Source organism: Rana temporaria, chromosome 6 (assembly GCF_905171775.1).
Source record: "Rana temporaria chromosome 6, aRanTem1.1, whole genome shotgun sequence".
Taxonomy (NCBI): Eukaryota; Metazoa; Chordata; class Amphibia; order Anura; family Ranidae; genus Rana; species Rana temporaria.
This window is the reverse complement of record NC_053494.1, coordinates 169,763,045-169,835,133: the sequence shown is the minus strand read 5'-3', so window position 1 is coordinate 169,835,133 and position 72,089 is coordinate 169,763,045. Positions and strand designations below refer to the sequence as shown.

Sequence of the window (72,089 nt, the reverse complement as noted above, 5' to 3'; positions counted from 1 at the left end):
TATATCAGGGAACAGACGATCAGTGACATTGCCACTGTGAAGAACGGGGAAGGTGTGTTTACACACACACACACACACACACACACCTCTCCCTGTTCTTCAGCTCCTGTGACCGATCGCGGGACACCGGCAGCGATCGGGTCCGCGGGTCCCGGAGCTTCGGACTGGGTCGCGGGCCCGCGCGACCCACGGCTGGGCACTTAAAGGGGACGTACAGGTACGTGCCTGTGCCCAGCCGTGCCATTCTGCCGACGTAAATGTGCAGGAGGCGGTCCTTAAGTGGTTAAAAAAAAAAAAAAAAACCCACACACCACACGACCGTATTCAAAACAGTCAAACATGGAATTGGAATGCTTTTAAGTGCAAAAAGAGTGAGTGAAGAGTACCTGTCACTGCTTATTCCTGTCACAAGGGATGCTTATTTTCCTTCTGACAGCAATAAAAGATCAGAATTTTTTTCCCCCAAAAGGGACAATTGCGTAAAGCAATTTTAAGCACCCCCATTTACTTTTAATAATACGTTGGGGGGGGATAGATATCCATTAACCACCAAATAAAGGTCCAGATGCTTCTGATAAAAAACAAGGTGTAAGTCACCTGGGGTACCTCAAGATTTTGCATTCTTTTAGAAGGTGCCAGGACTAAAAACATGTCTAGAAATACTGGAAAAGGAAGTGATATGATCATTCCTCATGGGGTTTAGTAAATACAAGGGATTTACTGAAGACAAATATACTGCACTTCACAAGTGCAGTCGCTCCGATTGTTTCCGAGAGGCAGAGCGGCGGTCTGTCTATGTAAACAAGGCAGATCACCAATCTGCTGGTAGAGGAGACAGATCCTGTGTTTCTGTCAAGCGGGAACACGGACCTCTGTCTTCTCCCAGCCAAAGCACCTCCCCCACACAGTTAAAAAGCACCCCCCCCCCCAGGAGCACATTTAACCCTTTGACAGCCCCCGATGTTAACCCCTTCCCTGCCAGTGTAATTAGAACAGTGACAGTGCATAATTTTTAGCACTGATCACTGTATTGGTGTCACTGGTCCTCAAAAAGTGTCACCTAGATTTGTCTGCCGCAATGTCACAATCCAGTTATTAAAAAATATATATATATATATATATATATATATATATATATATATATATATATATATATATTCCCCATAGCTGTACACGCTATAACTTTGCGCAAACCGATCAATATTTGCTCATTGGGATTTTTTTACCAAAAATATGTAGCAGAATACATATTGGACTAAACTGAGGAAGAAATTAGATTTTATTTTTTTATTGGGAGCGTTTTATAGCAGAAAGTAAAAAACACTTAGTTTAACTACTTCAAAACCGCACGCCGTCATATGACGTCCAAAAAGGGGATCCCTTATCCTGTGTGGACGTCATATGACGTCCTGGATTTTGTGCGGGGATATCTGAATGATGCCTGCACCTAGAGGCATCATTCAGATATCATTTTCTTCTGGCGGTGATCCTGTGCACCGTAAGAATGATCATAGCGGCGGTTCTGCCACTTGATTGTTCTTATAGGCGGCAGGAGGGGACATCCCCCCCCCCCTCCCGCCACCATCCGGTGCTTCTCCGGGCTCTCCCGTGCCATGGGGGGCCTGGAGAGATAATCGCCGTTTGCCGGATGTGAAGCATAGAGATGACTGTCGGAGGCCCGGGCGTGATGTGATGACATCACGCCCGGGTACCCGTAAGTAAACAAACCGCAATTGCAGCTAGTAAGAATGAGATCTGTGAATTTTTTTTTCACAATCTCATTCTTTCCAGCCTGGAGGAGAGATGTGGGGTCTTATTGACCCCGCATCTCTCCTTAAAGAGGATCTGTCACACACTATTCCTATTACAAGGGATGTTTACATTCCTTGTAATAGGAATAAAAGCGATCGAACAAAAACATTTTTTTTAAAGAAAAGTGTAAAAAAATAAATAAGTAAAATAAAAAATACATTAATTAAAAACGCCCCTGTCCCCGGTAGCCAGGCCCTTTGCCTGGCAATTTGGCGCCCTAGGCAAGACCAGCTATGTGCGCCCCCCCCAAAAAAAAGAATGTCCCTCCTTGGTGTCATTGAAATAAAAATGTCCCTTCATTTGTGGTTTCACTGGAAGGATGAACGTCCTTCTGTCTGTTGTCAAGCGAAAAAATTGTCCCTGCGTCCATCATGTGTTTTGTGCACCAGTAAATTTAATGGGGTGGGGTGGTAGGAAACTGGCAGGGGGGATGAAGATGACAGGGGGTATGTTGGTAGGAAGCTGACAAGGAGGATGAAGATTACAGGGGTGGGTGGTAGGGAGATGACAGGGAGGATGGAGATGATAGGGGTGGGTGGTAGGAAGCCGACAGGGGTGGGTGGTAGGAAGCCAACAGGGGTGGGTGGTAGGAAGCCGACAGGGAGGATGGAGATGACAGGGGTGGGTGGTAGGGAGGATGAAGATGACAGGGGTGGGTGGTAGGAAGCCGACAGGGGTGGGTGGTAGGGAGGTGACAGGGAGGATGGAGATGACAGGGGTGGGAGGTATGGAGATGACAGGGGTGGGTGGTAGAAAGCTGACAGGGGTGGGTGGTAGGGAGGCGACAGGGAGTATGGAGATGACAGGGGTGGGTGGTAGGGAGATAACAGGGAGGATGGAGTTGACAGGGGTGGTCGGTGGGGAGGTGACAGGGAGGATGGAGATGACAGGGGTGGGTGGTAGGGAGGTGACAGGGAGGATGGAGATGACAGGGGGGTGATAAAATGTATGACAGGCCTTGGAGGTAGGGTGGTGGGATGCCAGGAACAGGGGGATGACGAGGAGCATGATGACAGGGGACAGTAGGTGGCATAGCATTAGGTCTGTGTGTGAGGTCAGCAGGGATGTTCAGGGCACCCTCGATCAGGCAGTGACGTCACAGGATGCTGTCAGTGTCGGGCAGCAGACTGTCATTCACAGTACCTCTTCGATGATCGCTGCTCTGGCAGGTCTTCCACACTACGGCCGTCCATCAAGGAGAGGAGGTCAAGGAACCGCTCAGCGACGGCAGTCATTATCCGCGCTCTGCACATGGTAGGAGATCCGCAGAGCGCGGGACAAGGGGGAGGAGCTGGGGGGAGGGGAGCACATGGATCCACCCACTGACTGGATGATCGAGGCTGTGACAAACTCCCAGCGCCTCCTCTCCCTCCACAGGACTGCGCAGCGGTAAGGACTACTATTGTCTGTCACACATTGAGGATACCAGCGGCCGTGGCTGCGCTCTAGGCTGCTGTTTAATTCGCCTAGTGGTAGCGCCGGCCCTGCCGGTAGCTCGCACCCAGAAGCGAACGCACACGCAAGTCCCGCCCACATATGTAAACGTTGTTCAAACCACACGTGTCGCCGTGTGCATTAGAGCTTGTGCAACAATTCTAGCACTAGACCTCCTCTGTAACTCTAAACATTTTAAAGCGTTGCCTATGGAGATTTTTACGTAATGAAGTTTGGCGCCATTCCATGAGTGTGCGCAATTTTAAAGCATGACATGTTTGGTATCTATTTACTCGGCGTAACATCATCTTTCACATTATACAAAAAAATTGGGCTAACTTTACTGTTTTGTTATTTTTTAATTCATGAAACCTTGTTTTTTTTACAAAAAAAAAGCGTTTGAAAAATTATTGCGCAAATACCATGCAAGATAAAAAGTTGCAATGAGCGCCATTTTATTCCCTAGGGTGTCTGCTAAAAAAAATATATATAATGTTTGGGGGTTCTGAGTAATTTTCTAGCAAAAGAATGATGATTTGTACATGTAGGAGAGAAGTGCCAGAATAGGCCCGGTATGGAGGTGGGTATTAAAGCCCGGTATTGAAGGGGTTAAGGGGAAAAATGTGTTGGAATGGCCAAGTCAAAGCCCAGACCTCAATCCAATAGAAAATCTGTGGTCAGACTTGAGCCTCGTACACACGATCGGATTTTCCGACGGGAATTGTGTGATGACAGATTATCCGATCGTGTGTACACAAGTCCTTCGGACAAAGTACAAACATGCATGCTCGGAAGCAATACTCAACATAAATACAATATTAGCAGAAGTTGCCCAAAGGGTGGTGCTAAAGAGCTGAAAAAACACGTTGTTTCGTGTTTGTCGGCCGACAATTCTTTGGCGTTTGTATGCAAGACAAGTTCATGGACAACGCCCTTCGGATAAAAGTCCTACGCTTTGTCCGCGGAAAAAATCCAATCGTGTGTACGAGGCTTTAAAGATTGCTGTTCACAAGCGCAAAGCATCCAACTTGAAGGAGCTGGAGCAGTTTTGCACGGGGGAGGAGGAATGGGAAAAAATCCCAGAGAGACTTGGAGCCGTGATAGACGCAAAAGGCGGCTCTACAAAGTATTGACTTTAGGGGGGTGAATAGTTTTGCTCATTGACAGAGATCAGACACATGGGGGGGGGGGACAGAGATCAGACACACAGGAGGAGGGGCAGAGATCAGACACACAGGAGGGGGGGGGGGACAGAGATCAAACACACAGGAGGGGGGGGGGGGGGACAGAGATCAGACACACAGGAGGGGGGGGGGCAGAGATCAGACACACAGGAGGGGGCGGGGGGACAGAGATCAGACACACAGGAGGGGGCGGGGGGGACAGAGATCAGACACACAGGAGGGGGCGGGGGGACAGAGATCAGACACACAGGAGGGGGCGGGGAGACAGAGATCAGACACACAGGAGGGGGCGGGGGGACAGAGATCAGACACACAGGAGGGGGGCGGGGGGACAGAGATCAGACACACAGGAGGGGGCGGGGGGACAGAGATCAGACACACAGGAGGGGGCGGGGGACAGAGATCAGACACACAGGAGGGGGCGGGGGGACAGAGATCAGACACACAGGAGGGGGCGGGGGGAAAGAGATCAGACACACAGGAGGGGGCGGGGGGACAGAGATCAGACACACAGGAGGGGGCGGGGGGACAGAGATCAGACACACAGGAGGGGGCGGGGGGACAGAGATCAGACACACAGGAGGGGGCGGGGGGACAGAAATCAGACACACAGGAGGGGGCGGGACAGAAATCAGACACACAGGAGGGGGGGGGGACAGAGATCAGACACACAGGAGGGGGGGGACAGAGATCAGACACACAGGAGGGGGGGGGACAGAGATCAGACACACAGGAGGGGGGGGGACAGAGATCAGACACACAGGAGGGGGGGGGACAGAGATCAGACACACAGGAGGGGGGGACAGAGATCAGACACACAGGAGGGGGCGGGGGAGAGATCAGACACACAGGAGGGGGTGGGGGGACAGAGATCAGACACACAGGAGGGGGGGGCAGAGATCAGACACACAGGAGGGGGGGCAGAGATCAGACACACAGGAGGGGGCGGGGGACAGAGATCAGACACACAGGAGGGGGGGGCAGAGATCAGACACACAGGAGGGGGCGGGGGACAGAGATCAGACACACAGGAGGGGGGGGACAGAGATCAGACACACAGGAGGGGGTGGGGGGACAGAGATCAGACACACAGGAGGGGGTGGGGGGACAGAGATCAGACACACAGGAGGGGGGGACAGAGATCAGACACACAGGAGGGGGCGGGGGAGAGATCAGACACACAGGAGGGGGTGGGGGGACAGAGATCAGACACACAGGAGGGGGGGGGCAGAGATCAGACACACAGGAGGGGGGGGGCAGAGATCAGACACACAGGAGGGGGCGGGGGGACAGAGATCAGACACACAGGAGGGGGCGGGGGGACAGAGATCAGACACACAGGAGGGGGCGGGGGGGCAGAGATCAGACACACAGGAGGGGGCGGGGGGGCAGAGATCAGACACACAGGAGGGGGCGGGGGGGCAGAGATCAGACACACAGGAGGGGGCGGGGGGGGCAGAGATCAGACACACAGGAGGGGGCGGGGGGGGCAGAGATCAGACACACAGGAGGGGGGGGGGACAGAGATCAGACACACAGGAGGGGGGGGGGGGGGACAGAGATCAGACACACAGGAGGGGGGGGGACAGAGATCAGACACACAGGAGGGGGGGGACAGAGATCAGACACACAGGAGGGGGGGGGACAGAGATCAGACACACAGGAGGGAGGGGGACAGAGATCAGACACACAGGAGGGAGGGGGACAGAGATCAGACACACAGGAGGGAGGGGGACAGAGATCAGACACACAGGAGGGGGGGGGCAGAGATCAGACACACAGGAGGGGGCGGGGGGACAGAAATCAGACACACAGGAGGGGGGGGGACAGAGATCAGACACACAGGAGGGGGGGGACAGAGATCAGACACACAGGAGGGGGGACAGAGATCAGACACACAGGAGGGGGGGGACAGAGATCAGACACACAGGAGGGGGGGGGACAGAGATCAGACACACAGGAGGGGGGGGGGGACAGAGATCAGACACAGGAGGGGGGGACAGAGATCAGACACACAGGAGGGGGCGGGGGGACAGAGATCAGACACACAGGAGGGGGGGGACAGAGATCAGACACACAGGAGGGGGTGGGGGGACAGAGATCAGACACACAGGAGGGGGTGGGGGGACAGAGATCAGACACACAGGAGGGGGTGGGGGGACAGAGATCAGACACACAGGAGGGGGGGACAGAGATCAGACACACAGGAGGGGGCGGGGGAGAGATCAGACACACAGGAGGGGGTGGGGGGACAGAGATCAGACACACAGGAGGGGGGGGGGCAGAGATCAGACACACAGGAGGGGGGGGCAGAGATCAGACACACAGGAGGGGGTGGGGGACAGAGATCAGACACACAGGAGGGGGGGGCAGAGATCAGACACACAGGAGGGGGCGGGGGGGCAGAGATCAGACACACAGGAGGGGGCGGGGGGGGCAGAGATCAGACACACAGGAGGGGGCGGGGGGGGCAGAGATCAGACACACAGGAGGGGGGGGGGGGGGGCAGAGATCAGACACACAGGAGGGGGGGGGGGCAGAGATCAGACACACAGGAGGGGGGGGACAGAGATCAGACACACAGGAGGGGGGCGGACAGAAGCAGACACACAGGAGGGGGGCAGAGATCAGACACACAGGAGGGGGCGGGGGGGGCAGAGATCAGACACACAGGAGGGAGGGGGACAGAGATCAGACACACAGGAGGGAGGGGGACAGAGATCAGACACACAGGAGGGGGGGGGGCAGAGATCAGACACACAGGAGGGGGCGGGGGGACAGAAATCAGACACACAGGAGGGGGGGGGGACAGAGATCAGACACACAGGAGGGGGGGGACAGAGATCAGACACACAGGAGGGGGGACAGAGATCAGACACACAGGAGGGGGGGGACAGAGATCAGACACACAGGAGGGGGGGGGACAGAGATCAGACACACAGGAGGGGGGGGGGGGACAGAGATCAGACACAGGAGGGGGGGACAGAGATCAGACACACAGGAGGGGGCGGGGGGACAGAGATCAGACACACAGGAAGGGGGGGGACAGAGATCAGACACACAGGAGGGGGTGGGGGGACAGAGATCAGACACACAGGAGGGGGTGGGGGGACAGAGATCAGACACACAGGAGGGGGTGGGGGGACAGAGATCAGACACACAGGAGGGGGGGACAGAGATCAGACACACAGGAGGGGGGCGGGGGAGAGATCAGACACACAGGAGGGGGTGGGGGGACAGAGATCAGACACACAGGAGGGGGGGGCAGAGATCAGACACACAGGAGGGGGGGGCAGAGATCAGACACACAGGAGGGGGTGGGGGACAGAGATCAGACACACAGGAGGGGGGGGCAGAGATCAGACACACAGGAGGGGGCGGGGGGGCAGAGATCAGACACACAGGAGGGGGCGGGGGGGCAGAGATCAGACACACAGGAGGGGGCGGGGGGGGCAGAGATCAGACACACAGGAGGGGGCGGGGGGGGGCAGAGATCAGACACACAGGAGGGGGGGGGACAGAGATCAGACACACAGGAGGGGGGGGACAGAGATCAGACACACAGGAGGGGGGGCGGACAGAAGCAGACACACAGGAGGGGGGCAGAGATCAGACACACAGGAGGGGGCGGGGGGGCAGAGATCAGACACACAGGAGGGGGGGGACAGAGATCAGACACACAGGAGGGGGGGGACAGAGATCAGACACACAGGAGGGGGGGGGCAGAGATCAGACACACAGGAGGGAGGGGGACAGAGATCAGACACACAGGAGGGGGGGGGGGGACAGAGATCAGACACACAGGAGGGGGGGGGCAGAGATCAGACACACAGGAGGGGGCGGGGGGACAGAGATCAGACACACAGGAGGGGGGGGGCAGAGATCAGACACACAGGAGGGGGGGGCAGAGATCAGACACACAGGAGGGGGGGGACAGAGATCAGACACACAGGAGGGGGGGCAGAGATCAGACACACAGGAGGGGGGGGGGGCAGAGATCAGACACACAGGAGGGGGGGGCAGAGATCAGACACACAGGAGGGGGGGGGGGACAGAGATCAGACACACAGGAGGGGGGGACAGAGATCAGACACACAGGAGGGGGGGGGACAGAGATCAGACACACAGGAGGGGGGGACAGAGATCAGACACACAGGAGGGGGGGACAGAGATCAGACACACAGGAGGGGGGGCAGAGATCAGACACACAGGGGGGGGGGGGGCAGAGATCAGACACACAGGAGGGGGGGGGGGGACAGAGATCAGACACACAGGAGGGGGGGGGAACAGAGATCAGACACACAGGAGGGGGGGGGACAGAGATCAGACACACAGGAGGGGGGGCAGAGATCAGACACAAAGGAGGGGGGGGGACAGAGATCAGACACACAGGAGGGGGCGGGGGGACAGAGATCAGACACACAGGAGGGGGCGGGGGGACAGAGATCAGACACACAGGAGGGGGCGGGGGGACAGAGATCAGACACACAGGAGGGGGCGGGGGGACAGAGATCAGACACACAGGAGGGGGCGGGGGGACAGAGATCAGACACACAGGAGGGGGCGCAGAGATCAGACACACAGGAGGGGGCGGGGGGGGCAGAGATCAGACACACAGGGGGGGGCGGGGGGGACAGAGATCAGACACACGGGGGGGCGCAGAGATCTTATTGTCGGGATGACTCCACTAACTATCAGAAAATCTGAGGAATTTCTCACACAATATTTCTGGTGATCGGCCAGCTTGGAGCGGTTTGGGATCCGGTGTGAAATCCGGTGTTTTTGTGGCACACAAAGGGGACGTCTCTCTCTTCAGTGATAGAAATGTGACAAAGCCGCTCATACACCTCTCTGAGAATGGAGATTTGTGTGGAGGACGCGGCGTTAGTCGCCATCAAACTGGCAAAACGCACCAAAGAGCTACTTTGCGGCAGTTGTGGGCTGTAGGGCCGCCCATGGACATCAGTGATTGGATGGTGAGGAGTGACTGCCCTGGAACCGGCATGTCCATAACAAGGTGAGATATGTGACCCTCCCCCCCCCCACTACTTCCATAGGACCTTCCCAGCTCCGCCTCCTACACAGCACAGCGACCAATCATCGGGCTCAACACGGTCATCAGGGGAGGGGCTTAGCTGGGGGCATTGAAAACGACATGACAGGTATACAGGATAGCACAGGACAGACCAGAGGGGTATATAGACATGGCAGGTATACAGGATAGCACAGGAGAGATCAGAGGGGTATATAGACACATGGCAGGTATACAGGATAGCACAGGACAGATCAGAGGGGTATATATACACACATGACAGGTATACAGGATAGCACAGGACAGACCAGAGGGGTATATAGACACATGGCAGGTATACAGGATAGCACAGGGGTATATAGACATGACAGGTATACAGGATAGCACAGGACAGAACAGAGGGGTATATAGACACACACATGACAGGTATACAGGATAGCACAGGACAGATCAGAGGGGTATATAGACACACACATGACAGGTATACAGGATAGCACAGGACAGATCAGAGGGGTATATAGACACACACATGACAGGTATACAGGATAGCACAGGACAGATCAGAGGGGTATATAGACACACACATGACAGGTATACAGGATAGCACAGGACAGATCAGAGGGGTATATAGACACACACATGACAGGTATACAGGATAGCACAGGACAGATCAGAGGGGTATATAGACACACACATGACAGGTATACAGGATAGCACAGGACAGATCAGAGGGGTATATAGACATGGCAGGTATACAGGATAGATCAGAGGGGTATATAGACACACACATGACAGGTATACAGGATAGCACAGGACAGACCAGAGGGGTATATAGACATGGCAGGTATACAGGATAGCACAGGAGAGATCAGAGGGGTATATAGATACATGACAGGTATACAGGATAGCACAGGACAGATCAGAGGGGTATATATACACACATGACAGGTATACAGGATAGCACAGGAGAGATCAGAGGGGTATATAGACACATGGCAGGTATACAGGATAGCACAGGGGTATATAGACATGACAGGTATACAGGATAGCACAGGACAGAACAGAGGGGTATATAGACACACACATGACAGGTATACAGGATAGCACAGGACAGATCAGAGGGGTATATAGACACACACATGACATGTATACAGGATAGCACAGGACAGATCAGAGGGGTATATAGACACACACATGACAGGTATACAGGATAGCACAGGACAGATCAGAGGGGTATATAGACACACACATGACAGGTATACAGGATAGCACAGGACAGATCAGAGGGGTATATAGACACACACATGACAGGTATACAGGATAGCACAGGACAGATCAGAGGGGTATATAGACACACACATGACAGGTATACAGGATAGCACAGGACAGATCAGAGGGGTATATAGACACACACATGACAGGTATACAGGATAGCACAGGACAGATCAGAGGGGTATATAGACATGGCAGGTATACAGGATAGATCAGAGGGGTATATAGACATGACAGGTATACAGGATAGCACAAGACAGACCAGAGGGGTATATAGACACATGGCAGGTATACAGGATAGCACAGGAGAGATCAGAGGGGTATATAGACACATGGCAGGTATACAGGATAGCACAGGACAGATCAGAGGGGTATATAGACACATGGAAGGTATACAGGATAGATCAGAGGGGTATATAGACATGACAGGTATACAGGATAGCACAGGACAGATCAGAGGGGTATATAGACACATGGCAGGTGCACAGGACAGATCAGAGGGGTATATAGACACATGGCAGGTATACAGGATAGCACAGGACAGATCATATATTAGTGTAAAGTCACACACACTGGAATGGTGTATAATAATAATAATAATGACACACAGAGGGGGAGGGGAGATCTCTCACACACAGCCCCTCACCGGGAAGACATGGTTGGTTCTCCTCCGGAGATCTCCACACTGCTCCCCTCATGTCACAGCCAGCCTGTCCTGTCACAGCGGCGCTCTCTAGTGCCACCTGCAGGCTGGAGGGAGGAGAAATCCTAATCCTCTATTCAGCTGCCGATACTCGTGCCAGTGTACATTGAGAATTGGCAGACCGGAGCCCGCACAGGCAGTGCGCGGTGGCGATGAGTCATAGCGCGCGGAGGCAGAGCGTGTTGGCGATGAGTCATAGCGCACTCGCCTGACACCAGCGCCATTTTGTCCCGTTATAAGGAGCACCGAGCTTGTCGCTTCGCTTCGCTTGTGACAGGACAGGACAGCGCCGCAGGTGTAATCATCCGAGTACTACAACCACAGCGACTTCCCTAATCTATCGGAGAGACAGTAAGTGTCATTATTTTCCATGTAATCTTATCGGTGAGGCCGGGCAGTGATATTGGGGGGGGGGGGGGGGCATTGTGGGGTGTACAGAGTGGAATGATCACATCTGTCATAATGATCGGCGCCCCTACACCTTCCCAGCTTTGTAATCATCAGAAGTCCATGGGGGGGAAGGCGGTGCCTCTCTTCCCCAGTCATCCAATCAGGTCAGGCTGTCCCTCGAGCCCTCCCCCCTCCATCACCATAGACGCCCCCCCCTCTCCGCCCATCATTATAATACCCTATACTACCCCCACCCATCATTATAATACCCTATACTACCCCCACCCGTCATTATAATACCCTATACTACCCCAACCCGTCATTATAATACCGACCTGTCATTATAATACCCTATACTACCCCAACCGTCATTATAATACCGACCTGTCATTATAATACCCTATACTACCCCAACCCGTCATTATAATACCCTATACTACCCCAACCCGTCATTAAAATACCCTCTACTACCCCCACCTGTCATTATAATACCCTATACTACCCCAACCCATCATTATACTACCCCAACCCGTCATTATAATACCCTATACTACCCCCACCCGTCATTATAATACCCTATACTACCCCGACCCGTCATTATAATACCCTATACTACCCCCACCCGTCATTATAATACCCTATACTACCCCAACCATCATTATAATACCCTATACTACCCCAACCCGTCATTATAATACCCTATACTACCCTGACCTGTCATTATAATACCCTATACTACCCCCACCCATCATTATAATACCCTATACTACCCCCACCCATCATTATAATACCGACCTGTCATTATACTACCCCCACCCGTCATTATAATACCGACCTGTCATTATAATACCCTATACTACCCCCACCTGTCATTAAAATACCCTATACTACCCCAACCTGTCATTATAATACCCTATACTACCCCCACCCGTCATTATAATACCCTCTACTACCCCGACACGTCATTATAATACCGACCTGTCATTATAATACCCTATAGTACCCCAACCTGTCATTATAATACCCTATACTACCCCAACCCGTCATTATAATACCGACCCGTCATTATAATACCCTATACTACCCCGACCCGTCATTATAATATCCTATACTACCCCATCCTGTCATTATAATACCCTATACTACCCCAACCTGTCATTATAATACCCTTTACCAGGCATATCCAAAGTCCGGCCTGCGGGCCGCGATGTCCACTTTTGAGCGGCCCGCCTGGTTATCTACACACATATATATCTTTTGTGGCCCCTGATGATCTCCCAGCACCGGGGCAACAAAAGATATACCGTATTTATCGGCGTTTAACACATACTTTTTCCCCTTAAAATCAGGGGTGTGTATTATACGCCAATCCCTGCTGCCTGTGAGGGAAGAGGAGCGAGCGCCGCCGAAATAGCCCAAGCCGAGTGTACTGTGTACTCGGCTCGGCTCGCAGTCATGCCCAGTCCCGCCATTGAACGTGTGTTATGTCCATCATAGAAGCCAGGCCAAGGGGCGGGACTGCATGAGGAGCCATTTTTATATTAATAAAGGACTCGTAGTCCTTCACTAGTTGGGGGGGTCACATTCTTAGATATCAGGGGTTCATGCTGGGACTTGTAGTCCTTCACTAGTTTGGGGGGGCACATCCTAATGCCGCGTACACACGACCTTTTATCATGATGTGGTAAAACTAGCGTTTGTAATGGAGATAGCACATTGTTCACGCTGTAACAGACTGAAAATCGCAAATCGTCTCTCACCAAACTTTTACTAACACAAAACCAGCAAAAGCAGCCCAAAGGGTTGCGCCATCCAAATGGAACCTCCCCTTTATAGTGCCGTCGTACGTGTTGTACATCACCGCGCTTTGCTAGAGCATTTTTTTTTAACGATCGTGTGTAGGCAAGGCCGGCTTATCAAGAACCGGTTTGAAAACAACGTCGCTTTTTCTAGACCATTAAAAATGGTCGTGTGTACGCAGCATTAGAGCTCAGCCATTAATGCTTGGACTTGTAGTCCCTCACTAGTTGGGGGGGGGGGTCAGGTCCTCAGCTGTGAGGGATTCTTACAGGGACTTGTTTGCACTTTAGTTCCTGGAGGCCATGGTGGTCCGAGTCCCCCACGGGCCCTGGAGGGCCACATTGTCCTCCCTGCCCCTCCCCCCACCTTTGTGATCATGGAAAAGCTTAGACTGTTTTCCTGGTTCATCACTTTGCCACTGCCAGCCCTCCCCTGGTCATTACTTTCTATGTAATCTTAACAGGGAGGCCGCCATCAGGCAGGACAGCCAGTACAGATGTAGGGGGCCCAAGAGTCTCCAGGGGCCCCATTAGACTCTCCTGGCACCTCCATCCTGATGTGTGCTGAACAAAGTCCAGAGCCCAGTGCAAGTTCCGACACTGAGCTCCGGTAACTGGCTGGCCTGAAGGGGGCGCCCCAGACACCTTCCCCGTTCCTCCATCTCTTGCAGGATGACTGGGTACCGAAACACAGCGATAACACCTTTATGGAATCCTCCTCCCAGCACAACCCTCCCTTAATCCCTCCTCCCAGCACAACCCCCCTTAATCCCTCCTCCCAGCACAACCCCCCTTAATCCCTCCTCCCAGCATAACCCCCCTTAATCCCTCCTCCCAGCACAACCCCCCTTAATCCCTCCTCCCAGCACAACCCCCCTTAATCCCTCCTCCCAGCACAACCCCCCTTAATCCCTCCTCCCAGCATAACCCCCCTTAATCCCTCCTCCCAGCACAACCCCCCTATTACTTTTTTCCAGGACAGATCCCACAAATCCTATCCAATCCCTCCTCCCAGCACAAATCCTATCCAATCCCTCCCCCCAGCACAAATCATTTCCAATCCCTCCCCCCAGCACAAATCCCTTCCACTCCCTCATCCCAACACAACCCCCCAATCTTTCCTCCCAGCACAAATCCCCCCCCCCCAAAATAAATAAAATCTCCTTGCAGCATAAATCCCCACCATAATTCATCCTTCCAGCACAACCCCCCCCCCCCCCCCAATCTTTCCTCCTAGCACAAATCCCCCCAATTACTTCTTCTAGGACCGATTCCACCAATTCTTCCTCCCAGCACAGATCCCCCAATCCTTTCTAGCACAAATCCCCCCCCCCCAAAAATAAAAATAAAACCTCCTTGCAGCATAAATCCCCCTCCAATCCCTCCTTCGACCACAAATCCCCCCAGTCCTTTCTAGCACAAACCCCCCCCCCCAAAAAAAATATTACCTCCTCACAGCACAAATCCCCCCACCCTTCCTTCCAGCACAAACACCCCCCCTAAATAAAACCTCCTTGCAGCACAATAACCCCTCCCTCCAGCACAAATCCTTTTCAATCCCTAATCCCAGCACACCCCCCAATCTTTCCTCCCAGCACAAGTCCCCCAATTACTTCTTCTAGGACCAATACCACCCATTCTTCCTCCCAGCACAAATCCCCCCAATCCTTTCTAGCACAAATCTAGCACAAATCTAGCACAAATTCTCCCCCATCCCTCCTTTTAGCACAAATTACCTCCGTCCCTCCTTTTAGCACAAATTCCCTCTGTCCCTCCTTTTAGCACAAATGCCCCCCCCCCCCCCGGTCCCTCCTCTTATCCCCTGTCTCTCCTCTTATCACAAACCCACCCCCCAGTGGAATTCCACTGTACTGAGAATTATACCCAGCATACAGGACAAGAGAAGTGGTACTGTGCAGGGTCCATACATACAGAATAAGAACAGATACTGAGAATTCTACCCAGCCATTTAAATTACCATATTACAGTTTAATTATATGTAAAATCTATAAAATTATATAACATTTATTTGGCTACAGTGTTACATGACCAAGGTATTCCCAGTCAGTTTCCAGGCCTGAAAAGTGTCAGTTGGTATGAGGTGTGTGACGTCACAGTGGGCTGAAGTTGTTTCAAATCATTCCTGCACTGGGAGCTGAGCGAGTCACATTATAAGATTGTGTTTCCTGCGATTATTAGCATTTTTATTCAAATGTATTTCCATTATCATATTATTATTGTATATATTATTATTAACCACTTCCCGACCACCGCATATATATGTACGTCCACAGAATGGCACGTACAGGCAAATGGGCGTACATGTACATCCTTGCCTTCTAGCGGGTGGGGGGGTCCGATCGGGTCCCCCCCCCGCTACATGGGGCGGTCGGGTTCCCTCAGGGAGCGATCCGGGACGACGGCGCGGCTATTTGTTTATAGCCGTTCCGTCGCGATCGCTCCCCGGAGCTGAAGAACGGGGAGAGCCGTGTGTAAACACGGCTTCCCCGTGCTTCACTGTGGCGGCGTATCGATCGAGTGATCCCTTATATAAGGGAGACTCAATCGATGACATCAGTCCTACAGCCACACCCCCCCTACAGTTGTAAACACACACTAGGTGAACCCTAACTCCTACAGCGCCCCCTGTGGTTAACTCCCAAACTGCAACTGTCATTTTCACAATAAACAATGCAATTTAAATGCATTTTTTGCTGTGAAAATGCCATTGGTCCCAAAAATGTGTCAAAATTGTCCGAAGTGTCCGCCATAATGTCGCAGTCACGAAAAAAATCGCTGATCGCTGCCATTAGTAGTAAAAAAAAAAAAATTTATAAAAATGCAATAAAACTATCCCCTATTTTGTAAACGCTATAAATTTTGCGCAAACCAATCGATAAACGCTTATTGTGATTTTTTTTACTAAAAATAGGTCGAATAATACGTATCGGCCTAAACTGAGGGAAATTTTTTTTTTTTAGATATGTTTTTGGGCGATATTTATTACAACAAAAAGTAAAAAATATTGCATATTTTTTAAAAATTGCCGCTCTATTTTTGTTTATAGCGCAAAAAATAAAAACCGCAGAGGTGATCAAATACCACCAAAAGAAAGCTCTATTTGTGGGGAAAAAATGACGCCAATTTTGTTTGGGAGCCACGTCGCACGACCGCGCAATTGTCTGTTAAAGTGACGCAGTGCCGAATCGCAAAACCTGGCCTGGGCATTTAGCTGCCTAAAGGTCTGGGGCTTAAGTGGTTAATATTAAACATTTTTTTTTTTTTCCAGGTACACCGGCATAAAGATGCCCCGACCTTCTCGATGCCGGTCAGGTGGAAGGCGACGCCAGGAGGGAGGAGCGGAGCCGATCGCCCACCGGACGAGAGGACGGCTTCGGAGGCAACAAGAGGATGCCGCCATGGATCAGCAGCCAGCGCCTCCGAGACCACCGGCAATGGAGCAGCCTACCTGTTCCATTTGCCTGTGTGAGTATAGTGAGGAGGACTCTTTTCAATTAAGCTGTACTCACAGATATCATTTTTCTTGTATTTACAATTGGCTTCAACAGTCCCCGGGCCTGACTTGTCCCTTGTGCCGGGCGTTTGTTCCAGTTTGGTATGTATGTCAACGTGAAGACGGTAGTGTGTATATTATTTAACGTGAAGACGGTGTGCACATTGATGGTCTCCTGGTGATTGATGCAAATGGATCCCCCATCCCGCTTTCCCAGGTTGTACAATGTTCTCTTTCAGATCCCCTGAAAACATTGTGGGGTACCCGACTTACGAACGCCTGACTTACGAACAATTCCTACTTACGAATGGGACGCTGTGGGCACTATCTGCCGTTCTGCACATGCGCGGCTAGACGGAACCTCGGAAAACATCGTAAAATTTCAGAAATGTTCGTAATTGCCATTCTGCGCATGCACAGCCTTTCAAAGGAACATCGGAAAATGTCGGAAATGTTCGTAATCGCCGTTCTGCGCATGGCCTGACTTATGAACATTTTCAACTTAAGAACAAAGCGAAAGTCCCTAACGCGTTCGTAAGTCGGGCACCCCCTGTAATGTATACCAGTGTGTATATTTATACGTCAGACTATTACTACAGAAAAGGAGTGACTTTACCTTGATTGAGCTACTACCTCTCAGGTGAATACTACAGAAATGTAGTCACTTCACCTTGATTGAGGTAATACCTCTCAGGTGAACACTCCAGGCAACTAATACAGAAAAGGAGTCTCTTCATCTTGATTGAGCTACTGCCTCTCAGGTGAAGTCTACAGAAATGTAGTCACTTCACCTTGATTGAGGTAATACCTCTCAGGTGAAGTCTACAGAAATGTAGTCACTTCACCTTGATTGAGGTAATACCTCTCAGGTGAAGTCTACAGAAATGTAGTCACTTTACCTTGATTGAGGTAATACCTCTCAGGTGAACACTCCAGGCAACTAATACAGAAAATAAGTCTCTTTACCTTGATTGAGGTAATACCTCTCAGGTGAATACTACATAAATGTAGTCACTTCACCTTGATTGAGGTAATACCTCTCAGGTGAATACTACAGAAATGTAGTCACTTTACCTTGATTGAGGTAATACCTCTCAGGTGAACACTCCAGGCAACTAATACAGAAAAAGAGTCGCTTTACCTTGATTGAGCTACTGCCTCTCAGGTGAAGTCTACAGAAATGTAGTCACTTTACCTTGATTGAGGTAATACCTCTCAGGTGAACACTCCAGGCAACTAATACAGAAAAGGAGTCGCTTCACCTTGATTGAGCTACTACCTCTCAGGTGAAGTCTACAGAAATGTAGTCACTTCACCTTGATTGAGGTAATACCTCTCAGGTGATCACTCCAGGCTATTATTACATTAACATCTTACAAAAAAGGAGAGGTATTGCCCGGATATATGGGTAATGGAGGAGGCTGGATTTGTTTTTACAGAAATGGATCCACCCGGATGTCTCCAGGCAAACTAGGGCCCTGCGAGGGCTCGTGCGACCTCTCCTCAAAGTGATTCGTAAAGCTGAAGCTATTTATCGCTGGGGTCACCCTTTTCATTTAAGTGTGCGGAAGCAGGGCTCTGACTTCTGTCTTCGCTCCCCAGACCAACTACCAGAGCTGTTCAACTTCCTAGACAAGCCTGCTATCAGCATCCCCATAAACATGACTATCTGCTCACCCATGAGGCACTCGCCTCTCCCAGACCACAGCGGATCAGGCGACACTGACACACACTGGACAACATACAATGACTGGCATGCACTGACCTACACTAACAGAGGACGTCCAGATGTACATAAACTGACCGCTCCATGCTTTAGAGAGATGCACACAGACAGACAACCAAATTAGGAGAGAGTAGATCGCACAAACAGATTATAGGATGAGGCCTACTACAAACATACATCCAACATTAGAAAAAGGATGACTAGCATCCAGTAGGGTAGCTTAGTGTAGTTAGTGTAGGTCCTGCCCTAGAAGAGTCTACCTTGGCGTGGTGGGCAGGCTTGGAATCTCTTGGTCAAAAGTGTGACAGCTAATGGGCAAGAGGATCACTAGATCTTCACTTCTGGCCAACTGATTTTACCAAAGGACTCTTGGTTTATTCAGAGTATATATATAATTGGAAAAGAAAAACATGTGTATAGGTCCATAATTATACTTTCATAAACACACAATAAAAATGTGGTATATTTACATTTGAATTGCTTCCTCTTTTATTTAATCTTTTCATGACCGGGGGTCATTACCTCTTGGATGCACAGGCCACATTTGCAAGGCTGGAAGGGGCTCTATGGCTACTTATTCCACTTCTGCTGTGTGTAGGGATGTGTAATATGTGTTTATGTATTAACATGTGTCCTAACCATGTATATATGTATGTACTGACAAGCCCCTTATGTGACAGTAGTGACAACAAGGTCCTCTCAAGGGTCTTCTAGCTTCACCCCCAAGAACAGGTGGGCACCCAATCAGGATTGGCGAATTCTGCAGGAAGGACACTATGGGCACGACAGGCCTGTCTTTGTCTTCTTCTTGGTGGCAGCGGGACACTACTTGTGCTTGCCACCTCGCCAGCTTGAACTGCACTTATGGGACTCGCCACGTCACCAAGTGTTACTGCAGTGCTGGATGTACGACCAGGATGTACTAGGCCGCTGGTGCTTGCCAGTTTACCAGAAGGATGAGGGCGCTAGTACTTCTCTGCTCCATACGAGAGTCCTGCGGTTCTTGCACCTCAACAACAGCAGAAGAATGGGATCGGGTACGCCTGACCTTGGCAGGGACCTCAACTTCATCGTCAGAGCTATCTGTCATCTACAGGACCGTATTCTGAGCCTGAATCTGACAGATGAGTGACCTCCTCTTCACTATCTGTCATACTCAGAAACATGTAGGCCTCTTCACTAGTGTACCTTTGATTTGCCATTTTGGGCTCTAAATTTACTGGTACAACTAGTGAGATTCACAGGTAAAGAAGCACCTGACTGTCAGCGACTGAGTCAAACGCTACCAAAAAAACTGTTAGCGATCGCAGGGATCAGGCCTGACTGCGAACGCTGCAGTTATGTGTTTAGTGTTTTGTAAGTGACAGTGATCAATTGATACTGCACTTGGGTGGACTGGGCGGAGGGGCAAAATGCAGGTGCTAGCAGGTATCTGGGCTGATCCCGCTAACACTGCATTTTTGAGAACCCTAAACTGCTGGGGACGCCAGTATAGATCTGATCAGATATTGATATGTTCAGATACTATACCACTAAAGGAGGTGTATGGTGCGTGCGTGGGTGGGTGTTAGCACTACTGGCACTAATCTGATGCTGCCTGGGGCAACGCAGACCCTATCTGACACTAAACCTAACTTATTTCACCCGCCAGGCGATCAGGGGGTTAAACCTTTATTGGGTAATAAATGACGGATGCCCTGACGCTATAAAAAGCAAACTAACTAACCAGCGTCACCCGTAATACTTTTACAGTGATCACTGGTGAAAGAGTTAACTAGGGGGCAATCAGGGAGTTAAAATCTTTATTAGGTAATATATGGGGGTACCTGACACTATATAAAAACCTGGTGGTGAACCTAAATACGGCGGTCAGACACTGGCAACAGGGGGTGAAAGGGTTACCTGGGGGGCGATCAAGGGGTTAAACCTTTATTAGGTGGGTACCCTGGAACTAAAGGGGCCTAAGACTAACTGCCCTGACATTTTTTACAGTCACAAATGACACTGCATGCAGTGATCAGTAAAGAAATGACCACTGCAATCAGTGACACTGTGTCTGGGTGTGCAGGGGGTGATCGGGGGGTGATGTGTGTGCCTATGTGCAGTGGCGTACTAAGCAGGGGGCGGGGGCGTGCCGTACCGGGTGCCACACACTGGGGAGGTGTCAGGCCGACGCCCCCCTCTGTGGCTGAAGAGGACTTAGCGTGCGGCATGGCGCAGTGACATGGAGGCAGCGCCAGCGGCAGTCTAGGTAAGACACAGCAGGCTGAAGCCTGGCTTTTCGGGGGGGGGGGGGGGGTTGCGAGCCATACCCGAGTGATACCCGGGTCCTGGCCGCAATGATCCCCTTCTCTGTGGCCGCGCAGCACCGCGGCTCTGATAGTATCGGCTGTGACTGTCTGACACTGACAGTCACACAGCCGATCAGCGTGAAGCTGCGGCCGCCTCCCCCTGTGCTGTGCTGTGTGTGTAGTGTAACACGTGGCACGCTGATCATCTGACGGCATTACGGATCTGAAGGCAAGGGGGGTGTCTGCACTATTGTAAGGGGGGTGGGTGTTCTGTATTAAAGGGGGGGTGTTCTGTATTCTGGGGGCGGTTCTGTATTCTGGGGGGGTTCTGTATTGTAGGGGGGGTTCTGTATATGAGGGGGGTTCTGTATTCTGGGGGGGTCTGTATTCTGGGGGGGGTGTTCTGTATTGTAAGGGGGTGGTATCTGTATAGGAGGGGGTTCTGTATTCTGGGGGTTCTGTATTCTGGGGGGTGGTATCTGTATATGAGGGGGGTTCTGTATTCTGGGGGGGGGTTCTGTATTCTGGGGGGGGTTTGTATTGTAGGGGGGGTTCTGTATATGAGGGGGGTTCTGTATTCTGGGGGGGTCTGTATTGTGGGGGGGTGTTCTGTATTGTAAGGGGGTGGTATCTGTATAGGAGGGGGTTCTGTATTCTGGGGGTTCTGTATTCTGGGGGGCGGTATCTGTATATGAGGGGGGTTCTGTATTCTGGGGGGGGGTTCTGTATTCTGGGGGGGTCTGTATTGTGGGGGGGTGTTCTGTATTGTAGGGGTGTGGTATCTGTATAGGAGGGGGTTCTGTATTCTGGGGGGGGGTTCTGTATTGTGGGGGGGTGGAATCTGTATAGGGGGGGTTCTGTATATGAGGGGGGTTCTGTATTGTGGGGGGGGGGTGTTTTGTATTGTAGGGGGGTGGTATCTGTATAGGGGGGGGGTCTGTATATGAGGGGGGTTCTGTACTGTGGGGGGTTCTGTATTGTGGGGGGGGTTGTTCTGTATTGTAGGGGGAGTGGTATCTGTATAGGGGGGTATGTATTGTGGGATGGGGGGTGTTCTGTATTGTAGGGGGGTGGTATCTGTATATATATGAGGGGGGGTTCTGTATTGTAGGGGGGGTTCTGTATTGTAGGGGGGTCTGAACAGTAGGGGTGGGTCTGTATTGTAGGGAGGTCTACACTGTCCAGAGGTGCAGTCTAATGTAAAGGGGTCCAGAGGTGCAGGGTTCTGTGTAATGTAAAGGGGTCCAGAGGTGCAGGGTGCTGTGTAATGTAAAGGGGTCCAGAGATGCAGGGGCCTGTGTAATGTAAAGGGGTCCAGAGGTGCAGGGTGTTGTGTAATGTAAAGGGGTCCAGAGATGCAGGGTGTTGTGTAATGTAAAGGGGTCCAGAGATGCAGGGTGCTGTGTAATGTAAAGTAGGGTGACCAGACATCCCCAGTTTCAGGGGACAGTCCCCGGATTGAGGACACTGTCCCCTGACCAAGTCTGTCCCCGGTTTTGTCCCCGGATTGGATTTGAACAGGGGCTGGGGTAATTTCAAAGACAGTCAGTGCAGAATAAAAAAAATGATAATTCTGAATTACACCCCTCCGCTCCGCCGCTTAAGGGGGTATTTTTTCCATTATCTGTGCCCCTTTCTGATGATCATGTGCTGGTCGGAGCGGAGGGAATATTTCTTCAGTTTCGGGTGTATGCCCATTCAGCTCCGCTCACATGTTCTTCTGCCTTGGCTCAAGTCCCGGCCAGCCGCCTGCCTGCTGATCTCCTTGCCTTCCCTGGTGGAGTGATCTTCCTCCGCTTCCCATCCAGTAGTAGCCGGGGCCCGCAGAGTAAGACTTGACAGGCTGTGAGGGGGCGGCGACGGGCAGAGAGTCACCGATTGCCGCCATTACTAGTGAAAAACAAAATGTCCCCGGATTTCATTTTAAAAATCTGGTCACCTTAATGTAAAGGGGTCCAGAGGCGCAGGGTGTTGTGTAATGTAAAGGGGTCCAGAGATGCAGGGTGCTGTTCAATGTAAGGGGTCCTGAGATGCAGAGTTCTGTGTAATGTAAAGGGGTCCAGAGGTTCTGTGTAATGTAAAGGGGTCCAGAAGTGCAGGGTGCTGTGTAATTTAAATGGGGTGCAGGGTGCTGTAAATGTAAAGGGGTCCCGTGGTGCAGGGTGCTGTGTAATGTAAAGGGGTGCAGTGATGCAGGGTGCTGTGTAATGTAAAGGGGGTCCAGAGATGCAGGGTGCTGTGTAATGTAAAGGGGACCAGTGGTGCAGGGTGCTGTGTAATGTAAAGGGGTGCAGTGTAATGTAAAGGGGTCCAAAAGTGCTGTGTAATGTAAAGGGGTCCTGAGGTGCAATGTAATGTAAAGGGGTCCAGAGGTGCAGGGTGCTGTGTAATGTAAAGGGGCCCAGAGGTGCAGGGTGCTGTGTAATGTAAAGGGGTCCAGAGGTGCAGGGTGCTGTGTAATGTAAAGGGGTCCAGAGGTGCAGGGTGCTGTGTAATGTAAAGGGGACCAGTGGTGCAGGGTGCTGTGTAATGTAAAGGGGTGCAGAGTGCTGTGTAATGTAAAGGGGTGCAGTGTAATGTAAAGGGGCCCAAAAGTGCAGTGTAATGTAAAGGGGTCCAGAGTTGCAGGGTGCTGTGTAATGTAAAGGGGTGCAGTGTAATGTAAAGGGGCCCAAAAGTGCAGTGTAATGTAAAGGGGTCCAGAGGTGCAGGGTGCTGTGTAATTTAAAGGGGGTGCAGAGGTGCAGGGTGCTGTGAAATGTAAAGGGGTTCAGTGATGCAGGGTGCTGTATAATGTAAAGGGGGTCCAGAGGTGCAGGGTGCTGTGTAATGTAAAGGGGTCCAGAGGTGCAGTCTAATGTAAAGGGGTGCAGTGTAATGTAAAGGGGTCCAGAGGTGCAATGTAATGTAAAGGGGTCCAGAGGTGCAGGGTGCTGTGTAATGTAAAGGGGACCAGTGGTGCAGGGTGCTGTGTAATGTAAAGGGGTGCAGTGTAATGTAAAGGGATCCAAAAGTGCTGTGTAATGTAAAGGGGTCCAGAGGTGCAGTGTAATGTAAAGGGGTCCAGAGGTGCAGGGTGCTGTGTAATGTAAAGGGGCCCAGAGGTGCAGGGTGCTGTGTAATGTAAAGGGGTCCAGAGGTGCAGGGTGCTGTGTAATGTAAAGGGGACCAGTGGTGCAGGGTGCTGTGTAATGTAAAGGGGTGCAAAGTGCTGTGTAATGTAAAGGGGTGCAGTGTAATATAAAGGGCCCAAAAGTGCAGTGTAATGTAAAGGGGTCCAGAGGTGCAGGGTGCTGTGTAATTTAAAGGGGGTGCAGAGGTGCAGGGTGCTGTGAATTGTAAAGAGGTTCAGTGATGCAGGGTGCTGTATAATGTAAAGGGGTCCAGAGGTGCAATGTAATGTAAAGGGGTCCAGAGGTGCAGGGTGCTGTGAAATGTAAAGGGGTCCTGTGGTGCAGTTGTAGAGAGGGGGTACACAGTAGTGAAAAAGAGACATTGAAGGGTGCAGAGGGCACAGTGGGGTGTTTTTACATTTTACCGTGGGGGGGTGCCAGATATAGGATCCGCCCCGGGTGCCACATGCTCTAGGTACGCCTCTGGCCCCCTCAGGAAGTACGACCATATTCAGCTGAAAGGTAGAAACAGCACGTGATTACATCATCTCATGCCATACCTCCCAACTGTCTGAGGTGGGAATGAGGGACACCTATTAGCAAAGGTATTTAGACATAGGGCACGCCCCCTGTCACGCCCCCTTAAAGGAGAATTTAACTAAAAAAGTGCTTTTTATACTCCCATTCCTTTATTTTGGCTTTTGGGATTTACAAATGCAGCAATTATAAATTGGGTGGAAGGTTTAGCGCTGGGAAACACTTTTTTTATAGTTAAATAGTACATTTGATATACAAGTATATAGATCAGACCAAAATGAGGGGGACAGAGGGACATTATTCCGAATCAGGGACAGTTGGGATTTATGTTAGTCTAATGCTATGAGAACTCCATTGCAGTGTCTTTATTGTGAGAGCTCTACAGAGGACTAATGATGATGTGTGTCCGGCTATAAGAACTCAGCAGAACGGCTTCATTGCTGGCAGAGATAATATGATTTCAAGTCACATATCAACAAGACAGGAGAGCTTACAGCAGTCGACCAGACATACAGCCGGCCTGCCCTCTAGTGGGCACACACATGCATTGCTGGCTTCTAATATACATGCGCGACCAGACTCCTCCAGTGCGCTTACGTATTACGTATTACGTGCTCTGAGCAGACGCACTCCACAATCTACTGCCAGGGCTCCGTCAGGGGTTGCCGTGGTAACCGGAGCCGGCTTCTAACTTCAGACCCCGAACAGGCCGGTGTACAATGCTGTCTGTACTGGACGCTCTATGGGAGGACCGCGATGTCCGCTTCGATATCTCTCCGCAGTAAGTGCTGTGTGTGTGTCTGGGGACCGGGGGTGTACTAACGGGGCACAGAGGCTCCTGAGCAACAGGAATAGTGTCAGCAATGGGGAGGATACCGAGCAACTGGAATAGTGTCAGCTGTGTACGGAGTGACCTCCCCTGTGGTGTTCTAACTGCACAGGACGGTCTTATATAATAATATAATCATCACAGCCCCCCCCTCCCCATCACAGCGTACTGTTCATACCTTCTTCTCCCGGTATCCATATCCCAGGATTCTTCTCCCGGTATCCCTATCCCAGTATTCTTCTCCCGGTAACCATATCCCAGTATTCTTCTCCCGGTATCCATATCCCAGTATTCTTCTCCCGGTATCCATATCCCAATATTCTTCTCCCGGTATGCCTATCCCAGTATTCTTCTCCCGGTATCCATATCCCAATATTCTTCTCCCGGTATCCATATCCCAATATTCTTCTCCCGGTATCCATATCCCAATATTCTTCTCCCGATATCCATATCCCAATATTCTTCTCCCGGTATCCATATCCCAATATTCTTCTCCCGATATCCATATCCCAATATTCTTCTCCCGGTATCCATATCCCAGTATTCTTCTCCCGGTATCCATATCCCAGTATTCTTCTCCCGGTATCCATATCCCAGTATTCTTCTCCCGGTATCCATATCCCAATATTCTTCTCCCGGTATCCATATCCCAATATTCTTCTCCCGGTATGCCTATCCCAGTATTCTTCTCCCGGTATCCATATCCCAATATTCTTCTCCCGGTATCCATATCCCAATATTCTTCTCCCGATATCCATATCCCAATATTCTTCTCCCGGTATCCATATCCCAGTATTCTTCTCCCGGTATCCATATCCCAGTATTCTTCTCCCGGTATCCATATCCCAGTATTCTTCTCCCGGTATCCATATCCCAATATTCTTCTCCCGGTATCCATATCCCAATATTCTTCTCCCGGTATGCCTATCCCAGTATTCTTCTCCCGGTATCCATATCCCAATATTCTTCTCCCGGTATCCATATCCCAATATTCTTCTCCCGGTATCCATATCCCAGTATTCTTCTCCCGGTATCCATATCCCAATATTCTTCTCCCGGTATCCATATCCCAATATTCTTCTCCCGGTATGCCTATCCCAGTATTCTTCTCCCGGTATCCATATCCCAATATTCTTCTCCCGGTATCCATATCCCAATATTCTTCTCCCGGTATCCATATCCTAATATTCTTCTCCCGGTATCCATATCCCAATATTCTTCTCCCGATATCCATATCCCAATATTCTTCTCCCGGTATCCATATCCCAGTATTCTTCTCCCGGTATCCATATCCCAGTATTCTTCTCCCGGTATTCTTCTCCCAGTATCCATATCCCAGTATCCATATCCCAGTATTCTTCCCCCAGTATCTATATCCCAGTATTCTTATCCCAGTATCCCTATCCCAGTATCCCTATCCCAGTATTCTTCTCCCAGTATTCTTCTCCCAGTATCCCTATCCCAGTTTCCATATCCCAATATTCTTCTCCCGGTATCCATATCCCAGTATTCTTCTCCCGGTATCCATATCCCAATATTCTTCTCCCGGTATCCATATCCCAGTATTCTTCTCCCGGTATCCATATCCCAGTATTCTTCTCCCAGTATTCTTCTCCCAGTATCCATATCCCAGTATCCATATCCCAGTATTCTTATCCCAGTATCCCTATCCCAGTATTCTTCTCCCAGTATTCTTCTCCCAGTATCCCTATCCCAGTTTCCATATCCCAGTATTCTTCTCCCAGTATCCATATCCCAGTATTCTTCTCCCGGTATCCATATGCTACCCTTGCTTTATCTGACCTTGCTAGCTGATGTTGCTTAATCTGATTAAGTGTCTGAAAGGTAATCTGATTCTTGTTTTAAATCTAACGAAAGGATCCATCTTTTAAAGCCTAGCTCTGCTCATTTATAATGGCTTGGTATACCCAGCATGTATTCTAATTGGCTATTTATACACTTTAAGATAAGTTATTAGGGCATAACACTGTTTTATTCTGTGCCTATGTACCCAGAACGGTATAATTGGGGGGATTTTCCTGTATGTTTGTTTATAGTACATACATATTATGCAGCTTTTACATTCCCACCACAGCCCTTCAGACATGTACCGGTACTTAAAACTTTGGTTTATCTTTTATTTATTTTTTAATTAGCACTAGATATCTTAGTTACATTAAATGAGAAGTATCCCTTGTGCTGATCGCGCCTGTGTTCCTTGGAATCTTTGGACCTTTCATTCACCTGCCCTTCCTCCATTTACCGGTTCTTGCTGCCTTTGGTCTAAAGGGTTCAGGCTTATGGTTTTGCATAGGACCCCGCTGGCAGCAATGACTGACTTACAAAGCAGCGCGGATCTGGTAGGCGGTAACATCCACATATTATATGTAGCGCCTGGTTACTTCTAAGGTAACCGGTGCTATTGAAATTTAGGGGTAATCGGAGTGTAAGTGGCTCTGATTCCAATTGATTAGGGTCTCTGTTTCAGCTTGGCTGTGCTGTGGGCTCATTCTATGGTGCTGGGGTGTTTTTCCACCCCGGTGCGGTAGGTGGCAGCAGTGGAGCTGAGGTTTGGGTGTTCTCTCCCAGCGATCAATCAGGGGGTTTTGGGCCTTCGCTGGGCATGCTGGGAGAGGGTACTTATGAGGCAGACGCCATTTTGTGGGGTTCTCTTCTGGTGTGGCACCCACCTTTAGGGTGGCCACCTCACGGCACTCCGGCATTATGGCCTACCTGACCGGAGTGTGCGCACTATGCTACGTTCCTGGTTTCGGGCCTAAATTGTTCCGGAGCATTTAAGCAGGACGGGGACCCAGTAGTCGACTGGGTTCCCACTTCAAAGATCCCAAGCGAGTTTAGCTGTTTGGTGGGGAGTCCATCTGAGATGCGCCAATGAGAGGCTGGCGGTCCAACAGGATTCTGACGAACCACCGGGGAGCGAGGTGACCGGACACTGAAGGAACCTGTGGTGATGTTAAAAGGAGGATTCAGGTGCCGCTCTACCTAAGAGGGTTATCCTCGCATTTGCAACTCAAAAGGGCCTGTGGCAGAGGTTTCCTTTCTGATGCTCACTCACCAGGTCTGTGGCCTATCCGGGCCCGCTAAGCCCGAGTGGTAAGGGAATTGTTAAAGTGTTACGCATTGGGAACAGGACTGTTCCAGATACTACGCCTGAATCTGCTGTTCTCCTTCTCATCTCTATCCCTTTCAATCACCTGTTAACTGTTTTTACCCGGCTGGGTAATAAAGAGCACATAAAAATACATTTATTCGTGGACATTCCTTTACTGCTGCTGCATACATCATTCACCCCTAGATGTTCGAAGAGAGCTATGAGGTAAATTTCTATTTCATTTGATGACTGCCATATACAAATTTGCAGCTATTTACCCATCTGGAAAATGCAGGGACATCAGATGCAAATGATCCAGCATTTAATGGTGAACAATCGTCTCCATTTATAATATGATCTTTCAAGTGATAGATGCTGGAAGCAGGCTGATCCATGTGTGTGTCTGTTGTACTGTATATTTGTGTTTCAGTGCTTATTCATTTTTGTGTGTCTGTTATTCTTTCCCCAGACAAATGAAAATGAGACCCGGAGAAGTGCTAATAGATTGCTTAGATTCTATTGAAGACACTAAGGGAAACAATGGTGATCGAGGTAAATCTACTTAATATTATTTATTCGTTATATCATCATTTGTTTTCTCTGGCAACCATTTTCTTTATGGAAATTAAAGGGCATGACTGATTGCGTACAAATTGAAAGTGTTTGGGTTTGACCTCATATTGCATGGTTTTGGTAAATCTAAAGGAAACTTGTATAACGTATGGCCAGCCTAAGGCACTGCGATTTAGTAACATGAGAAAATACACTATGGTTGTTGTTGTGCTTCACTGCCATTCAGTCTTGATGGCACTCCCAAAACACCTTCCCATGCACATGTGCTGGATTTCACCACAACACTGAGTAACACAGTACAGAGCCTTGTGGTGCACTGCTTTACCAAAAACAGTACATGTACCTTTTGTGTAGTGCAGTTTGCAGCCCATTCAAATGAATGAGTTGCTTATAACCTATATAATATTGTAGAAAAAAGAAAACATACGTATTTGCACTAGTTAAAGTGATACTAAAGTCTTGTTTTTTTTTTTTTTTTTTAACCACTTCCCGACCGCCGCATGTAAATGTACGTCCACAGAATGGCACGTACAGGCAAATGGGCGTACATGTATGTCCTTGCCTTCTAGCGGGTGGGGGGTCCGATCGGGATCCCCCCCCCGCTACATGCGGCGGTCGGATTCCCGCGGGGAGCGATCCGGGACAACGGCGCGGCTATTCGTTTATAGCCGCTCCGTCGCGATCGCTCCCCGGAGCTGAAGAACGGGGAGAGCCGTATGTAAACACGACTTCCCCGTGCTTCACTATGGCGCTGCATCGATCGAGTGATCCCTTATGTAGGGAGACTCGATCGATGACGTCAGTCCTACAGCCACACCCCCCTACAGTTGTAAACACACACTAAGTGAACACTAACTCCTACAGCGCCCCCTGTGGTTAACTCCCAAACTGCAACTGTCAGTTTCACACTAAACAATGCAATTTAAATGCATTTTTTGCTGTGAAAATGACAATGGTCCCAAAAATGTGTCAAAATTGTCCGAAGTGTCCGCCATAATGTCGCAGTCACGAAAAAAAACCGCTGATCGCCACCATTAGTAGTAAAAAAAAAAAAAATAATAAAAATGCAATAAAACTATCCCCTATTTTGTAAACGCTATAAATTTTGCGCAAACCAATCAAACGCTTATTGCGATTTTTTTTTTACCAAAAATAGGTAGAAGAATACGTATCGGCCTAAACTGAGGAAAAAAACATTTGTATATATGTTTTTGGGGGATATTTATTATAGCAAAAAGTAAAAAATATTGAATTTTTTTCAAAATTGTCGCTCTATTTTTGTTTATAGTGCAAAAAATAAAAACCGCACAGGTGATCAAATACCACCAAAAGAAAGCTCTATTTGTGGGGAAAAAAGGACGCCAATTTTGTTTGGGAGCCACGTCGCACGACCGCGCAATTGTCTGTTAAAGCGACGCAGTGCCGAATCGCAAAACCTGGCCTGGGCATTTAGCTGCCTAAAGGTCCGGGGCTTAAGTGGTTGAATACCAAACATGTTATACTTACCTGCTCTGCTTAAAGTGGTTGTAAACCCTTACAGACCACTTTTACCTACAGGTGAGCCTAGATTAAGGCTTACCTGTATATTTGCATAAAAGACTGCACTGATGTCTACAGCGCATGCACGCCATAGACAACGGCGCAGGCACACTAAGCGTGCCGTTAGTGAAGGCCATCGTGCCATCACTGACGGAGCTCTTGGCCCCTCCCTTCTGACGTCATTGCGGGTCCGGCCAATCACAGCACTGGAGCTGCGATACCCAGATGTCACTCCGGGAGTAATGGCGGCGTCGGTGGAGGCAAACGAGGGCCTCTTCGGGAGCTTTGATCTCAGGTAAGTACCTCATAATGAGCTAGTATGCTATGCATACTAGCTCATTATGGCTTTGTCTTGCAGGGTTTTTTTTTTTTTTTAGGGGGCTTTACTTCCTCTTTAATGGTTTTGCACAGAGCAGCCTCGATCCTCCTCTTCTCGGGTCCCCCTGCTGGAGCTCCTGGCCCCTCCCTTCTGCCGAGTGCCCTCACAGCAAGCCGCTTGCTATGGGGGCACCCAAGCTAAGCCACTGCTCTGTGTCCATTCAGATACGGAGCCGTGTCTCAGCCCCGCCCCCTCTCTCTTATTGGCTCACTGAGTTTTATTGACAGCGTGAGCCCTTTATAATAATACAGATCTGCCTATACACTTGCAATGATGGGGCATGATTCCTCCCACTGACACCAGTGATGGGGCTCCATTTCTACTCCCACTGACCACAGTCTTGCCCCCCCTGAAATCTGAAGAACCGTAAACTGGCCCCTTGTTTAGAAATTTTGGAGACCCCTGGTCTAGGTAGAACACTTCATGGGAGAACATGGTCTGACATCTTCTAGTAATTTAGGTTATAGTTATAGGATTTCTGTCCACTCATGTATGTGTTCTTCTTCCAGGCAGACTTTTAGTGACTAATTTGCGGGTTATTTGGCATTCCATAGCACTACCTCGAGTCAACCTTGGTAAGTAGAATAGGTTTGTTTGTACTGTAACACTTGTTCTCGTCAGGTAAAATCACAACATCATGCATTCTGGCAATTGGAGATTTAACTTTTTTCTGAATCCTCAGACGATTGTCACCCAGTCTGGCGCATTATAATCCCAGCGGGAAATCATTTCTGGTTGTGGGCTATCTACAAGGGTGCTGATGTTTGGAGACACTGAGAAAATTGGGTTTTATCATCTTTCACAATGATTTATTATTTCTTTCCCCTCCAGTGGCCTGTGCGCCTCTTTTCTCACAGGCGCTCCTGGTATCTGGGCAGTCGCTTGACATCCCCATGTAAAGTGCAGCACTGCTGGTCCGGCATTGTATGTGAGGACACTAGAGAGGCGGCAACCGTAGGAAGGACGTAGGGAAGCAGCTTCTGGGTATTGTAACACAGTGGGGAGAAATTATGCAGGACTACAAAATAAGGTTCTGCTTATTCCAATATCCCTAAACTAAACAAGAGATTCATTAACCCTGACAGGTGCCCGAAGCTCAGCTTTAAGATTTGTGTTCAAACTACTAGGCTGATTAACGATACATAATGCTTCTTAAAATTAAAGGGGTTGTAAAGGTTTGTTCTTTAAATTTCCCTTCTAAATGTTTTTTTTTCTTTGTCTGAATTTCTCACTTCCTGTCCCTCAGTAAGCTGTTCTGGCTGACTAACCCCCAGCCAGGACAGCTCAGATGATGGGGGCAAGTTTACTCAGGAGAAACAGAAAGTGAAATTCAGACAAAGAAAAAAAAATTTAGAAGAGAAACGGAAGAAAAAGGTAAGTGAACCAACAATGCACTAGCTTAACCACTTGCTTACTGGGCACATAAACCCCCTTCGTGCCCAGGCGAAATTTCAGCTTCCGGCACTGCGTCGCTTTAACTGACATTTGCGCAGTCGTGCGACGTGGCTCCCAAACAAAATTGACGTCCTTTTTTCCCCACAAATAGAGCTTTATTTTGGTGGTATTTGATCACCTCTGCGGTTTTTATTTTTTGCGCTATAAACAAAAAAAGAGTGACAATTTAAAAAAAATATATACATTTTTTTACTTGTTGCTATAATAAATATCCCAATTTAAAAAAAAAAAATTCTCAGTTAAAGGAGTTCTCTAAGCTAAAACTTTTAACCCCCGCTGTGCCCGGGCTGTAAAACTATACAAAATAAACTTTCACTTACCTGCCTACGATCCCCCGTTGTTCCGTTATCGCCGCCCGTGCTCCGGTTCCTGTCAGCTTCCTCTTCCTGCGGGTCGGTGACTCACCGTGCGCTCAGCCTATCAGCGGCCGCGGCGGGACATTGCTGCGGCCGCTGATAGGCTGAGCGCACGGTGAGTCACCGACCCGCAGGAAGAGGAAGCTGACAGGAACCGGAGCACGGGCGGCGATAACGGAACAACGGGGGATCGTAGGCAGGTAAGTGAAAGTTTATTTTGTATAGTTTTACAGCCCGGGCACAGCGGGGGTTAAAAGTTTTAGCTTAGAGAACTCCTTTAAGGCCGATACATATTTTTCGACGTATTTTTGTAAAAAATAAAATAAAAATTGCAATAAGCGACTGGTTTGCGCAAAAGTTATAGCGCCTACAAAATGGGAAACAGAATTATGATTTTTTTTTATTATTTTTTTTTTACTAGTAATGGCGGCGATCTGCGATTTTTATTGAGACTGCGATATTGCGGCGGACGTATCGGACACTTTTGACACAAATTTGGGACCATTCACATTTATACAGCGATCAGTGCTATAAAAATGCACTAATTACTGTATAAATGTGACTGGCAGGGAAGGGGTTAACACTAGGGGGTGAGGAAGGGGTTAAATGTGTATCCTGGGTGTGTTCTAACTGTGTGGGGGGAGGGGGGTGACTGGGGGAGGTGACCGATGCTGTGTCTCTATGTACAAGAGACACAGATCGGTCTCCTCTCCTCTGATAGCACGTGGAGCTCTGTGTTTACACACAGAGCTCCACGTCCCTGCTGTCAGTTGCCGCGTCACCGACGATCGCGTGTACCCGGCGGACATCGCGGCCGCCAGGTACACGCATCGGCTCTTCGGCGATGCGCCGGGACAGTGTTTACCCGCCGCGTGCCCCCCAGTGGCCCGCGCGGGTAATGCACATAAAAGGCCGTGTAAACACATCCACTTGGCACTTGAGAGCCGCGCTGTGGACGTCTTTTATCTATAGCGCGGATCTCAAGTGGTTAAAGGAACCTATTTAGAAAATAAAAAAAACAAACCTTTACAACCCCTTTAAACTTAAAGTGGAACTCTCAATATATTAAAGTTAAAATGGAACTTCACCCTAAAGGGGTAGTTCTGGTTTAAGCCCTCCTCTCTCCCTCCTCTTCTGTTTTTGGCACTTTGGCACCTGGTTTCTACCTGCTCACACTTCTGGTTGGATCGCCAGACCACTAGAAGTTCTCCGCCCTCCCCCTCCATTCAGTATAAACTGATTTGATTATTTTCACATTGAAGACTGCAGTTTCTCTTGTTAGTATTTTATATTACATGATATTTCAGACCTAATATCACAACTTGTTTTGTGCTGTAATTATTTTTATATATTCTTTCTTTATTTTGTTTTTTTTAGCTGTCGGCTACAATTGTATTATAAATATTACTACAAGGACTGCTAACTCTGTAAGTGCAATTTAGATCTGTGAAATGTAATGCTATGCTGGTAATATTACAACTATGTTCTACAGATGTAATAAAATAAAATTATCAGGGATTATTCTGCTGGAGATATTTCCTTGGTGATATTAACCCCAAATGATTGAAGATTTTAAAGAGGCAACTATAATGTCCCCATTGCTTTAGCTTTGAAGCTACATTCACAGTAGTTTGCTTGGTAAAGAGCAATGTATTTACATGCAGGTCAGAGGAGTGTTGGCTATGGCAGGGAGCAGTGCAATACACGTATTAACACCTCAAATTGCTTGTTTTCTTATCTCCTTTTTCTTTTTTTGTCCAAATGTATTTGAAATGTCACTTCATGTCACTGCACAGCAGCATGGTGTGTTACATTGCTGTGTGGTGACATGCGGCGCCATCTATTGCGGTGCAGAGAAATAAAGCAATTTTTCTACACTGCAATCAAATGAAGCCTAAAAAAAACAAATACAAATATTTTTCTTCTTAGATTTGAAGCAGGACTATAATCATAGCAGATCATGTGAGCAATCTGGTGCTCAGTCTGCATCAAGAGCATGAATGTGTATATATTTATAGGGAACCTCCATACAATTTACATAGTCAGAACAATTAAAAAAAAGTGTATGAAGTTCAAACAAGGGAAAGAAAATAGAATAAATAGGAAGCCTCAATATGCAGAACCCTTTTCCTTGAGTTGATCCAGAGGAAGGCAAACAAAACCTTAAAAAATGTGGCCCTGTTTGCTGCAACAAGGAAAAATCCTTCTTGATCCCCTGAACGGTATTCTGTATCACTAGAGGAACTGCTTTTAAAGTGGAGGTTCACCCAAATAACATCTATATCAGACCAACTTCTTTATACTTCTAACATGTACAGTTCGCATTTTATTTTTTATTTTTTTACGCTGTACATACCGTATAATCTTTATTTGCAATCTGGCTTCCGGGTACTTCTCCCCACGGGAGTAGGCGTTTTCTATGCTGAGGAGGAATGTCCTCTGGGAGGTCGCCCAGATGATTGACGTCCTTTCAGAAAAAGTTCACCCCGGCGGATAAGGCCCCACCCCCGTATTGCGTAGGCGCGTCACGAGTCACGGCATTTCCGAAAGAAGCCGAACATGAAGAAGCTCTATACGACGCCTGCGCAGTCAGCTCTGCACGGCTCCTAGTCGGTGCGCAGGCGCCGTATAGAGCCAACTCGCAGCTCTGCATGTTCGGCTTCTTTCGGAAACGCTGTCACTCTTGACGCGCCTACGCAATACGGGGGGCGGGGCCTTATCCGCCAGGGTGAACTTTTTCTGAAAGGACATCAATCATCTGGGCGACCTCCCAGAGGACATTCCTCCTCAGCTTGGAAACGCCTACTCCCGCGGGGAGAAGTACCCGGAAGCCAGATTGCAAATAAAGATTATACGGTATGTACAGCGTAAAAAAATAAACAAAAAATGCAGACTGTACATGTTGGAAGTATAAAGAAGTTGGTCTGATATAGATGTAATTTGGGTGAACCTCCGCTGTAAGATAGTTTTATGCCGCGCACACACGATCGGGTTTCTCGGTGGTGAAAACACCGCCGAGAAAACCGAGGAACGGCTCCCTAGCAGTGTTTCCCTATGGGAAAACTGCCGATCAAAAAACCGCAGCGATTCGCGACGAGAAAATTTAGAACATGTTCTAAATTTTCCTGTTGTGATTCTCTGCGTTTTTCTCTTCGGGGAAAACTGCTGGGGAGCCTACACGCGGCCGGTTTTCTCGTCCAAGAGAAAACATGACAGTTTTCCCGACGAGAAAACTGATCGTGTGTACGCGGCTTTAGAGAGGCAGGGGGCCCAGAATGGTTTTGCAGTGGGGCCATATCTCAAAGGTACAGACTTCCTGCTGTGAAATGCATTCAGCCCAGGACTCTGGGTACTGCAGCTTCCGTCATAGATTTCTAAACCAGTTGTTTTACTTTACCACAATTTTTTTGCTGATGTTTTTTTTCTTTTGATTGTCTAATAGAAATTGCGGGGACAGACAGAAGCTCTCTATATATTGACAAAGTGCAACAACACCCGTTTTGAGTTTATCTTTACAAATGTGGTACCAGGAAGCCCTCGCCTTTTCACTTCAGTTATTGCTGTGCACCGGTAAGCTACATATTGTTAAATCCTAGGGCCCGGATTCACGTAGAAGCGTGTATCTTTGTGCGGGCGTAACGCATCCTATTTACGTTACGCCTCCACAACTTTGACAGGCAAGTGCCGTATTCTCAAACCAAAGTTGCGGCGGCGTAGCGTAAATAGGCCGGCGTAAGCCCGCCTAATTCAAATGTGGTAGATGTGGGCGTGTGTTATGTAAATTTAATGTGTGTAAATGACGCTTTTTACGAACGGCGCATGCGCCGTCCGTGAAAGTATCCCAGTGCGCATGCTCCAAATTAACCCGCAAGAAGCCAATGCTTTCGATGTGAACGTAAATGACGCCCAGCCCTATTCGCGAACGACTTACGCAAACGACGTAAAATTTTCAAAATTCGACGCGGGAACGACGTCCATACTTAACATTGGTATGCCTCATATAGCAGGGGTAACTTTACGCCGGGAAAAGCCTAACGTAAACGGCGTATCTGTACTGCGTCGGCCGGGCATACGTTCGTGAATTGGCTTATCTAGCTGATTTACATATTTCTAGGCGTAAATCAGCGTACACGCCCCTAGCGGCCAGCGTAAATATGCAGTTAAGATACGACGGCATAAGAGACTTGCGCTTGTCGTATCTTAGTGAAATTTTGGCGTATATGATTCTTTGAATCAGGCGCCAAGATACGACGGCTCGGACTCAGAGTTACGACGGCGTTACTGGAGATACGCCGGCGTAACTCGTACGAGAATCCGGGCCTAGATTATTTTAAAGGAAACCTGTGCTGAAAGAAATGGTGGCATTCATTGAAAAATGCTAGTTGCCTCGTGTCATCAATACTCTCTAGCCTCGTACACGCGTACGGGAAAACCGAGAACCTGCTCGGTAACTTTTTCCCCCTACACACGACCGGATTTCCCGACAGCAAAACTGCAATAAGAGCTTTGGTTGGGAAACACGGCCGTGTGTATGGTCCACATACGGCGGAAAAAAAGAGAGCTGGTTCTCTTTTTTTTTTTTTCAGCAGTTTTCCTGTCGGTAAAACTGCGATGGAGCAATACACATGGCCGGGATTCCCGGCCAAAAGCTCTTATGGCAGTTTTCCCGATGGGAAACCTGTACGTGTGTACGAGGCTTTTGAGTCAGTTCATACTATATACAGGTCATGGATTTAGAAAATATCAAAGCCATTGGATCAGCAAGATAGTCGGCTAGCATTTTAGAAGTTAAGGCCATCAGTGGAAGCCTGATTATATATTTCTCTCCTATATACTATATTTCATACTGTAGCAGAAAAAGACTCTAGGCCCTACAATCTACTAACCTCCAAACCAAAGGCAATGGGCATAAAGAGATGGTAAACTCGGCTTTGCAACTTTTACCTACAGGTAAGCTCATAATAAAGCTTACCTGTAGGTAGAATTGCACACTTCAGGAGATATTCACTTTCTCAGCAGCCGGTAACATCACCAGCGCTCTCTGAAGGGACTAAGTATGCCATCCCTTTGGAGCGTTATGCTGCGATTGTGGCTCCTGTCAGGCCCCGTACACGCGAGAGGATCGATCCGCTGAAATTGATCCGCGGATCGGTTTCAGCGGATAGATCCGCTGGTGTGTACGATCCAGCGGATATTTATCCGCGGATATATTTCGGGCCGACCGATTTCCAGCGGATAAAAATTTCTTAGCATGCTAAGAAATCTATCCGCTGGAATTGGCTCCAGAGGATCGATCCGGTGGTCTGTACAGACTCACCGGATCGATCCGTCCGAACCCATCCCTCGCATACGTCGTAATGATTCGACGCATGCGTGGAATTCCTTATATGACAGCGTCGCGCACGTCGCCGCGTCATCATCGCGGCGACGGCGCGACACGTCATCGTGATTTGAATTCGGCGCGGATTTCGATCCGATGGTGTGTACACTCCATCGGATCAAAATCCTCAGAGGATTTATCCGCGGAAACGGTCCGGAAGACCGTATCCGCGGATAAACCCTATCGTGTGTACTAGGCATAAGAGTGACGTCATCATGGCTCGCCCATTCAAACTGCCAGAACCTGGAAAGAAGACCTGGTGAAAATGGTCTCGGCAGTAACTACGCAACTGGAGGGCTTCGGATTAACACAAGTCTTTCAAAATGTGATAGTATACGATGCATGACAGATAGCAAGTCTTTATTCACAGTCTCCGTGTCTGTGACCCCACACAGACTGGGGACTCACTGAGCTATCATTAACATACAAATGCAGGAGGCCAACTTCTAAAGCTGATCATTGATGGTTCGAATCTCGGCTGGTTCAGCAAGGACCGGCTAAGATTCAAACCATCTATGGGTAGGCTGATTAGACACAAGTTGATCCAGTGAGTGGAAATTGTGTAAAGAAAATACTTAAAAAATATGATAAAATAAAGAACTTAGTGTGATCGAATGCTTTTAAGGAGGAATTCGGGATCTTATAGACCCCAGATCTCTCCATAAAGAGTACATGTTATATGCCTATTGCTGTCACAATGATGTTTCCATTTCTTGTGATAGCAATAAAGGTGATTAAAAAAAAAAATTAAAGCAACAGCGTAAAAATCAGGGCTGTGGAGTCGGTAGATAAATGTTTTTTTGTACTTCCGACTCCCCGACTCCTCTGTATTAATATGCGAATGTATTTTATACATTCCTTGAAGGAAAGAAAGGCAACATACAGTACATGTCATTACCACAGGAGTTTTTATAGCCTTAGCTGAATGACAGCAGTTTTTCCAATGGTTTACAGCTTCAGTCTTGAACTATTGACCCTCCATTCCCTTCACTTATACAAGTGTCTCTAGTCCTGCAAAAAACATATTTACCTAACCCCTTATCAGTGAGAGGCTAGGTTACCCATGGGCGCTGCGTTCCCTGTAACAGCAGAACACAACACTATGGAAAGTATAAGTATTGCCGCTCCTAATTGTGCGTTGCGTGCCATATAGTGAAGCACATGAAAAGCATGCTTCTTCACGGTCACTTAACGTGTTCGTTTTGCGGTTACGTGAGGCACTGCATGCATTGGTCTTTATTCTTACAGTAGAGAAGTCATTAATTATAACTTTTTGTGAATTGGTACATTTAAACTTGCTTTTTTAATTCCAATCTAAATTTAGTAGGAGTCGGAGTCGGTGCATTGTTTGCCGACTCCGACTCCAGGTACCCAAAATCTCCTCCGACTCCTCGACTCCGACTCCACAGCACTGGTAAAAATAAAACAAAATTAGTAATAAAGAATAAAGTGCCCCCATCTGCTTCTGCGCAAAGGCGAATGCACGCATCACCCACACATGCACGCAAACAGTGATTGTCCCACACATGTGAAGTATCACTGAAAGCCAGATCATGAGCAGTAGTTCTAGCACCAGAACTCCTCTCTAAATCTACAGTGGTAACCTGTAAAGGTTTTTAAAACATTGCCAATGGGTAGTAAAATTTACGCCGCTTGTCACCGTTGCAGGAGCGTGCGCAATTTTAAAGGGTGTGGTTATGTATTGTGTTTGATTAATTAGTGAGTTCCCAGGAATCGTCTACATCGCCTGCAGGTTTTTAGTATAGCACATGGAAATAGATGGCTGTCTAAAACCACTAAAAGAAGAGAATGTTGATATAAGGAAATGCTTTTGGCTGCAAGCTAAATGGTTAGGAAATTAAAGCGGAGTTCCGGCCACAATTTCACTTTTTAAATATAAATACCCCTGTAATACACAAGCTTAATGTATTCTAGTAAAGTTAGTCTGTAAATTAAGGTCTGTTTTGTTAGGTTGTTACAGCATTTAGACACTTTATAAAATAGAAATTGACTGGGGCCATCTTAAGTGTGGGCATCATGAAGCCAGACTGTATGACTTCCTGGATTTCAGCCTTGCAGATCTAGCACATGCTCAGTGCTGCACAAGCAGTGTCAGATCAGGTTTCAGCACCTGTACTGTCCAAGTCACATGATTCTTTGAGACTGGGGAGTGCACAGACTCCTGGAAAGTTACACCCTCTACATTCCCAGGAGTCTGTGCGGTGTAGGTTAGGAAGCATTAAGCACCTAGGTGCAGGAAGTGGGAAGATTAACTATTCTGCCTAGCAACAACACTTTGAAGGCATCTAAAAAAAAAAAAAAAAAAAATCGTAAAGGACTAATGACATTTTTTTAAAACTACTGATGTAATGTTATATTTATGGGTGGAACTCCACTTTAATGTATACTTTGTAAATGTTGTAAGAGAACTTTCAGAATGGAATCATTTTTACTTTCTAAATAAGGATCACCCCTAAAGAAGAAATAAACGTAACCATTTAATCGTAATAATTGTTATTTTTTTTTTGTTGCAGAGCATATGAAACATCCAAAATGTATAGGGATCTCAAACTAAGAGGAGCATTGATTCAGAATAAACAGCTAAGACTCCTTCCCAAAGAACAAGTTTATGATAAAATCAATGGAGTGTGGAATCTATCCAGTGATCAGGTGACACAACACGAGGAAGCCTTTTTTTTCTGTAGGGGCAAGCTGAAAGTGATGGCTTTGGTGACAGCGATTGGGCGCTTGTTTTTGAAACTGGTGCTTAGAAAGTGTTGGAGTGCAGAACGCAAGGGTAAAGAGTACAGTCAAGTGTGATCTCCAGTCCTAAAGGGAAGCTCTCTAACATTCTGGGTATCCATATAGATCCCTGGAGTGGTAAAATAGAATGCGAAGGATGAAAGGGCCACAAGTCTAGTGTAAATGTATTAATCTTGACACATCTGACAGTAAAGCCAATGCATTCTGTGAGCTCACAGCTTCCCCCTTATAGTACTTGAGAGTGCTGGCAGTGATCGAAGGAAATGCTGGAGAATAAAAATGATCGATGATTAGTGTACATTGCAGTTCAGGCTCCAATTTGCTGTCAGAATGCCAGCATCCATGATGTCACTCTTATCTGGCTGAACGCATAAGGCCTCGTACACACGATAGGTTAGCCAGAGGATAACGGTCTGATGGACCGTTTTCATCGGTCCAAACCGATCATGTGTAAGCCCCATAGGTTATTTAACCTTAGGTTCAAAAAAAGCCAACTTGCTTTAAAATTAATCTATGGATTCCTAAGCGATGGGAAAAAAACGATCGTTAGTAGGCACAACCATCGGTTAAAAATCCATGCATGCTCAGAATCAAGTCGACGCATGCTTGAAAGCATTGAACTTCGTTTTTTACAGCACGTCGTTGTGTTTTACGTCACCGCGTTCTGACACGATCGTTTTTTTAACTGATGGTGTGTAGGCGCGACGGACCATCAGTCAGCTTCATAGGTTAACCTATGACAACGGTCCGTCGGTCCGTTCTCATCGGATGGACTGATTGTGTGTACGCGGCATCAGACGTAAGGCTGTAAGGCGATCACTTATTGCATGTTCCTTCCATTTGTTTACCACTTTTTAATTATTTTAGTTAGCTTTTTTTTTATTCTGGTGTAGGGAGTTGCAAAAGAAAGCGGACCTTGCATTTTCATAGGCTGTGTATTTATCTGTTTCCCTGGATTTTAGTGATAAAATTATACAAATTATTTTTTTAAACAGCCATTGCTGCTGCTTCTTACTTTTTCAAGTTTACAAGCATTTTATTTCTTCAAAGGGTAACCTTGGCACTTTCTTCATAACCAACGTCCGAATTGTGTGGCACGCCAACATGAATGACAGCTTTAACGTCAGCATTCCTTACCTGCAGATTGTAAGTTTTTCACACATGAAAAACAGCTTATGTTCTTTGCAGTTTATTATTTACTAATGTGCAAGTTACTTTACTATGCACTTTGCATAGTTTTCACTGTTTTATAAGATTAAAGCAGACCTTCACCCTCTCTGCCCACTTACCATTATTGCACTTCCCTGTCACAACTGGACATTATTGTAGGGACGTTTCTTGATATGTCCGGGCTCCAGATCTAGGAAAGAATGATGCCCCACTCGCCTGCAGCCACCTGATATCCTAATGTCATGCATCCCAGGAGTATCGGGGTACTCTACATTGCACGCACCAACGTGTGTCATCGGAGGGCAAGTTTTCTCTTACTGATTCCTCCAGCTTGCTTCCTGATGACACTCCACAGCACATGCACATCATCATGGGGCCAATGCAAGTACCCCGAAGTGACAGTGGCCCACTGATTACATAAGTAAGTAAAGAAGATGGAGGTGTGGGGCCTAGCATGCAGAAGCGGATCACTGGACTGCAGCATGACAACATTGGATTTGCTAGACTTGTATTTATTTTGAGGATAACCCATTAAACCAGGTAAGGGGTTAAGGAGTAAAAAAAATATACAAGGGGGAAGGCTAAAGTACTTCTTTAATTGCTAGCAACATTTATTTTTGGGGTCAACCTGCTTTAGAACCTGTGCCAATGGGCTTTGGACTGAGTCAATGGACTTTGGGTTTGTGTCAATAGAATCACTTTGAAATTGGTTCGAGTTGCTTTTGGGATCCATCAGAATTCATTGCCGGGTGCATTTCAGCTGCAGTTGACCTCCTTTTGGCCTTCTTTAAACAGGTTTTACATTCCCAAAGTATTGAAATGCAAACTTGCTTGAAGCAAACAAAAGCTTCAAGCTTTCTTTAAATGATGGAACTATTCGTAACTGATTTTACCGCTGCTGTATATACATTCATATTAACATAAGTATACACTAGTCTAATAAGAACTGTGCATGTGTTATACTCTGATTGTACAATCTCCATTAGTGTAGTGCGAGGATCTAAGAAAACAATGATTTTGATTTGTATCCATTCAGGTAAGTCCTTGTCCACCTAGTTGTTGTTAAAACAAAACTTCAGGTTTTATCTTACTTAAAGCGGAGTTCCATCCAAAAGTGGAACTTCTGCTTAATCTACTCCTCGCCCCCTTACATGCCACATTTGGCATGTAATTTTCTTGGGGGGGAGTGGGGGCTTCAGGAGGAGTGGGAATTCCAGTCCCACTTCTTCCTTCCGCCCAGGGACCACTAAGGCGATACGTCATATCGCCTTTTAGCGGCCCCTCCCTGTAGGCGATCACCTGGGACACGTGACAGGTCCCAGGCGATCGTCTGTCCAATCAGGGAGCGCTGCGCCATTCGAGCATGCGCAGTGAGTGCCCAGCAGTGAAAGTATTGATTACCCCAAAAATATGCATATTTTCATCACAAATAAAGCTTACAATCTAATACTATATATCTGCATTCCACTCCATGCAACCATCATTTCTGATTCTTTGATGTGTGTGGACACTTTTTAGAAGATGGGGGGGCCACATTTGTCACTGGTCATCATGCTCTACGATCTACATACCTTGTTTGGTATAGAATTCGAATTAATCATTTATGCTCCCGAAGAAGCGTTACTAAACGAGAAACACATTGCGCACAGTTTCGATCTAGTGTGAGTCCCTGTATCCCCCTACAAGTATTGCCCTGTGTTTACTATCAGTGTTGATGATGATCTATTATGCTGTACAATTACTAATGTGATTACTTTGGAGGCTCCCTACCTATGTTTTGGGGGATGGGTATACTCACACATCAGTCCGGGTTATTATGTTTATGTTATAATGATTTTTCTAATAAATGATTATATTTACCTATATCTATGTTTTTGTTGTTAATACGGTGCCCATTAAGTCCCATTTCCTGCTATTGCTATTTCTCTTCTATATCTCCCAGGGACGAGGCATAGTGTATTATAACATGTCCATGGTAGCCATGCCAGGGTGACATATTTAATTTACCATATTTATCGGCATATAACGCGCAAAGGCGTATAACACGCACCCTAACTTTAAGAGGGAAGTTTCAGGAAAAAAAACTTTCCACCGCCCCCTGTGTATAACACGCAGGCACAGTTTACCCTCTATTTTCAGGGTAAAAAAGTTAGTGTTATACGCCAATAAATACAGTAATTGTTTCACCGCTATCATCCATACACAACTTGATCTGTAGAATTTACTGAAGCTCTCCCTCTTCTTTCCTTCCTAGGCCTTTTCGGGAGTATGCTTTTATCTTTTCCTTTAGTTATTTCTGCTCTTTCTCTTTCCCTTTCCTTTTGGCTATTAATCTTTTATATTTACTCAATATGTGTTGTATCTATTTACAAGATACCTAATATCAACAGTATGACAAATGCAATGGTGTTGTATCCCCTATCAATGATACGTTCCTAGCAATCGATAAGAGGGTATCCCTCTATGGTTGTCTTTTTGTTCTAAACAATAAAGATATATTTGTCTCTAAAAAAAAAGCTGTAAAAACAAAAACTGGCAATGGTATGAGAGTATTCAGGTTTACTTGTCTGTTATTGATAGCTAAAGTGTTGCGTGTGCTTTGTAGTGAAGTATTAAGATAATATTAAATTACTCTTTTATTTACTTTCTCTACATAGCGCTCCATTAAGATCCGAGACTCCAAGTTTGGTTTAGCACTGGTTATTGAAAGCTCCCAACAGGTAATAAACATTTTAAAGTGATTGTAAAGCTTAGGTTTTTTCTGTTAGAATAAAAAAACATGTCATACTTACCTGCTATGTGCAATAGTTTTGCACAGAGCAGCCCCGATCCTCCTCTTCTGTGGTCTCCCAGCAGTGCTCTGGGCTCTGAGCCTCCATTTTTACAGTGGGCCAAGGATCTCTTCCCCACACACGCTGTCGTAATTTTAAGAAACCGTGCTGTGTGAGGCTCTGCCCACCCGGCCACGTCATTCATTCACAGAATTCTTTAAATGGGAGAGCTTCAACTACCGTCAGCCATTGCTGCTGATGGCTTGTAGTTCTCAATTAACTACCAGGGTGCTAATAAGCTCTCACACTTTCACGTTTTTTTAAGCTGCAAAAATATGTGCATTTATAATTTTTTTGAAAAGGTGAATTTATCCTTTAAATTATAAGGTGCGTAAGGATAATTTAGTATGTTTAGTTCTCATGCGCACTAGAATGCTGTAAAAATGCTGGACGAAAAAAACAAATGTTTTAACGTTTTTTTTGCCGGCGTTTAGCAGTGTTAGCCTAGTGTGTAAGGTATATTTTTAGTAGCTGAAGCAATAAGGATCAGGGCCACCAGCATCCTTAACCAGTGAATAGCTAGTTAGGAGTGGGCGGGGAAGCCAGCCGCTGCGTCCTTAACAACTTATAAGTCATCAGCTGTCAGCTGGCTTCCCCACTAACAGCTGAATGTAAAAAAAAAAAAAAAAAATGGTGCTCACTCGTGTCCCCCCCCCCCCCCCCCCCCCGCCATGCATACTTGGATTTTTTTTTTGGCATGGTATTCCCCTTAAAATTCATACCAGACCCAGGTCTAGCATCAGAGCTCCTGAAATGTAGCTATCCTCCGTAGAACTGTGAGACTTTAAAGAGATAAGTCCAAGAGGTATCATGCACACTGGTGGACTTAACTCACTGTATGCTGCACATTTTACAAAGTGGCTTAATTCCTGGAGTTTTTCTGGCTTAAAAATTGTTAGGTGGAGTTGAGCTTTAACCACTTAAGACCCGGACCATTATGCAGGTTAAGGACCTTGTCCCTTTTTGCGATTCCGCACTACTTCGCTTTAACTGACAATTGCATGGCCGTGGGACGTGGCTCCCAAACAAAATTGGCGTCCTTTTTTTCCCACAAATTGAGATTTCTTTTGGTGGTATTTGATCACCTCTGCGGTTTTTATTTTTTTGCGCTATAAACAAAAATAGAGCGACAATTTAGAAAAGAATGCAATATTTTTTGCTATAATAAATAAATATCCCCCAAAAATATATTAAAAAACATTTTTTTTTCCTCAGTTTAGGCCGATACTTATTCTTCTACTTTTTGGTAAAAAAAAAAAATCGCAATAAGCGTTTAATTGGTTTGCGCAAAAGTTATAGCGTTTACAAAATAGGGGATAGTTTAATGGCATTTTTATTAATATTTTTTTTTTTTACTAGTTATGGCGGCGATCAGTGATTTTTTTCGTGACTGCGACATTATGGTGGACACTTTTGACACCATTTTGGGACCATTGTCATTTTCACAGCAAAAAGTGCTATAAAAATGCACTGATTACTGTGAAAATGACAATGGCAGTGAAGGGGTTACCCACTAGGAGGCACTAAGGGGTTAAGTGTGTCCTAAGGGAGTGATTCTTACTGTAGGGGGGACGTGGCTGTAGGCGTGACATCACTGATCGTCGTTCCCTATATCAGGGAACAGACAATCACTGACATTGCCACACGGGGAAGGTGTGTTTACACTCACCTCTCCACGTTCTTAAGCTCCTGTGACACGATTGCAGGACACCGGCGGCGATCCGGTCCTGGGGGTTTGGTCACGGAGCTTCGGACCGGGTCGCGAGTGACCCACGGCTGGGCTCTTGAAGGCGACGTACAGGTACATGCCTGTGCCCAGCCGTGTCATTCTGCTGAAGTTTATCGGAGTTAGGCGGTCATTATGGTTAGTGGGACTTTGCAATAATGGGTAAGTATTATTTTATTTTTTGTCTTTTTACTTAAATCAGAACTGAACTGGATCTGAGCGCCACAATCTGAAATTGCCATTTATTCATTATTAATATTCAAAGCAAACTCTTCAATCCATCGATGTCGCCATGCTTTATTTTGTTGAGAAATTACTTTGACAAAATCCCCCTAGCATTTTTAGCCATGGCCATTTTGAGTAAGGGCAGATGACTAATGTAGTATTTCCTTCCTGAAATCCATCCACAGGCAGGAGGGCGTGCTCAGCTGAGAAAGGCCCTCCTCCTCTCCTCCCGATAAAAGAAAATAATTGCCCATTAAGACTCATGGGATATATGACATTATTTTGGCCTAGACCAGAAACCAAGCAACTAAAGAAATTTAAAGAATAAAGTTTAAAACAAATATAATATAATTTCCTATTTACTAATGCTAGCAGCATATCGATTAAAAATGGTTAATGTTTATTGAGAGAGTTTAGTTCCACTTAACCTCTTGACCACTGGGCACTTAAACCCCCTTCCTAACCAGATCAATTTTCAGCTTTCGGTGCTTTCACAATTTGAATGACAATTACTCAGTCATACAACATTGTGCCCATCTGAAATTTTTGTTCTTTTTTTCCCCACGAATAGAGCTTTCTTTTGGTGGTATTTGATCACCTCTGGGTTTTTTATTTTTTGCGCTATAAAAGAAAAAACACTGAAAATTCTGTAAAAAAAAATATATATATATCTCGTCTCTGTCATATTAGCAGGTATTGCAGAGTATGGGGGGGGGGGGTTATTGCAGAGTATGGGGGGGGGGTTATTGCAGAGTATGGGGGGGGGGGGGTTATTGCAGATTATGGGGGGGTTATTGCAAAGTATTGCTGGTATTGCAGAGTATTGCGCAGGGAAGGATGGCTGGATCTGTGACTGCATTTGTCACAGATCCAGCCACAGCAGCTGCTGCTGCTTCCGTTCTCTCCTCTCGGTACAGAGAGGAGAGGGAGGAACCGGCGTCATCACATGTTTGTTTACAAGTGATCGCTCCGTCATTTGACGGAGCGATCACGTGGTAAACGGCCGCTATCAGCGGCAATTTACCGCGATCTGTGATGCGCCGGGTCTTCTAGACCTGGCGCTCACAGATGATTTTGGGAGTGCGCCCCAGGGGGCGCGCGAGAGGAGGATTCTGGGAGGACGTCCCAGGGACGTCCTCCCAGAATAACTCCACCGCGCTGTAGACGTCTTTTGTCTATAGCGCGGTGGGAAAGAGGTTAAAGTCCATTTAAAACAATCTAATACAGGGGTCTCAAACTGGTGGCCCTCCAGATGTTGTGGAACTACAAGTCCCATCATGCCTCTGCCTGAAGGAGTCATGCTTGTAACTGTCAGGCCCCGTACACACGGCCGAGGAACTCGACGTGCCAAACACATCGAGTTCCTCGGCCAGTTCAGTCCTGGAGCCGCCGAGGACCTCGGCGGGCCGAGTTTTCCCATAGAACAACGAGGAAATAGAGAACATGTTCTCTATTTCCTCGCCGAGGTCCTCGTCGGCTTCCTCGGCCGAAAGTGTACACACGGCCGGGTTTCTCGGCAGAATTCAGCCAGAAACTCGGTCGGAAGCTGAATTCTGCCGAGGAAACTGGTCGTGTGTACGGGGCCTCAGCCTTGCAATGCCTCATGGGACTTGTAGGTTCGGAACAGCTGGAGGGCTGCCAGTTTGAGACCCCTGATCTAATACTACCCTGTACACAGGGAGACAATGTGATTTCACTGTAGAATGAACCTGTTAGAGAGGTGGACTCAAAATGACAACTGCTGTTTTAATGCTGTATATGTATTTATTTTTGTCCCTAATTACACTAATTGCCAAAGAAAGCTGCAGTGTTCTTGAAATGTAATACTGTCATATTATCATGTTATTTGTCTTCTCTTGAAAATCAGAGCGGTGGCTATGTACTTGGCTTTAAGATTGATCCAGTGGAGAAACTTCAGGATTCAGTAAAAGAGATAAACTCTCTGCACAGAGTCTATTCTGCAAGTCCTATATTTGGAGTTGACTATGAAATGGAGGAGAAGGTAATTTTTCAAAAGTTTTGTCAAGTTTATTAAAACATTTTGTACATTTTAAAAGGCTGCAATGAACTAAGATTTGGATGTCAATGGTCACATCTGTTAAAAAAAAAAAAAAAAAAAAAATGTCCTTCTAAGGCCGGGTACACACGGGCAAACATGTACGATGAAACCGGTCCGTCGGACATGTCTGCCCGGGGACTTCTGTACAATGGCTGTACTAACCATCGATGACGTGGGCGGGCCTGCCTTTTAAATGCTTCCACGCATGCGTCAAAGTCATTCGACGCATGCGAGGGACGGCGGGCGCTCGGACATGTACGGTAGGTCTGTACTGACGACCATACATGTCCGAGCGGGCAGGATTCCAGCGGACGGTTTTAAAACAAGTCCAGGAATATTTGCCCGTTGGGAAAAGGCCTGGCGGGCAAATGTTTGCTGGAATTCTGCCCGCTCGCGCCTACACACGACCGAACATGTATGCTGAAACTGGTCCGCGGACCAGTTTCAGCATACATGTTTGGTCGTGTGTATGGGGCCTTAAAGGATAAGTTCACCTTTTGTAACATGTTACACCCATATTCAGGGTGTAACATGTTACAAATGCACTGGCTCCCACACTCACCCGAGTCCCCATTTTTTTACAGCAGCTTCTCCTCCCCTCGCTAGCTGTCACAAACTAAAAAAAAAAAAATGTAGGGCCATGTTATTCATTCACAGTATTTTGTGAATAGGAAAACTAAAAGCTCTGACAGCCTTTGCGGCTGTCGGGTTGTAGTTCTCAATGAACTACCGGAGCACTGTTAATTTCTCTTGTTGGTTCACTGAGTTTCCTGTCAGAGTGTAACTGCCTGCTCATATTGGTGGTATGGGCAGAGAGATAGGCAGTGTGCAGGACCGTGGCATTACACCCATGACCTGCTGATCGTTGGGTGTAATATTTGGCTGTCACTCATTTGAGGACTTTTCTGAGTAGTAGTGATTCATGCATTTTTGAGTTCAATCACAATGTGTCTGCAGTTCATAAATAAATAAATGGGAGTTTTATAAAAAAATAAATAAATGCAGGGAGAGAGCTCAGTGACATGACCTGTGAAAGTGAACGGCCTGTCCTCCAATCATAAAGCTTGCTGGGGCAGATTTATTAAAACTGGTGCATACAGAATCTGGTACAGCTCTGCATAGTAACCAATTAGCTTCTAGGTTTTATTGTCAAAGCTTAATTGAACAAGCTAAAGTTAGAAGCGGATTGGTTACTATGCAGAGCTGCACCAGATTCTGTGTGCACCAGTTTTAGTAACCCCCCCCCTTGACTTTGCAGTTCTGAATCATAGATGATTTACTTATTTTATATACAATTTAGTGTAGCTATGTCTAACACTACAAATGACATATGTGCTGCAGTTTGTCAGGACATTTTTTTTTCTGTGTTCTCTCATAATATAGTTTTATCACCCATTGATCCTGCTAACAGATATGTTATTTTGCCATTTCTTTGTGGGATGACAACAGCAGAGCGGTCACCCATATTACGGTATTCTTGGCTGGATGTGTAGATTTTAAATAAACTTTAAATAAACAATACATTAAAGTCCAACTATGTTAACACAGTTTACCCAAATACCAGTTTTCCTATTGGATAAAAGGTTTTACCCAATAAATAAAAGCTGATCTTGTCAATGTTATGGGGTTTGCCCCAACCTCCCCATAACTGGCACTTTTGCTATACAGCTTGGTCTTTTAATAAGACATGACATAGTCATTGTTTTTAACTGCATTGTACACACGATCGGTTCATCCGATGAAAACGGTCTGATGGATTTTTTTCATCAGATATCCGATGAAGCTGACTTTCATCAGTCGTGCCTTCACACCATCGGTTAAAAAAACGATCGTGTCAGAACGCAGTGACGTAAAACACAACGGCGTGCTGAGAAAAATGAAGTTCAATGCTTCCGAGCATGCGTCCACTTGATTCTGAGCATGCATGGATTTTTAACCAATGGACGTGCCCACAGACAATCGTTTTTTTTAACCATCAGATAATTTTAAAACAAGTTCCTAGTTTTTTTACCGATGAATAAAAAACCGATGGGGCCCACACACGATCAGTTCGTCTTATGAAAACGGTCCATCCGACTGTTTTCATCAGATGAACCGATCGTGTGTATGCGGCATAAGGGGCTTAGAGACGTGTCTGACCATTGGAGGATGGGCAGGCCAGGATCTCGGCACAACCAGAAAACTGACTAGCTGAGGTGGATGTGCTCTAGTGTGGTCGGTTTGAAATAGGAAAGCAGAGGGACTGGCGGAATCACCAGGTATTTCACACAAAGAAAGCAATACAAAAAGAACAGGATACCATTCAACACATGTACATGGTACAGCATGCACATATCAAGAATATAAAATGTTGGAGTAACACATTCCTTAACCACTTGCCGACCACCTCATGTACATATACGTCAGCAGAATGGCACGGACAGGCACGTACGTGCTCTGCTTGACGTGGGTCGGGGGTCCGATCGGGACCCCCCCCCCCCCCCCCCCCCGGTACATGCGGCGGTCGGGTTCCCTCGGGGACCGATCCTGGACGACGGCGCGGCTATTCGTTTATAGCCGCCCCGTTGCGATCGCTCCCCGGAGCTGAAGAACGGGGAGAGCCGTATGTAAACACAGCTTCCCCGTGCTTCACTGTGGCGGCTGCATCGATCGAGTGATCCCTTTTATTAGGGAGACTCGATCGATGATGTCAGTCTTACAGACACACCCCCCTACAGTTGTAAACACACACTAGGAGGTGAACCCGAAATGTTACAGCGCCCCCTGTGTTTAACTCCCAAACTGCAACTGTCATTTACACAATAAAGAATGCAATTTAAATGCATTTTTTGCTGTGAAAATGACAATGGTCCCAAAAATGTGTCAAAATTGTCCGAAGTGTCCGCCATAATGTCGCAATCACGAAAAAAATCGCTGATCGCCGCCATTAGTAGTAAAAAAAATTAAAATGCAATAAAACTATCCCCTATTTTGTAAACGCTATAAATTTTGCGCAAACCAACCGATAAATGATTATTGCGATTTTTTTTTTTTACCAAAAATAGGTAGAAGAATACGTATCGGCCTAAACTGAGGGAAAAAAAATTATATATGTTTTTGGGGGATATTTATTATAGCAAAAAGTAAAAAATATTGCATTTTTTTCAAAATTGACGCTCTATTTTTGTTTATAGCGCAAAAACTAAAAACCGCAGATGTGATCAAATACCACCAAAAGAAAGCTCTATTTGTGGGGAAAAAAGGAAGCCAATTTTGTTTGGGAGCCAGGTCGCACGACCACGCAATTGTCTATTAAAGCGACGCAGTCCCGAACTGTAAAAACACCTTGGGTCTTTAGACAGCATATTGGTCCGGTCCTTAAGTGGTTAAGATTACAAACGGTAGAGAGAGAGGATAGCGGAGATCAAGGAGCATGCCATACCTTCTAAGGAGGTTTTCCAGAGTTGAGCATCGATCTATAGCGGATGCCAGTAGTCCTAATAAATCCTATGTCAAAGTAATCCCTTTCTGGCCAGGCCCTACACTACTCTACAAAATGCAAAATACTCACTCCTAGCATACTTCAGTGGATATAGTGCCAGTAAGGGGCAAATAGACACAGGCTGTAGGTGAGCTAAAAGTTCAGGTCTGGTCACTTACCTGCACGATGTAATATAAATACAATATACCTGTGTGCTCAAATCCAAATAGCTACTACTGTGTGTATATGTATGTATGTATGTATATATATATATATATATATATATATATATATATATATATATATATATATATATATATATATATATATATATATATATATATATATATATATATATATATATATATATATATATATATATATATATATATATATTTAACCCATCAGGTGCTAAAAGGGTATGACTACATGATGATAACACAAAAAAATCTGAATCCAGCGAATGTTGCATAAAAACTTTTTTTTTTTTTTTTTTAGTTTACATACATTGCAATGCATGTTTAAGCTGGCCAACTGCATTAAAGTAAACCCTCTCTGGCCAGGCCCTACACTACACTAGCTACACAACTCTACTTTATTCTAAACTACTCTTCACTACACTGCTCTACTATACTCTACGCATCATTACACTACATAACATAACACTACAGTACTCTACACTACACAGCACTATACTACACAACACTACTCTATATAACACATTACACTACATAACACTACAGTACTCTACTTTGCACTATACTACACAACACTACTCTACACAACACTACTCTATATAACACATTACACTATTCTTACACTTATACCTCTCTACACTACGGTACACTACGGTACTCCGCGCCAACGTAGCGCGGAGAGGCAAGCATTGCATTCAGCAAGCCAGCGTGGCGTGGGTTTCGAAGGCGCACGCCGACGTAGGTGGAAATGAGCGTGACCCCATGCAAATGATGGGCCGAGCGCCAGACAGGTACGTATCACGAACTGCGCATGCGCCGTGACGTGGACGCATGCACAGCACCCCCCTGCGGCTGCTCACAACCACGCCGGCACAACTGCCTAAGCTACGCCGGATCACCGCGTATGCTGTGAACATAACGTACGCCCAGCCAGACACACGTCCAATGCACAATACGCAGGCTTGTGTTCCCTGGTGCAGACCTGTACATGTCTGTTGCCGGGTTGCACCTCATTTATGGGGAATAACTTTATGCCGGACGTACAACTTACACGCATCTCGCGTAGCATTCGCCCGGGCACACGCACGTTCGTGAATCGGCGTATTTCCCTCATTTGCATGTTTGAATGGCTAATCAATGGGAGTAGCACCATGCGCCCAGCCCATATGTGCGCCCCCACCCTACTCTGGCGTGTGCAAGCTACGTCGGCGGGGTGTAGCCTGTTTTTAGGCGCATGTTGGTTCGTGGGTCTGCCGCACACATACGCCGGCGCACATTGGCACTTACGTCGGCGTAACGTTTTATACATCGGCGTAAATGCTTTGTGAATCTGGGCCTATATTTTTTTTTTACAAAGGACCCTTTTATTGACAGTTTTGTTTTAGCAACAGAGTTGCTTTAGGTTGCCACCGCACTTGTCCTCTTAAGTTCCGGGATAGCTTCTGTGTATTCTGTAAAACTGTTGGCACAGAAGCACATTGCTGTACTATGAATCATTTTAAAGGCCTTTTCAAGAATATATATAGATGGTGGAACAGATTAGCTGTGTCATAAGTAAAATGTCTTTGTGCAGTTCCATGGATTAGTGTCACTCATGTTTGTTCCAGGACAGATTTGTTACACTGTTTGTTTAAAGAGTCAGCCAGTCCAAAAATATTTCAGTTACAGGTGAAGTCTGGTGTGCCAAGTCCTCCTCCAATATCGTATATATATATATATATATATGTGGTGGGTATTCCCAGCTATAGGTTTTCTTGGCTGTGTTCCTGCCCACATTGGGGCAATCTCACTCATTCTACAACATTGAATGTAAAATAAATGGAGTACAACCGAAGCTCATGTGGCTGTGCTTCTCATATGGGTCACAGGAATGCAGTTCATTTTGCACTCCTGTGACTCATTTTTAGCAGACGGCAGGCAATACAGACAGTTCACTATTGCATGACAAGTCACACCCTATTCCCGGCAATGGAACCATTCAAATCAGAGCGACTTTGAAACTGGTTCCTGCACTACTTTTTTACAATGTCATTGCGACTTGCATTGACTTCTGTTAAATGAAATCAGAGGTCCAAATCACACTGATCTGCGGTTTTGAAATTGTGCTGAAGTAGCGCGATGTCAAAGCCGCACTGGTGTGAACCAGGGCTAAAGCAGAACTTCAGCCAAAATAAGAAGATAAACATGCTTACATTTTTTTTTTTTCTTGTATTAAAAAAAAATCTATTTAATGATGTATTCATTTGTGTCTTTTATATCTGCCTAGAGCGCAGCATTAAATGTACAGTTTTCCAGTGTTTTTGGGGAAAGGGGGGTTTCAGGCTCCATTTATAGAAGCCAGTGGTACAGTTTCCATGAATGAAACAGGATCTATTAATGGAGGATGGGTGCATGATTGATAGGTCTGTCTCCATCCATAGATTGTGTTTCATTCATAATGGCTTCTATGAATTGAGGAGCTGGCCAGAAAGGGTGAGCATAGTCGGGGCATCTGCATGACCCCCTAGAGGATTATGGGGAGTGAGGGCATCAAAGGAGGAAGGTTTTGGCAAAAGGAGGACACAGCAGCAGAAAGGACACATCTCAATGAAGGTAAGTAATGTCCCTTGTGCTGATTACATGAACCTAAACTTTTTTGCACCTAACAAAAATTAAAATAGAAATTTTGGGTGGACTGGCCCTTTAATGTGTGAATTAGAATTGTGACATTGTATTAAACTATGATAAAGTAACTTCATCTACTTATGCCTATTTATGTTGCTAACAGATAAACATTTATAAATCCAGTTACAAATATTTTGACTAAACTGCCTTGATTCCCCGAAAATAAGAGCTACTGTGATTTTCGGGAAGGGCTACAATATAAGTCCTACCCCGAAAGTAAGCCTTAGTTTAAAGTTTGCTGGAAGAGTGCGCTAATCCACTCTGTTGCAGTAGTATGTAGTGTAGACTGTGTGTGTTTGTGTGATCTAATTATGCAAAGTACCTTCAGAATAGCGCTGCTCGGCGATCCGCCTCCTCCTCTCCTCCCAGCTGTCAGTTGGAGATTTGGCAATTAGCCTCTTCCACTGCCCCAAACTCCCCCCCCCCCCCCCCGCAGTGCTCAAAGTGGGGAGGAAAGGTCCGTGGACTAAGGAAGTGGCAAGTGGCACTCAGCTGATCTCCCCCCTCCAAGCTGTCAGCGGGAGATCTCAGGCCCCCCTCCCTCTGCAGAGCTCCGGCGGGTCACGAAAGTGCCCAGCAGCACTATAAGAAGGTATGTGGCACGGTTGCAAAAACATACACAATTTGAATTGTGTGATACTGTAATGGAGTGGATTCTAGTATTTTACAAGCACTTTTACACAGGGATAGCCTGAAAGGCAGGGAGGGAGAGGGGGAGAGAAGACAGTACATGGCATGATAAGACCTATCCTGAAAATAAGCCCTACTGTGTCTTTTGTTGCCAAATTGAATATAAATGTATAATTTTATATATAGTGGCCCAGATTCACGTAGGGAGCGCGTATTTGTGAGCGGGCGTAACGTATCCTATTTACGCTACGCCTCTGCAACTTTGACAGGCAAGTGCAGTATTCAAAAAGCAAAGTTGCGGCGGCGTAGTGTAAATAGGCCGGCGTAAGCCCGCCTGATTCAAATGTGGAACATGTGGGCGTGTTTTATGTTAATTTATTGTGACCCCCCTGTAAATGACGCTTTTTACGAACGGTGCATGCGCCGTCCGTGAAAGTATCCCAGTGCGCATGCTCCAAATTAACCCGCAAAAAGCCAATGCTTTCGACGTGAATGTAAATGACGCACAGCCCTATTCGCGAACGACTTGCGCAAATGACGTAATCGACGGAAAATTTGACGCTGGCCCGACGTCCAGGGGTAACTTTGCGCCCGGAAAAAGTGTAACGTAAACGGCGTATTTGTACTGTGACGGCCGGGCGTACGTTCGTGAATAGGCGTATCTAGCTGATTTACATATTCTAGGCGTAAATCAGCATACACGCCCCTAGCGGCCAGCGTAAATATGCAGTTAAGATACGACGGCGTAGGCGACTTACGCTGGTCGTATCTTAGACAAATTCTGGCGTATCTGATTCTTTGAATCAGGCGCAAGATACGACGCCTCACACTCAGAGATACGACGGCGTATCTGGAGATACGCCGTCGTATCTCTTATGTGAATCTGGGCCAATATGTTTTCGGGGGAACACGATATTATTATTATTATTATTATGTAAACTCTTATACCAAGAATCCGATTTTGATTTACATTGTAACACTGTATTAATGTTTTTCAGCCACAAGCTCTGGAGGAGCTGACTGTAGAACACGTTCAGGATGATGTGGAAATTGAAGCTGATGAACACACTGATGCTTTTGTGGTAAGGCTCTATTGGAAATTAAAACATTGTTAATGGTGATTTCTATGTGTCATGTGATAGAAGTGATATCACTTTGATGCATTGATCTTGAAAGCTGTGGATACTAGTTCTGGACACTTTTTACGTCAACACATTAGTTGAGACAAAAGCACTATACAACGTACTAACAATACACCCAAATAGCTGGCACTTTGTGGAGCTAAATTCTATTCCCTTGCAATACAAAAACAAATTAGGGAACATACTGAATGTGAATTTTCAGGGAGGATCATGACCCGATCCAACTGTTTTTTTAGGCGGAACTGATCGGACCATAAATTGCCCTCTACAGCCGTGGCTAAAAGTTTTGAGAATGACACAAATATTTATTTTCCTAAAGTCTGCTGCTTCAGTGGTTTTAGGTTTTCTTGTCAGATGTTACTATGGTATACTGAAGCATAATTACAAGCATTTCATAAGTGTCAAAGGCTTTTATTGACAATTACATTAGGTTTATGCCAGGAATCAATATTTGCAGTGTTCTTTTTCAAGACCTTTGCATTCCCCCTGGCATGCTGTCAATCAACCTCTGGGCCACATCCTGACTGATGGCAGCCCATTCTTGCATAAACAAAAAGTGGAGTTTGTCAGAATTCATGTTTTTTTTTTTTTTTTTTGTTTTTTTGAGGATCTCAATGGGATTAAAGGATCACTAAAGGAATTTTTTTTTTTTTAGCTAAATAGCTTCCTTTACCTTACTGCAGTACTGGTTTCATGTCCTCATTGTTCATTTTTGCTTTGAAGTTGCTGTAATTCTGCTGTGATCTCCACACTTTCCTGCTTGTCTGGCTCCTTATAACCACAGTACTGGGAGCTTTTCATGGTGGTCTAAGCTGTCATTACTGTGTGTCTAAAACTCCTCAGAACCAATCAGATTCATTTTAAAAGCAAAACACTGCCCTGGATTTGTTTGTTTTTGTTCTGTGTGTCTCTTTACTTCACATAAACATGAAACCAGTTTAAAACCGAAAGTGAAACTAGAGGCACATTATATGATTGAATTTAATCTATTTTTAATCATTTTTAAAAGGAATCAGTTAACTTTTATGTCTCTATACCCTGTAAACAGTCATTTCAGCAAAACAATGTTTTCCTTTAGTGACCCTTTAAGGCCTGGGGTGTTTCCTGGCCAGTGACACAAACATTTGATGTTTTGTTCCCCAAGTCACTTAGTTATCACTTTTGCCTTATGGCAAGTGCTCCACCATGCTGCAAAAGGCATTGTTTATCACCAAACTGTTCTTGGATGGTTGGGAGAAGTTTCTCTCGGAGGAAGTTTTTGTATCATTCTGTATTCATGGCAAATTGGGAGTGAGCCCACTCCCCTGGCTGAGGAGCAACCCACAAATGAATGCTCTCAGGATGCTGTACTGTTGGCATGACACAGGACTGATGGTACAAAACAGATTATAGCGCACACATGCAAAAATGACATTTATCCTGCAAGGCTAGTTAAAAACACCTGAACATATTCAAAAATACGGGGGTTTGGTCACACTATATAGTCATATAGTGCTAAGCCCACTTACTGCGACAAAGTACCCCGAATTAGTGGGTCCTACCCTAGTAATAGAATGAAAGAACCTGGGTCTCAACCATGGGAGATATACTCCTCTATGTGGGAGAACTGAAGGGTTTCTTCCTATACACTGGTGGCCACTAATGTGAGGTAATGAAGAGGGGGAGGGGTGCTCCAGCCAAGAGACCTGGTCAGGGTCTATACAAAATACAAAAAGATACTTGGTGGGCACACCCTAAAAATGCTATACATCTAAGCTGGTGCTGCTATAAGACCAAATACAGTACAAAACAGATTATAGCGCACACATGCAAAAATGACATTTATCCTGCAAGGCTAGTTAAAAACACCTGAACATATTCAAAAATACGGGGGTTTGGTCACACTATATAGTCATATAGTGCTAAGCCCACTTACTGCGACAAAGTACCCCGAATTAGTGGGTCCTACAGGACTGATGGTAGCGCTCACCTTTTCTTCTCTGGACAAGGTTTTTTCCGGATGCCCCAAACAATTGAAAGGTGATTCATCTGAGAAAATGACTTTACCCCAGTCCTCAGCGTCCAGCATTTGTAACTTTTGCAGAATATCAGTCTGTCTCTGATGTTTTCTGAGGTTTCTTTGCTGCCCTTCTTGACACCAGGCCATCCTCCAAAAGTCTTTGCCTCACTGTGCGTGCAGATGAACTCACACCCGCCTACTGCCATTCCCGAGAAAGCTCTTTCCTGAGAAAGCTCTCTCACTTTTTTTATGGGATTAAGTTCATTTTCATGCCAAAAAGGGACTTTGCCAATGGTGCCACACTGCTGTATCAGCCAATGAGGGGAGTCCCGGGCAGCAGAGACAAGCCTGCAACATCACTGGATCTAGATGGGTTAGGTATTAGAGGGGGCTAAGCGGGGCTGCTGCACACAGAAGGAAGGCGTAGCGTAAAGAAGATACGCTACGGCGGCATAAATATGCGCCGATGTATGTGAATCCGGGCCTAAATGTACAAATGTATTTTTATTTATTCATATTATGTGTTTTACTGTTTATTTTATTCTTTACTTTTTATGTAGTATTATGCGTTTTACTCTCTTTGTTTTGCTGTTTTATAGGCATACTTTGCAGATGGAAACAAGGTAGGTTTGTGTTGATTTTCTGCCTTCATAGCCCTATGGTAGTCTAACAAACTGACTGACTGTTTTTTTTTTTTTTTCTGCCTTTGTTTGTAAATATTACCAGCAACAAGATCGTGAACCAGTGTTCTCTGAAGAGCTCGGCCTTGCCGTTGAAAAACTGAAAGATGGCTTCACCCTTCAAGGACTATGGGATGTCATGGGCTGACACCCTTTACAAAGAACTGCCCGGTTACAAGAAAGTGGTTAGAGAAGAAAATGCCATTCTCCAGGGTAATAGTCCAGAGAGAGACATTGTGTGTTTTTTAACCATTTTTTTCTTGTTTCGATTATGGCCATGAGCATTCCAGAGCCCGTGTAGGTGTGTTTACGACTTACTGCTACCTCCTCTATTTATAGGTGACAGAATTAGATTAAAACAACTCTGTACTTGCTGTTTATTATGTAAGGTTGTGAAATAATGTCATTCCAGGCACTGAGGCGTTCCATCATATAATCATGGACCTTCCAGAGGACACAAGAGGTTCCAAGCTCTGAGGTTCTGTAAGGCAAGGCTGACTTCCACTATTAAATTGATGATTTGCCTCATGATCGACTGATCAATTTAATTGGTGGTCTCGTTGACCAATTGTGAGGTATGGGAGGAGAAGGACCATGTACTGACGTGGAAGTTGGTTGCATGCTAAATCCCTATGAGTTTTTTAAGACTACAGGTACCTTAATGATGTTATTTTAGTTATGCCTTTTACTAATATACATATAGAACAGTGGTTCTCAACCTGGGGGTCGAATAATGATTTGCCAGGGGTCACCAAATCCTGGGCTGTTCCTGAAGCCCGCACCGCTCTCCCAGCCTTTTTTGCGGCCACCCAGCAGGGCTGTTTCTGGAGCCCGCGGCTGCCCACTCAGCCTATTTGCAGCCGCCCATTCAGTTCACGGCATGGCTGGGGGCAGGGACTAGAGGTCAGCTGACTGGTGAGGAATGTGAAGTGGGAGGGCCTGGAGGAGACCCTATCTCCTGATTTTGGTAGAGGTGTCACTGCTACGAGAAACCACAAAGTCGGAGACACAGTGGGTAACACTACCTGTGATTAGAGTTCCCATTAAAAGTCTAAGAACTCTCCCCAGCACTGCCACTCATCCCATTACTCCCCCCCCCCCCCACACCAAGAAGTAAGAGAAGGAATAAAAATAGAGAATACATGGCGGGGAGAGGAAAAAAGAACAAAGAAAAGGGGAGAGAAAGAATAAGAGAAAGCACAAGAAAGACGGCTAGAGAGAGGGATTGGGGGGGGGGACAAGAAATTAGGATAGAGAGAGATAAAAGGGGAAGAAAGAAGAACAATGAGAAAGAGGGGTACATCCTAAAATGTACCGTAAGGGGTTTTAATATTGTACGAGTGGAAGAGACTCAGGGAGCGATAAGGCCGCGTACACACGACCGGTCCAAACCGATGAAAACGGACTGAGGTTCAGTTTTATCGGTCCAAACCGACCGTCTGTACGGCCCATCAGACTTTTGTCCTTCAGACCAAAGTTTTAGAACTTGCTTTAAAATCGAACCGATGGACGGCTGACCGATAGGTCAAAACCAATGCAAAAGCATCGGTTCAAAACCCGCGCATGCTCAGAATCAAGTCGACGCATGCTTAGAAGCATTGAACTTCGTTTTTTTCAGCACGTCGTGTGTTTTACGTCACCGCGTTCTGACCTGATCGGTTTTTGAACTGATGGTGTGTAGGCACATCAGACCATCAGTCTGCTTCAGCGGTGAACCGATGAAAACGGTACGTCGGACCATTCTCATCGGATGGATCGACCGTGTGTACGCGGCCTCAATGTCTGTGGGTTAGGGGCGCAAATGACTTGTCGTGCCTTGGGAGCTGACAACCCACGCTATGAAAATAATTTTACTGTTAGGGGTCCCCACAACTTGGGAAACTTTATCAAGGGGTCACGGCACTATACAGGTTGAGAACCACTGATATAGAAGGTCAATCCACCCCAGACTTATCCTTTTCAATGGAAATACTGGTTGGCAGAATCACTTGCTGAATAGTTTCAGGGACACCGATATTGGATCTCAGTACAGGAGTTCCTGGTTTCCTCGCATTTTGAAGTCTCATCTCTCCTGCTGTATATTTACTCTAAAATAAATGAAAGAACTGGAGATAGTGGCACATTGATTGTGAAATGTGGCTGGAGTTGGAAACTTAGGTGAATAAATCTTGCCATTAAATTTTCCTGAGAAGTAGCCTCCGTTCACACCGGTGCCACTTGTCATGCGATTTGACAGTTCCAAATTGCATGACAAGTCGCACCCTTATTGCCGCCAATGGAACCAACCATTCATATTGTCATGTCATTGCGACTTGCATAAACTTCTGTTAAATGAAGTCGCAATCCGCAATGAAATCGGCAGTGCAAATCGCACTGATGTGCAGCTTTGAAATCGTGTTAAAGTAGCGAGATTTCAAAGCCGCACAGGTAAGTTATTAGTGACCAGAGCCTTTAAAATGAGAGAATATCTTTCAATATTTATAAATAGTAGATGAGGGAATCTTGCATAGAGCAAAAATGTTATGCTGTATACTTTATTGTATTTCATGCAGGGAAATGTATACCGTTTTTTGCTAATTAGTATATGTTTCTGTTATCTTTGCCTCTAAGAAATAAAAGAAAACATTCTGTATGGTTTTATCCAGTATTGTATTGGTGTCATTTCACATGTTCATCCTTATTCATGTAAGCTCCGGGTGCATCTAGCTAAAATAATTTGTATATATTCTAGAACCACACACCGCACTGTTCAGTTTTAATTACATTTTTATTTTTTAAACAAACTTTATTGAAATGTCACACATTAACGTTTCACTAAGTTCTGTTGACTGTGTGGTGTGAGGCAGTGAATTGCCTCATACTGTGCTGCCGTCAGAATCGGCGACCTGTCAGATTTGGTGTTCCTAACGGCCAACTCCCTTCACACAAAATTCCACGGATTTGTCCGATGGAAATTTCGATCGCGTGGTAAGTTTCACAAAAACGACTGAAGCCAGCTGATTAGCAAACCAGTCAGTTAACTAGCTTCTTCAGATGCAGGTCGGTAATAACGGTCCCGAACAGTCTCCATAACTTTCCGTCAGCTGCGCATGCGTTCCACCGCTTCCAGGTTTGCGCATCTGATAGAACACCTGCAGTCAGAAGACGCGGCAGCGGACACATTAGAACACCCAACTACGTCTTGAATTTCAGAGTGATTTTAGCAATAAAGTGAGCATATGTAAATAATTATAATATATTGATATCTGTAATTCTGTTTGCATGTTACATTTTGAAAGAAGCTGGACGCCAACAGGAGGCGCGTTCCCGCGCCGAGCGTACTGCGCATGCGCCGTCGGGTAAATTACCCGACGTGCATTGCGCTAAATGACGTTGCACCGACGTCCTTTGCTTAGACGTTAACGTAAATGGCGTCCAGCGCCATTCACGGACGTTTTACGCAAACGACGTAGATTTTGAAAATTTTGACGTGGGAACGACGGCCATACTTAACATTGGCTGCGCCTCATAGACCCCAGGGGCAACGTTACGCAATTTTTTTTTTTTTTTTTTACTAAAAATATGTAGAATACGTATCGGCCTAGACTGAGGATAACATTTTTTTTTTTAAAAAATGAGCTATTTATTATAGCAACAAGTAAAACATTTTTATTTTTTTTTCAAAATCGTCGCTCTATTTTTGTTTATAGCGCAAAAAATAAAAACCACAGAGGTGATCAAATACCACCAAAAGAAAGCTCTATTTGTGGGAAAAAAAGGACGTCAATTTTGTTTGGGAGCCACGTCGCACGACCGCGCAATTGTCAGTTAAAGCGACGCAGTGCCGAATCGCAAAAAGTCCTCTGGGCAGGAAGGGGGTTTAAGTGCCCAGTAAGGAAGTGGTTAAGCAACACACTGTAATGCAACGATCTACAATGCATTCCAGTGCAATTCATTTTGAAGTACAGCAGCAGGCAACTTATCATACTGCAGCTTAAAGCATAGCTGAATGGGCGCTAAATGATACATTAAAACAGTTTTAACCCATAGGAAACCTTCTACAAGCACTTATAATACACAAATGGTGTAACGTGTGCAACGTAGGAGATGATCTCAGACCTATCCGGATCTTCAGAATATTACGTAAAGTGGAGAGACTGAAGTCATGTGTATTGTTGTAACACTGCAGCTTGTCTTTGAGATCACAGCTACCCAAACACATGGTGAGCTAAACCTGGACTCCGAGTCAAATGAGATCTGTATTCAGCTGTTGTTTTAGCAGCTGACTGACTCCGTGTGTTTCGGGTAGCCAGGGTGGGATAGCCCCACATAGAACCGTCTAGAAAATGGAACTTGTCGGTTAGGAAAAAAAAAAGTAGTTTTAGTAGTTCAACTGTTTTTATATAATGAGATATACAGAAGATTTTAAAGCTCTTGTCTGTCCTTGGGTACTGGGTTATTAATGGGATTTTTTTTAACGTGCTTTAACCGCTTAAAGGAACACTAAAGAGATTTTTTATTTTTTTTTAATAACAAACATGTTATTCGTTTTGCACAGAGTGGCCCCATACCTGGTCTTCTGGGGTCCCTCGGCGGCTGTCTCGGGCCCCCCCCCCCGATCCCTCGGCAGCTGTCTCGGGGCCCCCCTCGCAAGAACTTTCCACCTTCATGTGAGCTCTCTCGCATGGTGGTAAGTTCTTGCGGGCGCGCTCCTGTGATACAGCCGACGGCTATAGCTGCTCACTGTATCACTTGGCCCTGCCCCCGGCGCGCCGCGTCATTGGATATGATTGACAGCAGCGTGAGCCAATGGCTGCGCTGCTTTCAATCAACCAATGAATGAGCCAAGAAGCCGACTGAGAAGCCAGCACATTCACAACGCGACTTTCAAAGGGGTCAGGTAAGTAAACGGGGGCTCGGGGGCGCTAATGCTCAGATGTTTTTTCACCTTGATGCATTAAGGTGAAAAAACATGTAGCTTTACAACAGACTGCCGCACGACTTTTTACGTCAAAAGAATGGCATGGCTGGGCAAATGGGAGGACAGGTACGTCCCCTTTAATTTGCCGCTCTGTCGCAAGCTTTGTGACCGTGCCCGCGGGACCCACGGACTCCGTGTCCGCTGGTGTCCCGCGATCGGGTCACAGAGCTGAAGAAACGGGGGGATGTCAGTGTAAACACATCTCCCCCTTCTTCCTAGTGACATGTCACTGATCGAATGCTCCCTCTCATTGGGAGCAGTGATCAGTGACGTGTCACTCGTAGCCACGCCACCCAACAGTTAGAATCACTCCCTAGGACTTAACCCCTTCAGCACCCCCTACTGGTTAACTTCTTTACTGCCAGTGCATTTTTACAGTAATCAGTGCATGTTTATATCACTGATCGCTGTAAAAATGACAATGGTCCCAAAATGGTGTCTGCCGTAATGTCGCAGTCACGAAAAAAAACGTTTTTTTAAAAATGGCCTAAAACTATACATTATTTCATAGACGCTATAACTTCTGCGCAAACCAATCAATAAACGCCTATTGCAATTTTTTTACCAAAAATATGTAGAATAATACGTTTTGGCCTAAACTGAGGAAAATTATATATTTTTTTTGTTTTTTGTGAATAATTATTATAGCAACAAGTAAAAAATATAGATTATTTTTTTCAAAATTGTCAATCTATTTTTGTTTATAGTGCATAAAATAAAAACCGCAGAGGTGATCAAATACCACCAAAAGAAAGCTCTTTTTTTTTGGCAAAAAAATATTCAATTTTGTTTGGGAGCCACATCGCACGACCGCGCAATTGCCGGTTAAAGTGACGCAGTGCCGAATCGCAAAAAGTGGCCTGGTCTTTGGCCAGCAAAATTGTCCCAGGGCTTAAGTGTTTAAGATTGTAAAAAAAAAAAAAAAGTCCTACATGCATAGCTTTTCCCCTGAGCTTGCTGCAATCAGGACTGTACACAATAGGCCGTTATAATTAGGTTTGGATGATTGTTGCAGTCATTCTGGCCGAGTACAAATTACACATGACAAATCATAAGAAACAAAATTCTAAAAACCTTTTTGTTCATAAAGTTTGGCTAATAATGCCCAGTGGGAATAATGCATGCAAAATGCAGAACAAATTTACCCAAATCACTATTAAACACAGAATGTATTTGAAATAAGCAATAATGGCTGCCTCCGTGTACAGTCTCAAACTGTACAGGGTTTTTTTTCGCTCCATATGACGTACCTATGTTTTAGGGGAGGAAAATAAGAAAAAAAATATTCTGAACCAAATGGTGTACTAAAATATTTAATAAAATATACCAGATCAATATTTCCAATGTACCCCCCCCCCCCTTTTCTCTTAACCCAGGTCAACCATAAAGAGAAAAAGTAAAAATAATAAACCTTAATGTACAGATTACAGTGATAATTTTGCACTGCAGGGGTTCAGATTCCTTGTGTGATGCAGTGAAGTCAGTCCAGCCCAGGCAGCTCACGTACACGGCACAGCAGTGCGGCCGCCAGCACTCGCTCCTCCCACAGTGTGTCGTGCGCCATGCAGCCGGGCTGTGCTTGTTGTTATCATACAGGTTTTATATATTATACAGGTTTTATATAGCGCCAACGGTTTGCGCAGTGCTTAACAAAATAAAGGCAGACATTACAGTTACATTACAATTTGGTACAAGAGGAATCAGAGGGCCCTGCTCATTAGAGCTTACAATCTAAAAATGGGCCCTCTGATTCCTCTTGTACCAAATTGTAATGTAAGGCCCCGTACACACGACCGGATCTGTTCGCTAAAACTGGTCCGACGGACCAGTTTCAGCAGACATATTCGGTCGTGTGTAGCCCCGACAATTGTCCGGCGGATCGGACAGTTTCCAGCGGACAAATGTTTCTTAGCACGCTGGAACCATGTCCGTCGGACATGTTCGGTCGTCTGTACAGACTCACCGGACATGTCCGACCGACCGCCACCCCTCGTATGTGTCGTACTGAATCAACGCATGCGTGGAAGCTTTGAACTTCCAGGGCCCCCCACGTCGCCGCGTCATCGTCGCGGAGACGGCGCGGCCACGTCCCCGCGTATTGTTTACGCGCGGATTTCTGTCTGATGGTGTGTACAACCATCAGACAGAAATCTCCGACCGGACATGTCCGCTGAAAACGGTCCGGTGGACCGTTTTCAGCGGACTGTCCGGTCGTGTGTACGAGGCCTTACTGTATTGTCTGCCTTTATTTTGATAAGCGCTGCGCAAACTGTTGGCGCTATATAAAACCTGTATAATATATAAAACCTGTATAATAATAACAAGCACAGCCCAGCTGCATGACGCACGTCACACTGCGGGAGGAGCGAGTGCTGGCGGCCGCACTGCTGTGCTGTGTACATTGACTGAAAGGCTGGCCTGCCGCTGCTGCACTGCTGACTCGGACGACTCCTCTCTTCTAACACGGTGGCGACGGATGGGGGTGTTTTTTTGGGGGGGTGCGTCTTATGCCGCAAAAAAAAGGGATTTTTATAACAGCTTACCTGTAAAATCCTTTTCTTGGAGTACATCACGGGACACAGAGCTGCATATTCATTACTATGTGGTTATAGAGTCTACCTTCAGGTGATGGACACTGGTGTAATCAATTAAACAGGAAGTTCCCTCCCTATATAACCCCTCCCCTACTGGGAGTTCCTCAGTTTTTGTAGCAAAGCAATAAGTGTCCCAATATCCCCAAACAAGAGGGGTGGGAGCTCTGTGTCCCGTGATGTACTCCAAGAAAAGGATTTTACAGGTAAGCTGTTATAAAAATCCCTTTTTCTTTATCGTACATCACGGGACACAGAGCTGCATATTCATTACTATGTGGGATGTCCCAAAGCAATGCTTACTGAGGGGAGGGAGACACCAACAACGCAGACCGCCATCAGACGTGAGGACCTATAATGCTGCCTGCAGCATACTGCGCCAAAAGGCTGCATCCTCTTGCCGTCTTATGTTCACCTGATAGGAGTTAGTGAACGTAAGCACAGATGACCAAGTTGCGGCCTTGAAAATCTGCGTCATAAAGGCTTGGAAATGCATTGCGCATAAAGCGCTTACCATCCTGGTAGGGAGCACCCCCACAAAAAAACAGGGGGAATCCTACTCTAACCACAAGCCTGAATAATAACCTGATGAATCAACCTTAAAAACAGTTGATTTTAGACGCTGCCTGCCCTTTCCTGGGGCCTCCTGGTAGCGCAACAACATCAGTTTTCCGTATCCGAGCAGCCGCTTCAGATAGGCCTAGACCCTTCTTACTCCAACGAGAGAGAGAGGGTGTAACCATTTTAATAGCTGACCTGAACACTGCCTGCCCATCTAGGGTCTTCTGGCAGCCCAATAAAAACGTCAGCTTTCTATATCTGAAACCTTCAGATAGGTATTTAACTGCTCTCATCTCAATTGAGAGAAAAGCAATAACCTTTCCTTCCGTGAAACAACGTTTTGAAAAAAGGGAAGGTAAGAATATCTAGAATCAAATGAATACTAGATCCTTCTAGTAAATAAGGTTGGGTGAGGATGAAAATCACTCTACTTGTAAGAATAATTGAGTATGGCTCTATACCAAGAAAGTTGCCAATACTGAAACTCTTGGAGGCTACCACAACCAAGAACACCAATTCCCTTGTTAAAGGATGAAGGGAAATATGGTGCATCGGCCCAAGGAGCTGACCCTGTAAGCCGACAAAACTAGAGCCAATCCTCCGAGCACAAGGGCGACCTAACTGGTGGACGTGCATAACAGCCCGGACCAAAGAGTGTGAAGTAATCGACCTTTGGAAGCAAGGCCGAGATCGGATCCTTGATATAACTTAAGGCTAGCTCCGTCTCCTTTCCAAATGTAGGAAGGCAGGAATTTTACCTTTGACAAACTTCCACGGATGCCACCATCTGGTTTCACACCAGGAACCTGGGCCTTCCAGACCGTAGGCTATCTGGTCCTGGAGGCCAGCTCTCTTGTATGAATCAAGGGAATTGCCGCTGATTCTGAAAGCCCCGATCCTCGAGAATGTGGTCTATAATAGCCAGACCATTAATTCACCTGTTGCAAGGCAGAATGTAATACCCCCTGCAAAGTAGGCCTGGACAAGATGTAAGGGACTGTGGGTCCTCTACTACCACCCTTACTGTTCCTGCACCGAGAGGTCGTCAGGGTTATGCCGGAGTAATCAGGCCAGCTTCCGTTCTCCTCTAAATGTTGCATAGAAGCCACAAAAGTCGCGGCACTGGGGGGAGAGACACAACCAGTGACAACTGGTCCCCCCCCCTCGGATTAAAAACACATCTGCCCCGCATGCGGGTAGATCCTTTATCCTTGACCCCAAGCTGTTCAATCTCTTGTTGAGCCTGGACGCCAATACATCTTATGTACAGGGTACTATTTCTGTGACATTTGGTCAGGAAAACAGTCGGGGTGTAGAGGTCATTCACCCGGAGACACTTGTTGACGGCTCCAGCGAATCGTCTGCCAATTCTGCATTTCATGAAATGACGAATGCCAATAGGCAAGGCACAAGCTCCTCCTTGGTAAATTAAGTAAATCACTAGTATGGCATAGTCTGATTGTACTCTGACAGAACCAACCTGCCACCTGAACGTTCAGGCCCCTAAGCCAGATGCTCCATCGGTAGCTCTAGCTGACAGATAAGGCTCCCTTGGAGCTTGACTACTTCCCCTGGGCCATGGTCTCTTCCTGACCTGGCAAACCCTTTTAGTTAAGAATCACCAAGAGGAATTCCAGCATATCTCTGGGACCAGGTTCTTTGGATAATGCTAGGTCAAGATCCACTCTTTCTAGGCCGACAAAATATTGTTTATAACAGCCCTGAATAAAAGTTAGTATAGGGAACTGTCTTGAATGAAGCCAGCATCTTCCCTAGTGCCTTAATCAAAAGGCCAAAAGTAAGGAACTGTTCCTTGCCGTGACCACATAGACCAGTTTTCTTATAGCGATGGTCTTGTCCGAGGCCAAAAAAAAAACTCTCCTTTTTGGACTGTGCCAAACATACCCAGCTTCTTGTCAAATGAAAGAATGTATCTTTAGAGTTCCAGATACTTGACCATGCTGGACACCCTTAGGTCCAGCCATGCTACTGACTGACCCATCAGCAGGAGTTTGCTTCGGTATGCCATTACTGCTATACCCTGGGCCTACAGACCTGCTAGAGGCGGGCCCTAGCACCCTGACAACCCAGGCACGGAGGCTAACCCAAAAGGGCAAGACCACCAACTGGAGATAGTGCTGTTCCCCTGCGAAACGCAGACAACCTCTGCAGACCCAAGTAAATAAACACATATGCAACTGGCTCCCCATGTGTGTATGTGGCAAGTGTTAAAGCCATATGCCTCAATGGAAGTGTGTGTACATGGCAGCGTGTGTTCCTGGAAGCATGAATTCATATAAATATGTTTTAAGAAAAACATGCATATAGCATGTGTGCTCTGGAACAAGCATCTTGCAAGCAAGCATGCGATATAAACGTGTTATGCAACAATGTGCAACATGAACCCATGCAGACACGTATTTCTATGCAAACACAAGGAATCCTGTATTGCTTAATTAGGCCGCCATGTACAACTTTAAAGTAATCATGCATCCTTATGCGATTCAGCATCTTCCATGCGATCAACATCTTATGCATTTTAAGCACTACTGTGCGGACAAGAACCCTTGTGTGACCAAGCACCCCTGTGCGATCCAGCATCCTTATGCACTCAAGCATCTTAATGCGACTTTAGGCATTTCTGTGAAATAAGTCTCTCTATGTGATCAAGTATCCTTGGGTAATCCAGGACGCTGTTGATCCGACAACCATGTGTGATCCAGCTTATTTTTGCATTCAAGCATCTTTAAGCGATCTTTAGGCATTCTTGTAGAAACAAGCCTCTCTGTGCGACCAAAATATCCTTGAGTAATCAAGGACTTGGGTGATCGGGTAATCATGTGTGATTCAGCATTTTTATGCCTTCAAGCCTCTTTATGCGATTCTAGGCATTTCTGTGGAAACAAGCCTCTTTGTGTGACCAAATATCCTTGGGGAATCAAGGGCTTGGGTGATCAGGTAATCATGTGTGATTCCAGCATTTTTATGCCTTCGAGCCTCTTTATGCGATTCTAGGCATTTCTGTGGAAACAAGCCTCTTTGTGTGACCAAATATCCTTGGGGAATCAAGGACTTGGGTGATCAGGTAATCATGTGTGATTCCAGCATTTTTATGCATACAAGCATCTTTATGCGAACCTAGGCACTTCTGTGGAAACAAGCCTCTCTGTGTGACCAAATATCCTTGGGTAATCCAGGACGCAGATGATCAGGTAACCATGTGTGATGCAGCATCTTTTTTGCATCCAAGCAACTTTATGCGATTTTAGGCATTTCTGTGGAAACAAACCACTTCTGTGTGACCAAACATCCTTGGGTAATCAAGGATTTGGGTGATCAGGTAACCATGTGTGTGTGATCCAGCATTTTTATACATACAAACGTCTTTATGCGATTTTAGGCCTTTCTGTGGAAACAAGTCTCTCTGTGTGACCCAATATCCTTGGGTAATCCAGGACTTGAGTGATCAGGTAACTAGCATCTTTATGCACTCAAGCCTTTCTATGCAACTCTAACAAACATGCAACACCATACAGACAGAAACATGTATCCTTATGCGATCCACAATAAAACATGCTTTGTTACTTGTTTTTATCCCACATGCATTCCAAACTCATGTATCTTATGCAATATGCGGACTGGTAAAAAGGAAGTTATCCTCTGTAGATGTGCGTTTCCTCAATTAAGAGACGTTAGCAATGTGTACCAGCAACTGTGCATCCCTCAGATGTGCATTTGGTTAGCCTGAAGCCGACACCAGGCTGAGGACCATATGGAGGTCTTACTAGCCACCTATAGGAAAACCTCTCTTTACACTCTAAGGAGAAGATAGAGGCTTTGGCCGAGTAGGCAGAGGGAAATTATATGCAGCATGAATCTCTGAAAAGACTGCAGGTGCAATCAGAACCTGTGGAGCTATTGATAGCTTCTCCCTGTTAGGCTGCAGCTCCTGTCTCCTGTCCTCTGAGGCCTCGTACACACGACAGAGTTTCTCAGCAGAA

The 72,089-nt window shown here is 46.4% G+C and overlaps 1 protein-coding gene across 1 annotated transcript; it reads left to right on the top strand.

Moving 5' to 3' along the window:
• The first annotated feature begins 25,405 nt into the window (after positions 1–25,405).
• Positions 25,406–60,753, top strand: BBS5 (Bardet-Biedl syndrome 5). Its single transcript, XM_040357806.1, has 12 exons — positions 25,406–25,588; positions 29,218–29,300; positions 31,749–31,814; positions 34,428–34,477; positions 36,493–36,620; positions 40,965–41,100; positions 42,244–42,339; positions 45,021–45,083; positions 49,013–49,147; positions 57,154–57,237; positions 59,896–59,919; positions 60,023–60,753. The coding sequence occupies exons 1-12, from the start codon at positions 25,527–25,529 to the stop codon at positions 60,122–60,124; spliced, it is 1,029 nt and encodes a 342-aa protein (XP_040213740.1). The 5' UTR covers positions 25,406–25,526; the 3' UTR covers positions 60,125–60,753.
• The last annotated feature ends 11,336 nt before the right edge of the window (positions 60,754–72,089 follow it).

What these genes read in the sequence shown, in the direction of transcription:
- BBS5 (XM_040357806.1), top strand. Translation starts at nt 25,527, where the DNA reads ATGCTGTCTGTACTGGACGCTCTATGGGAGGACCGCGATGTCCGCTTC. An exon ending in CGCTTCGATATCTCTCCGCA is followed by an intron (nt 25,589 to 29,217) that starts GTAAGTGCTGTG and finishes TTCTTTCCCCAG; the next exon opens with ACAAATGAAAATGAGACCCG. An exon ending in GCATTCCTTACCTGCAGATT is followed by an intron (nt 42,340 to 45,020) that starts GTAAGTTTTTCA and finishes TTCTCTACATAG; the next exon opens with CGCTCCATTAAGATCCGAGA.